General features: G+C 43.7%; 2 protein-coding genes and 1 long non-coding RNA gene across 3 annotated transcripts; 1 reads left to right on the forward strand and 2 right to left on the reverse strand.

Annotated features, from left to right (window-relative positions):
* Nucleotides 1-249: 249 nt before the first annotated feature.
* Nucleotides 250-5,691, reverse strand: cd74a (CD74 molecule, major histocompatibility complex, class II invariant chain a). Its single transcript, XM_037779639.1, has 9 exons — nucleotides 5,457-5,691; nucleotides 4,147-4,316; nucleotides 3,161-3,261; nucleotides 2,768-2,821; nucleotides 2,584-2,667; nucleotides 2,419-2,497; nucleotides 1,757-1,957; nucleotides 1,590-1,649; nucleotides 250-1,483 (listed from the first exon to the last, which is right to left on the reverse strand). The coding sequence occupies exons 1-9, from the start codon at nucleotides 5,543-5,545 to the stop codon at nucleotides 1,479-1,481; spliced, it is 843 nt and encodes a 280-aa protein (XP_037635567.1). The 5' UTR covers nucleotides 5,546-5,691; the 3' UTR covers nucleotides 250-1,478.
* Nucleotides 5,498-23,348, forward strand: LOC119494083. Its single transcript, XR_005208112.1, has 3 exons — nucleotides 5,498-5,692; nucleotides 7,898-7,902; nucleotides 23,183-23,348. It is a non-coding gene; the product is annotated as an uncharacterized LOC119494083 (long non-coding RNA).
* Nucleotides 8,069-58,983, reverse strand: ndst1a (N-deacetylase/N-sulfotransferase (heparan glucosaminyl) 1a). The gene is made up of 15 exons (XM_037779579.1): nucleotides 58,694-58,983; nucleotides 25,178-26,197; nucleotides 21,890-22,372; nucleotides 21,040-21,127; nucleotides 20,519-20,673; nucleotides 19,156-19,341; nucleotides 17,241-17,369; nucleotides 15,084-15,266; nucleotides 14,620-14,716; nucleotides 14,239-14,362; nucleotides 12,182-12,356; nucleotides 11,729-11,899; nucleotides 11,256-11,365; nucleotides 10,084-10,186; nucleotides 8,069-10,001 (listed from the first exon to the last, which is right to left on the reverse strand). Exons 2-15 carry the CDS (start codon nucleotides 25,721-25,723, stop codon nucleotides 9,882-9,884), a joined length of 2,670 nt encoding a protein of 889 aa, XP_037635507.1. The 5' UTR covers nucleotides 25,724-26,197; nucleotides 58,694-58,983; the 3' UTR covers nucleotides 8,069-9,881.
* Nucleotides 58,984-63,783: the final 4,800 nt, after the last annotated feature.

Consider the following 63,783-nt stretch of genomic DNA (forward strand, 5'->3'; position numbering starts at 1 on the left):
CGTCTGAAAAAAAAGATTTGAAAAATGTCTGAAAAAATGTCTGAAAAAAAAAATCTGAAAAAAGTCTGAAAAAAAAAATCTGAAAAATGTCGGACAAAAAATGTCTGAAAAAAAAAGATCTGAAATATATATATATATAGAAAGATAGGTGAATTTAGTGTGTGCTTCAATGAAAAGTGAAACGTGAAACCAGAAAGAGATGGCAGATATTCCAGGACTAAGTGAGCAGCGTCGGTGCATCTAATCAGGTCAAAGTTTATTTAGGCTTTATTGTCTATAGCTTTAACAATAATTTGATATATGTAAGATGACAAAGGGTTGAAGATACGTATAACAATACACACAGTATTAAGAAAACTTTATTTAGCTTTCTTAACACATACACCTTCATGGAAAAGTCACATCCTCATATGTTCACGACCTTTAAGGGTCGCTTCACCCAAATTACAAAAAACATTTTCTCTATAAACTCTCATATCTAGCCATGCAGACAGCTTATTTAACTGGGGTTTGTTTGTGGTGCTCACAGCATTGAAAAACATAACAAATATTAAAGAGCAACATCTCTTTCGAGAAACTGTGTCCCCTTTACTCTGAATAATAATCCACAGACTAAACTGATCAGTGTTTATTGGAACTACTGTCTATCAAAATAAATGGTTCAAATTAACCGTTACCAGTGTAGTCTGTGGATTATCACAGCGATAGAGGACATTGTTTCTGGAAAGAGTCTTGCTGTTTACATTTTTTAAATGTTTCAATGCTGTATGCACCATAAACAAACACTGTTGTAGGGTGGAGGGAGACCTGAACTACCTCCATGTCTAGATACTAGTAGAGATCAGGGAGGAAATGTGTCATTTGGGTGAACCGACCTTTAATGCATTCTTTAAAGACAAACACGTTAAAAGCCTCTGAACACCCCACACAGGTGTTTTCAGTTCTTCTGGCTGATTAAAGGAAGATAGGTGGAGCTATGATGAGAACTTATTAGGTCACAAATCTACCAATCAGAATGATAAAGGTGTAATTTTCCCCGCCCTTAACAGGTGCAGCAACGCTTTCAGGAGACTCAGGAAGATGTCAATCAATGTACAGTCTACACGTGCCCACAGAGTCCTGAGCAGAGGTCTAATCAGACAGAATAACTGACAACACCTGTGTGGGTGTTCAGAGCCTTTAACACACACATACTTTAATATACTGACGATGATATGAATATCTAAGTTAAAATGTCAATGAGAACACCCCAAAATTAGTCTGTTATAAAAGACAAGAAATAAAAGCAACACAGTGTAACAGGCCTCTACTGATTTCATTTCAAGCAGCCAGCAAAATGGTTAAAATTTAGAGATTACATGGAAGTGATCAGGAATTAAAATTATTACAGCACGCGGGTCTGCATCCAGCCTAAAATGATTTCTCGTGTCATGCGAAGCTTGAAGAGAAAAGTCCAACACCTTGCCTCATTTGTTTCACTAATCTGGAAAACAGAAACACAACATGTGAAGATGTAGTAGCAACAAACAAAAGATTGAAGATCTAAACTGTTAATCCACTAAAAAAAAATCCTAATTTGAGGCACTCACCGTCGACGCTGAGGGTCTTCTGCATCAGCAGAGGTGCGACCATCCTGCGACGAGGGAAAACTGAGGATAAAAGAAGCAGGACAGAAAGTGAGGAAATATGCATGAAATGAGCATGAAAAGCTGCACTGAATCACAATAAAGTCTTTTATTTAATCTGTGTCTCGTACCTCTCTGACAGTCGGGGCGGCCGCGAATGCTGGTGCCCTCGATGGCTGTGCCGGTCTGGTCCACGCACCAGCAGTAGCCGGTCGGGTGCCAGCACTGCATGGGCTTGTAGTTCCCTTGCTCGTCACACTGGGGCTTGTAGGAACCGATCTTGGAGACTCCGAGTTCTGACTCTGTCTGGCATTTGGTCTTGATCACAGGGGCTGAGGGATGGAAAGAGTAGAGGACATTAAAGGCTTGTCTAGTGTTTTAATAATTACTGCACTCTAAGAAACAATACAGGCCGATGTACCATGTTCATATGAAGGAATTTTCTGTATGTATTCAATAGACTGATATGAGAGCGTTTTTAACTATGGCAAGGTTAAATACTTCACCATGAGCAGTGTGGGAAATAACACTTTAATTGGTAGCAAAAAGAATGTCTGGAATGCAAATGCATTTTTGCACCAAAATAATGAAAATGATAGTAAAAGTTATCTCTAAACATGCCACGGATATGCATGTTGTTAACTCCCGAGCTCCTCATTTTGTCCCTCCTCAGCACATCTCTCATATTACCACAGTAATAATATATTATAATCATCATCTCCTGTCACAGCACCGGTCCGGATCAGAACATCAGCTGATCACTATAATGTGAAGGAAAGAAAGCAGCAGTAACCTGACTGAGTTGGTGGAGGTGGAGGAGTCTGCTGAGCCATCTGGAAGATCAGCCAGTAACGCATCCAGGTCTCAAAGCTCTGCAGAGTGCAACAAAATATAAACATGACTGACTGACTTTTAGTCACGTCTATCTCAGTTTGAGTGGTCGTCTGTGAGGCGTTACCTGCCACTCGCTCTCATTCACGTGCTGCTTCATGTTCTGCAGGTTGGCCAGGAAGGTCTCGTTGAAGTGAGGCAGCTGGGGGTCCTGCTCACAACAACATGACAACATGACCGGAGATTAGTGACAACACAACATCAGCAATGTGACGACACACACAAGGATACAGACAGAGAGAGCAGCGTACCTGCATGAGATCCTTCAGCTGGGTCTCCACGCTGACAACCGTGTCCTGCAGTTTCTGATGGAAAGGGAACGGAGGAGTCAGATGTACAATATTTTAAGTGTTAAACAAGTTTGATGGAGTTGAATGAATTTTATTACACGGCTGTGTTGAATACTCGATTCTGATTGGTCAATCACGGCGTTCAGTGGTCTGTAATTTCTGTATTACAGACCGTTGCTGTGGGCGCAGCTCTGATGTCGGACTCTGGAGGACCGTTTTTGTTTCAAAATATTGATTTCTTCAGTAAGTAGCCGTGTAATAAACGGGATAATGTACAGCTAGCGGGTCAAAATGACTGGCTCGCTGTACATTATCCCTTATGTATTTGATAGGAGGAGGCAGGTGTAAACTTACAGTCAGAGGTGTCTTGGCCGACTTGCCGTCCGTATCTGAGGTGAAGTCCATCAGCAGAGGAAGGCTGTTCATGGGCAGCTGCATCCTCATTGGAGCTCCAGCTGTAAACAAACAAACAAATTCATTAATTAGTAAAGAAAAACAAAAACCACATTGCAAAAAGAGTGAACTTTGGGGAGAGAATCTCTGTTTTTTTTCTGAAAGCTAATGAACTGATTTGTTATTTGTGGTATAAAATACACACACAAATACCTGATCTAAAACTGTAAAGCTCCTCAGAATAAATAACTTGAACTAACTCGGACTTCATCAGGACATTCCTGAACACACTGCATTCTGATGAGACACACACTCTGGTGGAGTCCGACTGTCCACGAGTAAATTATGTTTATGCTGAAATGACATGCGATGTGGAATGGATATTTTTGTGTGACTGCTGTCAGTCGGTAATATAAGTTCAGATGTTTGTTGTAACCCGTGATCGCTCTGCACACCCTGCCCCTTTTTGTTATTTCTTTTCTTTTTATTTATTTATTTTCCTTTCCTTCTTGGTATCGTCATGTTATGTGTGTGTACATGTATGTATAATAATAATAATAATAACTTGAACTAAAACATATAAATAGAAAAGTAAAACTGAATGAAATGCTGGCAACACCCAGCTCTAAAGGATGCTCTTGATCACAGCAACACCGGATGTGTTGACTGTTAGATAATATAGAATATTACGGTGACTCTGTGTGACGCTGCTTGAAATGATTAGATCAACAGAAGAACAGCACACAGCTGATGTTCTTTATGAATCACCAGCAAATGTTCATTTCTCTGTCCAGGTTTCATATCAAGTTCCTTAAAGAGAAACTCTCACTTCCACGTTATTCCTACAGCCTCCTCTTCCTCCTCCTGTCTGAAGAAGACTATTACTCATTAGTGATACATGTCTGCTCGGACCACCCTGTCTCATCATTAATGCCCTCTTTTTTTACCGTGGGACGAGCGGGTCAGCTGTTTGCCCAGCCTGTCAGAGTTCTTCTGCAGCGAGTGGATCTGCTGCTTCTGGTCAAACACCATGTAGGCGGTGAAGACCTGGCTGGCCAGCAGCAGACATGCCAGAGTGACCAGGCCGGCCACCTTCAAGGCACGACTGTTGGAGCCACTGAGAGAGGGAGAGACAAGAAGAATATGTGAGGATAAAGCAGCAAGGGGAGAACATGACTCCTAATTCAGACTAAAAGGGAGAGTCCAAGGTATTAATGTTACTTGGGGGGATTTCCAAAAGTGCTTTCATTTCTGGACTGTCCAGCACACAAAAAAGTCCCAACACCAACAACCAATAGTCTTGTTATCTATATTTAAAAAAAAACAATCATCTTTTGATATTGTTACTTAAAGTAATATATTATATATAAGTCCTGGGACTAAAAAACAGTCAACCAATAGGATGTCAGCATCACTTGTTACCAGGCAGACTCCTTTCCCAGATGTTATAAGGAAGTACGCATACAACTACTATTTAGAGCTTAACATGTATAAACTGGTGTAAAAAAGGTCACAATATTCATTTATTTCATAAATACTTCTATGAATAGATATGAAAAGTGAAACTACAACCTAGAAACTTAATGTACTGAATGTAAACAAGGCCATCACATCTAATTGGGCTTTTTTATTATTATTAGGATGTTATGTCTGTTAGATGTAATTTATCTTATTATTAAAATGAAATACATAACAACAAAATATGATGTGAGGGAAATAATACATCCCTCACAAATAAAAAGAAAATATATTTTTTTAAATATAAGAGACACTTTTAAATTGTAACACTCATAAATCATGTGTATTTCTAAGTTGAAATGTTTTAGTTAATGTTTTTTCGCTGTGGTTAATTATGAACCAATAAAAATAGACGTCATCACCTGTTACTAGGCAGACGACTTGTGTGAAGTGTTGGTTGTGAAGGTTGCTGAAGATGCTTTAAAATATATTTAATGTAAAAACGTATATAAAATGTTGAAAAGCAATAACTAAATGCACTCATTATTTCATGAAGATGATGCAAAGACAAAATGAGACTTCAATATTATCCCATTTTGGAATAAAAAGCACAATTAAACACATATTAAGTGATATTCCTGCTACTGAGTTGTAATACTTTTGCATTTTTCTTTTTAATTCAGCTATACACAGAGGAACAAGTACTTTGTTAGCAGACATTATAATGTGGAGCTCCTAGTGAGCCAACAGCTGTTCTGAGTTTCTGAGAGTATAGATATATAAGACAGGTTCCTCTCACCTGGTGGGTCCAGCAGGGACCAGCAGGACCTCATGACTTCCAGCCACAGAGCCTCTGGCCAGGGGAGATTCTTCATTAGGTTGCTCCATCTGTCTGTCTGGGACTGTTTCTCTCTCAACTTCTACAGCTGCAACTAACAAACTGGACTAAACCCGGCAGGTCGAGCAGATAAATGGTGTTTAGATGAGGAATGAGGAAGCAGCACCAGGCCTGGTTCTGCAGAAAGGTGAAGAGATGTGGAAAGTCCCTGAAGCCTTTAAAGCGACCAGAGGAGCTCTGTGATTGGTCAGATTATACATCATCACTTGTTGATAGAGGCAGACAATAGAGAAGGAGAGGGGATTTATTTATGACCTCAATAACTTATTCTAATGTATGATATTATCTATTGGTTGTGCTCATTCTAAGCTGTCTAGGTTTAATACTACCAATACCTGTTTTTTTTTAAATAGTGCTATAGTTATATTATTACTTAGTGGATACTTACAGTATAATAATAAACTATATTTGTATTGGACTTTTCCTTTTAGCAAAGTGCTTTACAGGGAAAAGAAATAAAATAAAAAATAAAATAAAAGTATTACTATAACCTCCAATACCAACAATAATAGAGCAACAATCTATTTATTAATACTAGGACATGTTTTTTTTTAATAGTGCTATAGTTATATTATTACTTAGTGGATACTTATAATGATAAACTATATTTGTTTAGGACTTTTCTTTTTAGAAAAATGCTTTACAGGGAAAATAAATAAAATAAAATAAATAAAATAAAAGTATTACTACAACCTCCAATACCAACAATAATAGAGCAACAATCTATTTATTAATACTAGGACATGTTTTTTTTTAATAGTGCTATAGTTATATTATTACTTAGATATATTGTACTAGTGGATACTTATAATGATAAACTATATTTGTTTAGGACTTTTCTTTTTAGAAAAATGCTTTACAGGGAAAATAAATAAAATAAAAGAAATAAAATAAAAGTATTACTACAACCTCCAATACCAACAATAATAGAGCAACAATATATTTAATAATACTAAGACATGTTTTTTTTTAATAGTACTATAGTTATATTATTACTTAGTGGATACTTATAATAATAATAAACAATATTTGTTTGGGACTTTTCCTTTTAGCAAAGTGCTTTACATGGAAAATAAATCAAATAAAAAATAAAATAAAAGTATTATTACGACCTCCAATACCAACAATAATAGAGCAACAATATATTTAATAATACTAAAATGCACTTTTATCAGTAGAACATGAATTGTGGTAAGTATTTTAACTTCTATCCATATATCTGCTTATATTGTGTTTATAGCTTATATTGTATATTGGTAAAGTTTTATCATTCTTGTTTTATTTCTAACAGTTATAACTATTCTATTGTTATTTTTACTGCTTATTTGCACCAACAAACCAAAGCAAATTCCTAGTGCATACCTGATACACCTGGGAACAAACACAATTCTGATTCTGATATTATTCTAAATGCAACAGTTCACCTTTATTTATTTTGGCCACTTCCTGGAACAACTTCTTTGGAGCATTCTTAGTGTTTTCCCCAAACAAGGAACTAAAATTAAAAGTAACATGTTAATCTGTCCTGAGATAGGTTAAACATTAGAAGGACTAAAACTGAAAGTGTATGTTGTTGTTGAACAGGCCTCTCTATTTTGAGAGAGATTCAGGTTGAAAGCACCTCACACCTTGAAGTGAAAGCAAAAGACAAACCAATCTTGTTGTCAGCCGTATTCAAGCCAGACAGTGATGTGAGTTTCTAGAAATCTCTGCACTAAAATCAGCTCATCATCCTGCTGCTCATCATCCTGCTGCTCGCATTGAATTTATAGTGACGCTTTAAATTAAAGCATCAGTAGGCGAGATTGGAGCTAATATGATTTAAAAAAAGTTATTTTTATAAAACGGTCGTTATATCGTGACAGTAGTACAAGAAACAGGTAACCTGAAAAAAAAACGTGTTCTCTGTGTTCTCCGGTGCTCCTAACGGCATCTGTAAGATTTCACAGACTGGAGGAAAACAAGCAGTAAGAGCTGATCTGAGGTCTGCTGTCCAGCTGCCGTCTATGAGAGCCAGCTGTCAATCACTCGCCAACTCCGACCAAACGGTCAAACTAGGCAGCGCTGATCAAATATGAATCAATATTCTGTTACGTTAATGTCTATTTCTCTCCTCAGATGTTCTCAGAATCATCTTGTAGTGCACAGTTTAGCTGTAAAATGAGAACGTTTGTGACGCCGCCGCCATTGTGAAAATCTGGTGAAGGAACGCCAAGTTCTGGTCACATGACCGGAGCACAGCCAATAGGAACGCTGTCTCAATGAAATGACTTGTGATTGGTCAAAGTCTCCTGTCACGGGCTAGATGTTCTAAAGCCTGAAAACAGAGCCATGAGGAGGAGCAGAAGTCTAGTTATCTCTCAGAACACTTGAATTACAATATGCTGAAAGGTTATTATGGGATTTTTGCCCAATGATGCCAAAAATATTCTGCCTACTGCAGCTTTAAGTAAATGTTTTTTTTTAAATAACAATAGAAATTCAACTGAAAAAGGAGGGAAAAAAGATCCAACTATTGAAAAATACAGTGGTGTTTTATTTGCAAATTAAAAAGCACCGACAATATTAGTTACACTGTAAAAATTATTGACAACAATTACAAATCTTTATCATACAGTCCAGGAGATTAGTACCATCATTGCTGTTATGTGTTATCACTTAATACTTTATATGGAGAGAACCTGTGTACAATAGTTGGCAGTGAGAGGAATGAGAGGAAACAATCTTAGCGACACGCCCTCCGCACGGTGCGAGTAACCCAAAACTCCCCTCAGCACAGCACTGACGTTTCACACTACGGGAATGGGCCGATGGAGAGAGCGTAAAACCCAAACACATTCAATAATTTAGGTCTTACCGAGGGGGCTGCATTATTATGTACATTACAAAGTCAGGAAATAAAAAGGACCAACATGTGCATTGTTATTACATCAGAACATTGTACAAAACTATTGCAATAAGAGCAGCTTTTTGTTATCTATGCTTGACATCTAGTTGCAGTGGTAACACCTCGACGTCCGTGTGGTCTCACTGGGCATACTGTTGTTGGTTCGCCTGGCAACTTTTAAACGGGTTTTTCCCAGAGACAGCTTTTTTTTTTTTATATCCTCCCCAAACTTAAAAAAATCATCTAATATAATGAAATGAAAACAAAAGACAAAATATACAGTTTTGACAACAAAAAATAAAGTCCGATGCTGAAAAACAGATTTGAAATCTTGTTCTGTACACTATTTCTGACCAGAGTGTTTAATTAAAACATACAGTAGCTAGCTTATGATCTTTTTTTTCTTCACAGATTGTAGTAGGATCCATTGTGTGTTAGTGTGCTTTCCAGTAACCTGTATGTTCAGACTCGATGTTCACTTAAATATTGTGCTTTCAACATCTATCCTACTGTTCCCGCTCGAGCCGACGGAACGTGGTCGCGGAACTGTTTAAACAAAAACCTTTAAATCTTTCTGTACATCCGGCCGCCTACGTGAGAAAAACGGGAGCTAAGATGTTTAGTTTTGGTACATTCTACAATAATGCATTGCCGTCAGCGTTATAGAAACGTTAAAAACGGAGAAAAAGAAAACTTAAAAACAAAAAGAACCCCTCAGAAGTCCACGTGGTAATATTTTGACGTCCTGGCACTTGTAAATGTGATAACTAGATTCTACCAAGGCCTATCGAGGAAGGCTACAACATGCAGCCTGAGTCAAGACTCCAGATGTCCCGTTCTCCATCTCTCACAAACACTTATTTTATGTCAAAGGCATGGTGCCACCAATGTCTCTCTCTTGTCAATCATCCATTTGAGTCACTCATAGCTGGAGACACAGGTGATGCTCATCTCTTCCACCTGTTTCCACCAGAGCTGTGAAAACTGCTCGTTTTTTTTTCCTTCCTTTGATTTTCAAGATGAAGTTCATGCGAAGACAACAAAGGTCTGATTAAGGAGAGCGGGGATGTGATTATCAAGGTCCCTCCTGTGCACCTCCTGTGAGCCTTTCCTTCTTCTGCAGGACACAGCAAATGCCGGCGTTTAGGGGGGGCGTCTGTCTGTGGTCCTGGTTTGTCCTGCAGGGGAGTAACAGCAGGGAGCGCTATCAGCTGCTGAAAGCAACTCTTCTTTGCTCATCATCCACCGTTCACTTGAGAAGATCACAGTTAAGTTTTGAGTTCTGGTTGGGCATCCCCGTCCTCACACTTGGATATATTTCAGTTGCTTTCAAAACTATGTGGGATCTTCCAACATTTCCAGGCCGCTCGGGCCAGAGTCCCCCGGCTGCGGGGTGGAGTTCAGTGTGTGGAGCTGTGGACTCCCCAGCTGTGGTGCTGCTACCTGGTGTGGACCAGCTCTTCTCGGAGCCAGCTGGGCAGCGGCTGACCCATCCTGTAGAGCAGCTTGGACAGCTCGATGTTGTGATCCCGATAGTACTCCCTGAGGAAGCCCTGGGACTGAAGGAGACAATGACGTGATCAACAAATAGGTCAAATATTAACAGATGGTAAAATGTAAAGGTCTGATGGATGCTCATACCTCGGGGTCCATGTCAGGGTACCTGCGTCCTTTACTCTTTCCCAAACACTTGGTCTTCCCTCCCTCCAGCAGCTGACACCAGAAGCCTTTCTTAGGGTCGAACCTGTTCATAGTAGAGACATAAAAGAAGGTATTACGAACAACAGAATACTTCATTTAGAGTTCAAATCTGTTACGAATCACAACCTTCATATAGTCACAGCTAAAAAAAAAACAACTACACAATTATCGAGAGTTATTTTCTGTTCATTTTATGCCTTTATAAGACAGCGCCAGTAGAGAGATGACAGGAAACGGGGATGTTGAGATTTGTGGTTGGCATCTTTATCCCTAAAGCCACGTTTATACTCCCAAACGGACGCGTACATGGACTGTCCACTCGGAGAACACGCTCCACACATGCGCAGTAAATCACTACAATACCACTTGTGGCATAGTGGCTGTGCGGACAGGTCTGCGTGGTCAAGACATATTGATGGTATGTGGACATCTGCACAGAGCCTATGCGTGCACCCTCTGATGACGAAATTTACATCACACGGACCCCAGAATGAATAAAATGAGATCTCACATATCTGCCTCGTGTCATTTGCTGAACACCTGGAACCAGACGCATGTGGTGAAAAGTGACCAACAACAGCGCCGCTTCCCAGCGTTGGACGCTTGGTGGGCTGTCACTAGACACAAGGCACTCGGCACCTGACGAAGGCTTTCCTTCCGTGGGTCTGCTGCTCTCAGCTTTCAAACCGGAAACAACATGGCGGCTCGTTTGGAAACTGTCTTCTCTTATATCATGAAAACAGTTCATGTGTTTCTGAAAACATTTGAGGCGAGAAATAAGCCATTACTGAATCTCTCTTTATTTTGGATCCACAACGTTTATTTTAAAAGATTCTCTGGAGTTTTGAGAAGCGTCGAGTCGCGTCAGACGCCCGTGATTTGCATAAAGTAGACTTGCCCTCAACTTTATGCAAATGAGGAGTCGCGCTGCCACACTACCACAATGCATTGCACGGCTGCTTACATAGACAATGAATGGGAAGCGTGGAAAGGACGGAGCCTGTGGGCACGGACCATAAAGCTATAAATGTATCTGTGAAGTAATTTGTGAACACGACAATTGAAGAAATGATACAGCGAGTGATTTAAAGTGCAGGAAGGTCGATACTCACGCTAGGATCTTGTGGTAGTTGATGACGTTGACCAGGGCCAGATACTTCTGGATTTTATCCATGATTGCAGCAGGCTCAGTCTTCAGCATCTGTCCATCCAACACCAACAACTAGGCGAGACACACAAACAGTACCAAACGTCACATCATTATTACAATCATTTTACACATTTAAATGTAGTTTTTATTCCCACAACGGCGACCTGGAAACCTCAAGTCTGAATTAAATGATGATAAATAGACTTTTACAACTCTTTTAGTAGAGTTTGTTTCTCTGACTGTCCCTAAAGGCCAGCTGGATTTAACACACTGCCCGGGAGAACTGTGCAAAAGAGAAAAAGAAAAAAAATACCTGCCAGCCACCCATAAAGTTTGATTTACACAGAAGGGAAAGTTCTCACATCCCGACTTGAGCTAACTTGTCTGGTTAGCGCATGCTGCCCACCACTATGTGCACGAACACACCCACGGTACCTGGCTGGAGTGGTAGAAGTTGAGCCAGCGCTCCAGGTGGATGGCGTACCAGCCCGGCACCAGACAGCGATTCTGGAGGACCCGTAGTTTGACCGGAGCGTCGTGGCCCGCGGTGATGACGTTGTGGAAGGAGTATTTCAACGCCACCGGGTCATCGTGGGCTCTTTGGTGCTGTATAGGCAGACAGAGAAGGGAGAAGGACAATAAATCTAAAATGTTTCAGACAGAGGGTGAATACAGGTTTATTCAGGCAGACAGAATGAGGAAAATAAAGCATTTTTTTAACATTACAGTATGTAAACATGTTCTAGTAGAAACACAAAATACAAGTATGAACCTGAAAATGAGCACAATATGGGACCTTTAACAGTATTTATAAAGCACTTAAACCTGCTTTAACCTTTAACACACGGCACATTATGAGTCTGGTTTAGGGGGTTGCCTGTGACCGACCTGGTACCAAGAGTAAGCTCTGTCTGCCGGGTTGATGAGGATGGTGACGATCTTGGCTTTGGGAAGGAGAGCTGCAGCCCTCTGAGCCGCCACCTCAGAGTCAAAGTAGTTGGCACTCTTCTCAAAGTAGTAGTCTGAACTGGTGTTGGAGGGCAGCGGGAAGTACTCCATATACCTAAACACACACGAGAAACACAAAACGTGTTACGGGCAGCAGCCACACAGTTGATCTGGTCCTATTTGCTCTCCGTAGATAAGGATAATTTCTCTGCACGCTGTGTGGGTGATCGGCCATGTGCAACAGCTTGTCACCTCGCATACAGAAAAACCCATCTAGCGGCACGTACAATGTTAATATTTGGGCAGCCCACTCACATAAATATCAAGCCTGCCAACTAAATAGTGTGTGTTGGACTCTTTGTGCTGTGATGCATGAAGCGTCTCATTGATGCAGCTTTTTAAATCAATTAAACCTACAGCAGAAAACTCAAAACTGTGACTTTCTAACCAAACAGGTGTTAATTGTGTTGCTGAACTTGCTCTCAGGAATTTCACTAATGAGTGTATTTCTTGTTGTTGTTGCTGTTGTTGTTGTTGTTGTGGTTGTGGGGTCTTGGCATCATTTGCATTTTGATTCTTGATTTCATTTGCATTAAACAGAAACAGCTCAACCATCTTGGGGTTTGAAATTTAATGAGAAAGTCTGAACTCTAATGTTTTTAACCGTTCTTTCATGTTTTTGTAACTTTAAATGTTTTGCACAATAATTCAGCCGCATTCCTACTGAGATTCAGAAGTCTGCTGTATATTTACTGCTGCATAAGAGCTTCACTCCCTCAAGTCAGAATAATGAGTCTGAGCTCACAACACATGACCAACTGAACTCAACAAAAATGGCAAAAATGGCAAGTAAAACAACAAGTAAAACAACAAGTAAAACTACAAGTAAAACAACAAGTAAAACAAGAAGTAAAACAAGAAGTAAAACAACAAGTAAAACTACAAGTTAAACTACAAGTAAAACTACAAGTAAAACAACAAGTAAAACTACACGTAAAACAAGAAGTAAAACAACAAGTAAACACCCAAACCAAAGGAAATAATACACATAAAATCCTGAAGTGTGTGGGGGGGGGGGACAGCTGTCGATTCTTTGTTTTTCCACATTAAACTCGGCGAAATTCCAGTCGAGTTCGACCAAAGCACACTTGGTGATTGTTGGAAAGAGTAACGACGACGGTTTAGGTGAGTTTTATTTTGTTTCTGTCCAGTTTGAATGAAGTGTTTTACGATGCTCCGCTACGTACAGCTGATCTCAACATCAACAACAATACACGTGGATGATGGCGCAAGCTGAACGGAGAGGTCTGCGCTCTCCGGGTGCCATTCTAGTTTGAAAGTAGCATGGCCTCAGAAGCTTCGTCTAAGCCAACCCCTTCCCCTCGGGGCTCCTTCCAAGGCAACGCCAACGCACACACATGCACGAGTACCGCCGCATCGTAACTACTTCACAGACACAGAGCGGAGAGGACCTCAACTCAACAACGCTACCTCATGACATTAACCGCGGCAGTGCTACTGCAGGGCTGAGTGAACTCTTCCATTCTCCAGGAAGGAAACGTGCGGCGACGGCTTTAAGTTCAGGCTGGTGCACGCCAAGGATAGAGTACGAGCAGGGAGGCAGGGAGGCATCTGATTGGTTCTTTCCAAGCGGACCGCGAGGCAGTGATTGGTAGAAGTTTTTACAGGATTACAGCAGCTACAGATGACGCCTCTTTTCAGGTCCTTTTTTCAGAGCTCATCAGTAATGGATCGCTGTCGGGGTGCAAAGACCATTTCAACCAATATAACAGATAGTGTATACTGGAGAACATCGTCAACCCTGCCTTTCATTATACAATATCCTGTGTGTTTTATTAACACAATATACATTTTTCATTTTTAAATATCATGTTTATCGTCAATACCGGTATATCCTGACACCGCTATTTCTGAACATGTATCTGGTTGAATGTGGTTCAAACCACAGACGGAGGAGCGTCTGAGAGGTTGCTCACCAGTCGATGCCTCTGTGGTAGTTGTGCCCATTGAAGAACTGGATCTCCTCAAAGGTCTCCTTGCTGGGGTAGTTACTGGTCAGGTCAGGGTGCATGCCAAGAAACAAGTAGAGCGCCGTCGTCCCTGAGAGGCCAAAGAGAGAAAGAACAGATGAAAAGGGGAAGAAAAGAGTTTTAAGTAGAGTTCTTACTAGAGTTTATATCCTGTTACAGTAACAACTTAAAAACAAATCACAATCTACTATCTCTGATTTTCAAAGTAAAAATCTAAACCTCATTCAGAACACGACCTGACTGATCTGCTTTGAACTGAATGATGAACTTGTGTTTTAACCGTTTCCTGATTCCTCCTGTAGGGGGAGTCGAAGCACCGCGTCTCACCTGTCTTCTGAGGCCCGATGACGAGCAGTTTGGGGAAGCGGTCACATGTTTTCTCTTTGGACCAGATGTCCTTGTGCCTTTTGTCCTCACAAGGATCCTGTAGCCACAAAAAAAGATAAACAATCCTTTGTGTTTTAAAGTGTGATTCCTACAGAACAGATATGTCAATTTAACGATACCAAGAGGAAAGCAGGTTAACCTTCAGGCACTACAGTTAATAAAAGGAGAAGCATTTAATAAAACATGTTGGGATGGGTGACTACATTGCTCTCCATTGATCGATAAAACAACGTGTGACTCATGGAAAGGACTCCAGCTATTCCTGTTTAATGTCATGTGTGAAGTGTGTTTCGTACGGCATCGTCTGTGTGTCGTTGTTTCAGCATTTCATTACTGAAAGCTGTCAAAAAGATGACTTGATTTTAATATGTAATAAATGTATAAATAAATGATATTGTCATCACCTGCCAGAGTGGATCTCTCTCGGAGGGGAACAGGCTGAAGTACTTCTGAGCGAGCTGGATGGGAGGCAGCGTCTGCATCTTCAGGTTGGTCCATGTCTGGAGGAACATCACCAGGCTCTTAAAGGTGTACAGGCCCAGCCGGTCGTTCCCGTAGTTGGACAGATGAGTCATGAAGATACTGATCTGTGAATGGGAAGAGAATGATTTATTATTAAGGGGGAAGAAGGTAAACTCAATATGATGATATTATTATTATTGATATGTGCTGTATTAATTTAGCTTGAGCTGAAACAATTAGTGGATTCATTTGATTTGTCAACTGACAGAAAAAGACAAATATTTAATTGTTCTGGTTTCTAAAATGTGAGAATTTTATTTATCATTTATGACACATACAGATGATATATGATGTGCTTTATATTATCTTTGTTTTTTTCCCGTTGGTCCGATTAAACAAGTAATTGGAAGACTTCACATTGAGCTCTAGGACGGGGGTTACCAACCTGACGACCCCCGACTAAGTGACATATATTATGGGTATTTCATATTATATTAAATGCATAATAATATCAGCACTGATCAACTGATAATCTGTACAATTAACTAAAATAATGAACGCATTAACTGCAGGACGTTTGTGTAAAACAAACGATTTAGGTGAATTTTAAAGCAGATTATTTCCTGTGAATATTACATCAGAGATGAGTTTTTCATGAACTTTTAACCCGTGCCCTTATCCTGTGTATATCTTACATAATAATCAAAACTTAAAAAATTAATGAAATGCTGACATACAGGCCAACTATATATAATAAACATATATATTATATATATATATATATATAAATATTTATTATATATATTATATATAATATATATTTATTATATATATTATATATTATATATTATACATAAATATATATATATATATATTTATTATATATATTTATTTATTTTTTTAAATGCTGTTTTACACCCTTTAAAATCAAGAAGGCCTTGCGACCCCGATTGAAGCTTTGGCCGATCCCTAGTGGGGGTCGGGACCCCCAGGTTGGGGACAAGCGCTCTAAGCAATTATAATTAATATTTTCTGCTATATTCTGACATAAACACTGAATTGATTTAGAGATTAACTGTCTCCTCAGCATTAGGGAGCGCAACTGTTAAAGGTTGATTTGTTTTAAGTCTGTCTTAAAAGAATAGTCTGGTGCTCATACCTGTTCCTGTGGATTTTGTCGCCTATCGCTGACATTAAATTGCTTTTGAAAACTGATCTACAGGAGCCAGTATGAACAGGAGGAAAGGATTACAGCAAGCAATGAAAATGCTTAAACTAAGGCCCTGTTCAGACCTGGTACTAACATGCGTCCTCAGTGATTGGATCACAAGTGGACAGCTTTAAGTACAGGTGTGAACGCACTCAAGACGCATTGAGATCGGATCTTTCAGATCACATTCAGAGGTGGTCTGGGCCATATATGACCACATTCTTTTAGCAGTGTGTAGTGAATGCGTCCTGGACCACATTAAGGACCGCCTACTCATCCGATGTCCAGCTTGGATCTGCGGGATCACAGCAATTATACCAGTTCACGAATATGTAGGATATTACTACTGACATTCATGTAATATTACGCCACAACAGCTGCTATATTAGCCGTTAGTTTACTACGTGTTTATTTGCATATAGAAGTGAGATCGGATCACAAGTGGTCACTGAAGATACATGTGGAGGCGCGTTCTAATGCCAGGTGTGAACAGACGTACTTAAAGCTGTCCACCTGTGATCGGATCACTGAGGACGCATGTTAATACCAGGTCTGAACAGGGCCAAAGGCTGCTTATATGCCATAGTTTGGTTTTAAACGGATGAATAAAATCATCTGCAGACTGTGCGGGGTGACATTTCCTGCAGATATATATTGTAATAAAAATAACCTTTTTTTTATCATCTCAAAACCAAACATGCTGACGAACGCGGCTCTAATAAAAGAAGCTTTCACAGTGGTGTAAAAAGAGAAAGCACGATGCAGACATCACTGCGTGACTCTGACGAGTCATTGTCGTTTATATTTCAATTTACACCACCAGCGGCTCGATGGGTTTCCGAGCGAGAGAGACAAAAGCTGTGCCGTGTGAATGTGTTATTAGACTCACAGGGTTCAGCAAAACGGTGAGGAAGAGTTCTCCTCCGTTGATGAGCTTGTCCAGTTCGTTGGGACTGCCTGGGTAGTCTTTATAGAAGATGGTGTGTGTGAAAAGACCGCACGTCTGCCTGGGCAGCACCTGTGAGATAAACAAGCACAAAGTTACCAAAAGAACGACACACACACATTAAAAGGAAATGCATTCACACAAATAAGCGCACACATCATCAGCCCTCCGCTGAGAGCAGAGCTGTCAGTACTCCAGGCGGTTACCCCACACATTGTTTGCTCTCAATAACATTCGTATTATGCAGCTCATCTAGCCAAAGCAAACCCCCTTATTCACTCCCGAGTCTATATGGAAATTCATGGAAATGTGGTTTACAGTTTGGAGTGTCAGGGGAACTGAATATCAATCATCAGTAAGCAGTGGAGACTGTCCATTCAGACTGCGGCGCTATCTGAAGGACGGGAGTGGAGCTCTGAGACCACACGGGCTGACTGAATGCCAACACTACAAAGGAACCGGATGGAGAGGCTGCACGGTTTCCCATCAGCGCTGAAGGTCAAACCCGGGAGAAGAAACAGATAAGATTTTTCTCTTCTTCTTTTGAAACCTCTTCAATGTAATCTATTCAACTTTAATTCTGCTCTCATAACTCTATTATTCAGCACTACGGCCGGCGCTGTGAAGTTGAACAGAGTGCAGTTCTTTTTGAAGTGTTGACATTTCAGCGATCGCTTGTGTGCGGAGCGCTCGCTACGCCGTTGCCAAAGATGTCGGTCTTCGTTACGGTGCCGAGGCCGGCTGGGCGGCACGACTCAGACAGGTGTCTCACGCAAGACTGGTTCACTTGACTACACCATCGTCTCACGCTCCGTAGAACATAGGGATGTCACGATACCAGAAAGCTAGTAGTCGATACCAATACCAGTGAATTTCCACAATTCTCGATACCAAATTCGAAAAAAACAATAAATCCCATGTAATGTGTACATGTGTCTGTATGTATCCTCAGATTGCAGTAGTTTAAATTCACTGACATGGTGACATTTACTGTGTAAAGACTACCAGAGGTGGGATCAAGTCATTGTTTTGCAAGTCACAAGTAAGTCTCAAGGCTGTGACTCAGGTCTCCAAGTCCTAAACAAGCCATATGCGCTCTTCATCACATGTAGCGTCATTTTAACAGCAGAGTAACGGGATCCAACTGGTGCTCAGTAACGTAATGTCAGTTCTTCATGGTTTTCTCCTGAAACTTGATTGGATGCTGCTGGATTGGTTCAAACTAAGTGGATCTGGGGAGTTAAGTGTAACATAATCAAATGCAAGTCCCAAAAACATTCACCAGAAATACAGAGTCCAGAGTTTGCTGCATGGCGATGTGTGTGAGAGCAGAGGACAGAAGCAGCTGCATTTGGCGCTTGGCGGGTGTTAATTTCAGACCCTGCAGGCATCGTACGGTGCCGTCGGTACTGTAGAAAACGAGTACCGTTTTTCACCTTTTTAGAATTTTGGCATCGACTTGGTACCGAAGTATCGGTTCTCGTGACATCCCTAGAAGAAGAATACAACAACATACAAGAATACGGCCCAGCTAAGACTAATGAGATGATCGCCTCGGTGATGTACGGTAAATGAAAATAAGATTTCTGTTCTGAGTATCTTTGGGGACGAGACTTAAGAAATGCAGAGGCGGAGATGCAGGATGGAGAAAGTAGCTGCTGGCCATGAGAGAAAAGAAGGAGGTGGAGATGGAGAGATAATTAATAAATGAAGGATAGCATATGTAAATAGAGAAAGATAATTATTAGCTGAAAAGTTAATGGATGTAGAAAAAGATAAGTGGAGAAAAAAGCACCAGGCCGGAGGTAACAAGATAACAACGGCCTTCTGGATGTGCGTGACGGTGAAGTGGTCTTACGCTAATGCCGCTGTGGATGAAACCTCGCCGGAAGCGGGCAGGCTTCAGGTGCGGGTACTCCTCCGTGCTGGTCACCTTGATGCCCCACACCTTCTTCCAGGCGTCGTACAGCTGCATGTGCACGGGGTAGACGCCGGAGTGGTGGGGCGCCACTGCGTAGCCCATGTTAGTGGGGATCCCGTGCTCCTAGGAGGGAGAAAATACACCAGTGAGAGAATGAGAAAGGCTCGTCAACCCGTCATGTTCCCAAGATACTAAAGCTATAGTATAATCCTTAAGGTTTTCATAACCCTATTTTTGATAGTATTTATGGTCAGCATATTTTCTGCCATTTAATGCATTCGGTAATTATCTCTCTACGTAGTAGTAGTTTCTGGTAGAGGCAGCGGAGTCCACCACTCCTGATCTGGATTCAATTTCCCACGAGGAATTCACAGGAAAACGATGCATGCGTGTGATCCAGCACAATTTACTCACCGATTACTGTTCGCTCTCTTTCAGTCATATCAGAGCTGTATTATGGTAAATGGACTCCCATTTATAAAGCGCCTTTCTAGTCTTCCGACCGCTCAAAGCGCTTTACACTACATGTTCAACATTCATACACTGATTGCAGAGGCTGCCATGCAAGATACCTGGCCTCCTCCTCTAATCCAAACACTCATTCACACGCCGACAGTACGACCTTTGGGAGCAACTTGGGGTTCAGTATCTTGCTCAAGGACACTTCGACATGTCGACCGGAGGAGCTGGAGATCGATCCACCGACCTTCCGATCAGTGGGCGACCGCCTCACGCAGGCGAAATACAAGGTGAACAAAATACCAATAGGCTCGTTGGAGATGAGTCAGGCTGCGCAGAATCGATCACCGGCGATCGCCGTGCAATGCACGCTGGTTGGATTTGTGTCCGACAGTGGATCATTTTTGCGAGGGAGTAATGGAAGAAGAAGAAGAAGGAGCCGCCACAGGGAGCGGTTAGACTGCACATCACCAACCTGAGCAAAGCTAACAGACTCCACCGTGTCCTCCTGTTGTTTGGAGCACTTCAGCATGAAATCTGATCGCAGTTAGAATTATTTTTGACTGGGAATTAAAACAATTTGTTTGGCTGCACTGCGAAGAGATAAAAACCAGTTGCTCTTCCTGTATTTCCTGACAAAGTAGTAGTGTTAAACCACGCTTGCTGTTGCCTTGGTAACCACAGGTTTTTGCCAAAAAACAACCAGCACTGAAATCTTACTGATCACAACTTTAAAAAGGCATCAACACCTTTCCTAATATTCAAACAAAGAAGATGGGATAAAGGCGTTCACCCGACGCTGTGATCTGACCTTCGCCCCCCCCGCCACCACGTGACTCACCATGGCAAATTTCTTATTGAGCAACATCTGCTCGGCCAGCACGGACTGGTTGTGGAATAGATGGGGCTGCATGTGGCTCCACATGTGAGGGAACCACCAGAACTCCTTCACGTAGGAAAGCAGCAGGTCGTCTCCCAGGTCCTCCTCATCGGATCCTGGACGTGGCGGTGATGGTGATGGAGAGGGTGGAAAGGAGGGAGGGAGGGAGAGAGACGAGGGATGTTAACAGAAAAAACAAAGGGGGTGATGGGTGAAAAGGAAATGGAGGAGATAAAAAATGGACAATGACAAAGAAGAGGCAGAGGTGGAATGGGGTCGGGGAGGAAATGAAAGTCAGAGAGACAAAAAGGAGAAGTTCAAATATTAGAGCGAAGCATGTGGGAGATTAACGGGGGCAGAAGAGATAAAGTCAGGCCATGAAGGAGAAGAAGAGGAGGAGAGAAATCAAAATGAAACATAGAAGTGTCTCTTTTAGGGTTAGCACAAGTTCTCATCTCTGCAAAAGGTTCTCTACAACTTACCGGCGTGAAAGAATTTCCCTGAGAAGCCCAGATTGAAGGTGAAGTTGGGCACATGGGTGCGCAGCTCCCTTTGTGTCTCCAGCAGGGCCTGGACCGGTGGGAGGAAAGGAGAGTGAGTCAATATACTGGTGCACGAGTGCATTAATGAGGAAACCGTGAACAAGCCAGGCGCACACGCGTGCCCACACATACATATTTCATTCTGCGAGTTTCTTTCGGTAAACATCCAACAACCACTCCCGGTTGCCTCACTCCTCTCTCCTTCATTCTGTTTGATATTTCTCTCTCCTCTGATTCGGGTGTTTGTTTCATTTGATCTCCACGCTGGATGAGACTCCCAGCACGCGCACACACACACACACACACACACACACACACACACACACACACCCTCTTTGGCGTTCACAGATTTCTCCGTCTTGTCAGGGTGTGATTCGTTCCTAAAAGCTCGCTGTTGCGCTTGCCAGTGAAGCGGCTTGATGCTTCCTCCATGTTTTTTTTTTCTCATACCCTCTGCCTCCAACATGTGAGGGGGGTCTGTTCTGCTCTGAGGGGACGCGAGCAAGGAGCTTTTTCAACATTCTTTGTATGTCTCTGGGCCCCTGAAATATTCATTGCTGTGGAGCTTCTGTGACAGTGTGAGCAGTGGGGCCTGTCAGCTTTGAGCGGCCTACTGGGACGAACGCATTCAAAAGGAGAAGAGGAGCGAGAAGACGAGGTTCTCTGCGTGACTGGCAGAGGGTTGCCCGTGCTATGTGTGAGGCAAGTTTTTAAGATTTTAGCAAAAAAGGGGGTGTTGAAAACACTGATGAATACAGAAGTGGGTTTGTGATAAAGTTTTTCCACTCACCTTTACGTCAGGCACCTTCATGCGTGTGCCCTCTTTGCCCACAAAGATGTCATCTATATCCACCAGGACGTAGCGCTCCAGGGACAGCGAGAGCCTCTTCCCGGTCAGAAAGGCCACGGCGTCCACGAACACCAGCTTGTGCAACCAGAACACCAAGTTGTTGCCGAACAGGACCCTCTGGATGCCGTCGTGGAGCCCCAGGTCCTGCACCACCGATGGGAGCAGAGCGGCGTTCTGCCCCATCGACGCAACGCTCTCGGCCGATTGGGTCTTGGCCAGCAACACGGGCTCGTACGTCGAGTGGTTGGACTGGAAGACGGTCCAGTCGTCCCCGGGGAGGGGACCTGGCAGGGGCTGACCAGATCGAGTGATGAAGAGCAGGGGAGACTTGGGGTTGACGGTGCAGTCCTTCAGACCCAAGTTAGAGTGCAGGAAGAGGGGGAAGCCTTTCAGCTGTGCACTGAGCAGACTGTTTTCATTGGCCTGATGGACAGAGAGACAGACAAGAGAGAAATCACACAGATTCATCATACAGCAGAGTGATGAAGACGGAAACGCATTGGATATAATTCCCCAATTTCCCCAATCATGTGTGAAATAAGGATTGTCAGGCCTACTCAGACGTGAAGGCATGAGGCAGCTTCTACCTGCTATGCTCAATCTGCTGTGCTCCGAGACTGCAGTCAAAATGAATAACCTCCCGCTGTGTCCTCTAACATTCAAAGAGTTCACTGATTATTCATTGAAATTTCTCCTCCGTAATGTGTCATTCTCCGATTCTCACATCTCTACCGCCCAGATTCACAAGTCCTACTTTCTCCTGCACTTTTTTTACTTAAGACTCACGTAAATTTCACCACTATACGTTAAAAAACATCCAATAACAACATATCAGATATTCTTTAAAGGGACTGTTAGTAAGCATCAGAAATGTCTTGTTAACAGCGACACCTGTGGCCGTTAAGTCAACGAAAGTCAGCGTCCTGTTGCTCGCGCTTGTGCTCGCTCTACATAGACGTGAACGAGCATCGCTCAACACAGTGAGGCGACACACGTCAGCTAAAAGCACAATATCACTCTATATTTCAGCTGCTTGGCAGTAATGTTAGCTGACCAGACGAAGGTCTCTCCATGAATCAATGCTGATCCTAGTGTTGGCTTTCCCTGCTTCAGCCTCCCGACCGCGGCCGGAGGGAACAGGGAGACACCGGAGTTTTGGTCGGAGACGATAACGTTTCTCTCTGCGGAGCCCCGTCACTTCACAAGACACGGGAAACCTCTGTTGGTCTGGAGGAGCACACCTGTCTGTACTCGGCCATCAGGCAGGAGGAGGATGATGAGTTTGGTTGTAATGAGATGATCCTGTGTACTAGAGGCTGCCATTTTGACAGCATGAGAGAATTCACAACAGCATGTTTTTCTTTAGTGTATAATCACCTGAATAATACCACTCGTTGTGTTTTCGTTAGCTTAGAATGAGTCCTTTATATCTACATAGGGGCTGTGTGCAAAAAGTAAAAAAATGACGTCTTTTCTAACCACTTCTCCTCGACCTCGATGGAAAACGTCACGAGGTCAAGACAAGATGAGAAGGAGAATTCAGAAGGATTTAGGAGAAGTCAACCGTGGTGTTCAGAGAATCCGGCTGCTCTTTCACTAGAAGCTCCGTCATTATGATGCAACGGCGGCGGATGTTAGTGACGCGGGTCTGCCGTGGAAAAACCACAATGTTCTGAAGATGGACTACAAAAGGCGTCGCTTTAAATGCTGCCGGCCGCAAAGAATTGTGGGATGTCATTCTCTCTTTCCCTTTAGTAAAGGATGCTCCAGTGTATCCTTCACTAAATGAGATAATAAAGGAAGCATTGAAGCTCCTTTCCTTAGCATTTGGAGAATCTGATCAGCTCTCATCACGGCTGCAACTGAGACACTACCGGGTCATTTCACTCCGTTAGGAAGCTTCCTAAGGGACAATCGACCGCAACCAGGGAGAGGGTCCTCTTCACGGAGCCGGCAGCCATGTTTCTACAGTAGCCCAGAACGGACAAACCAAACACTGGCTCTAGAGAGGGACACTTGCGTTCTCACGTTTTCTCGCTGGCCACCGTAGTTCTCCTACACGCTTGGCACACAGGAGAAGTTTCAGTTGGTTGTAATCTGGAACCTCACTGCTCGATGCCGCCAGATCCTCCACACTGCACCTTTAATCTTTCTGGTTTGTTGACACATTATAATTGAAAAATCAGCCAATTTAATTTAAGTTATTTTGCCCCCGGAGAGTTCTAACTCTAACTCTAACAAACTGTTGTGAAACTCCAATAACAGAAACCCAAAATAGAAAGAGTCAAGCACAGATAGAGAGCTTATTGAAAATCTGTTAACTGACCCTGCCTTTAATCATAAACACTGTACATAACATAAACAATATCTTTTTAATATGTATACTTTAAATTTAGTATTAAAGAATTGTGACTAAAGGCAACATTTAACAGTTGGAAAACGTGCTTATATTAAAATATATTATCGGGCAACACTGTTTTAAATGAACTCAAAAATATCTTCTGCAGTTTTGTTTTGAAATATCTTGTTACTTATAAACAAACATGTCGATACAGATATTTGTATTAAGCCTAAATGAGGCACATGGATATCAGCTGTGTTCTACTGCAAACAGTTTGGTTGGGAGCAGCAGCGACGATGTGTGTCCAGGTCATTGGGATGCACGCCCTCGCTCCACCTCCTCCACCTCCTCCTCTCCCAATAGCTGGAAAATCCCACCAGGCTTTGGTCTCTAACCTTCACCGTCTAACATCACTGCACCACCATCCGTGCCTCCACATCTCTTTCTATATTCTTTCCATGGCTCAGAGATGGTGATTAAAACTATAAGACCTGAAAACAGGCCTCAGGCAAACAGGCTCAGCTAGGGATTACTGAGAGAGAGCGAGAAGGAGAGAGAGAGAGTAAGAGAGACATATAAAGAGGTACAGAAGCTGCCGACTTTAGAGAAACTATAAAACAAAAGGGGAGAAAACAAGAAAAGAGAAAACAAGAGACTGGGCAAGAGGAGCAGATAGCAGAATAAAGGAAAACAAGAAATAGATAGAACATGAGAGAAACGGGACTGAGTGATACTGAACCAGGCAGGTCTTTCCAACCCTGTGAATCCCATCTCCTAAGAGACGGTGGAGCCAGATGGACAGGGCAGAAGGTGTGAGAGAGAAGAGGGAGGGAGGGAGGGAGGGATGGAGGGAGGGAGGAAGAGAGGGAGTGTGGTGCTGTCCTAACCTTGAAGAAGCCAATGATGCCCACTCCATATTCCACACAGTATTTGTCCAGCAGCTCTCGGTTCCAGGCGTCCAAGTTAACATACTTGAGAATGTTCTCGTAAATCACCAGTGTGAAACGGCCTCTCTCTTTGTCTGTCAGCGTGGGCATGTCCCCTTTACCGGGAGAGATCTCCGTCCGGTACCTGAAGCGGCCAGACTCCAGGATGGCCACGATCTCCTGACCCAGTTGAGAATACTGGCTCTCCACAAACACCAGAACCACAGGATCTGTCCTGGCCCCTCCGGGATCCACCCCGGGGCCCCCCGAGACGCCCCGCAGAGGCAGCAGCCGAGACGGAGTGACCCTCGGGTCGTCGGAGTCGGCGGACGCCCCCTCGGCCCCGGACACGCCCCCTCCCGACGGCTCCAGCTCCCGCTTGACGCCATAGAGGAAGTACGCGGAGATGAAGACGCTGACGGTGCAGAAGATGAAGAGGAGGAGGAGGGAGGTCTGCAGGGGGAGGAGACGGACCAGCCGACGGAGGCGCGTCACGCATCCCAGCATCGTCTCGCAGCCACACCGCTCCGCCCCAGCAGCCCAGGGACAGTCTCTCTCTCGGGTTGCGGGTAGAAAAAACAGCGAGCGTGGGAATCGCTCAAGACGAAGTCAGTCTCGTTATCGAGCTAAACACGAACGGCGTCAAGGTAGCGGCTGCGGCAGCTACTGGAGAAAGAAATGAGACGGTCTCACGTAGGCTCTCCCTCATATTGCAGCGCTGCTTATGTCACCATGGCAGAGAAATAGGGGGCCTTGGACCGCTGGTATACACTTGTGCCTCAGAGGGAGGGCTGGCAGGCCGAGTCACTGGTGGAGAAAGATGATGGAAGACTCCATCACCTGTCCATCATGCGAACCCGCCAACCATGTCCCGGTTAGATTCCGCTCCGCTCTTTTGATTGGAGAATGATCTCTTGAGAAAAGCAATGTCACGCAGGTCATCTCAGCAGCACCATTCCCTCGGGAACACAATCTCCTCACCTAGAGAGAAAACACAGAAGAAAGACAGAAGGAAAACGTCAGAATGTGAAAGCAAAGCTCCTATAGAACAAAACCACATATTGCTTTCTTTTGTTGTGTGGGTTTAGCCGTGTGTGGGAGATGTGTGTGTATAACTGCCAGCGCCAACACTCCAAAAGTTCACTCCAAAAGTAGTCCTTGCATTCACCTACACAAAGTAAGAGCTGCCAATTTCCCCCCTACACACACACACACACACACACACACACACACACACACACACACACACGCTCCTAACCCCGGTGTGCGCACAAAAATCGCTCGCTCACGCAGCCTCCACACAATCAATAGGCAGAATGTGAGTGACAACAAAGCCTCGAGGCGAGCCAATTCTCAATTCAGTCCAGTAGCACGGTGTGACTGCATACAAGTGAAGCCATCACCCGCGGGGACACTCGCCTTCTTTTTTCTCCTCAACTCCTCTAGACGGTTTATCGAGACCAAAATGGAGTGCAAGGAGAAAAGAAGGGAGGAAAAGCAAGCTGATGGAAGGGAAACGATCCAAGAGCAGAGGAGTGGATGACAGTGACAGACAGACCTGGCAACACTAGGATCCATTACTCCGGGAGAAACCCCCCCCCACCCTTATATCACACTCGATATACATCCCCACACCCTCTGCAGACCTATCATAATATACCAGCTCCAAAGTCAATCTCAAAGCCGGGTGAGAAGAGTACAAGATGCAGCATGAGAAGGGTGTGAGCCAGTCACTTACAGATACATCGTTTCTCCATTTAGAGGCCTGGTGGAGAAAAGGAGACGGAGCGTCGTTACCTTTGCATAGAAAATGCTCCGTCCATTAAGCTGGAGAGCGATCGAGGTGCACACACACACACACACACACACACACACACACACACACTAACACAAGCCTTTATAAAACCCTAGATACCACATTAGAGTCGAGTCCTCTCAACCCAAAGACATTAAACAGTGACCACCAAACCCATCAAGACTCATCAGACACAAATCAGACATAAAATGGATTTGATAATGCCATCAAAGGGTTTATTAGTAACACTATAAACCCGAGGTTTAATTAAAGGTGAGTAACATTAAAAATACAAGAATGGCCATACGATGCCGAGCGGTAGTGAGTCCTATTGGCTGCAATCATCCGTCTGACAGCAGAACAATCATCCGTCTGATAACGTTACAATCAAAGATATTATTGAGTTTTCTTAAAGGAGATAAACTTCAGATCATTCCTGAATACCATATTTTGTGTAGCGATGCACCGATACCAATACCAGTAACGGGTATCGGGTCCGATACTGTGCTTATGTACTCGTACTCGCAAAATGTCTCCGATACAACGGCACCGATACCACTTTACGGTGGTGCGCCCGACCCCGCTGAGCCGGGATCCCACCTCAGCCGGCGCGCGCCGGCCCTCACTTTCATTGCGCCACGGGGTTTTGCTTGCACCCTCTGACTCGCGCGTCAGTAGACTCCTTGGTCCGTGTTTCAATACGGGTCGGGTGGGTTGCTGACATCGCCACAGAACCCTGGCGCCTTATACGTGGGACGAGCCCCGCCCTGGGGCACGACGCGGTTGTGGCACACTGAGGACAGTCCGCCCCGGTTGACATTCGCACCGGGAGCAGGCGGCCTCGTCCCTCCTTGGCGGGGAGAGAGGGCGCAGCGAGCACTTTGTCCAAGGCCTCGGGAAGCACCTTCGCAGAATTCTCTAAAGATAATCCTGTGATTATTGAAGTTATGGTTCATGTAAACACAGTGTTACTTTGGGAAGCATTATTATTATCATTATTATTATGTCTGTTATTGGTGATGTACCACTTGGTGCTACGAGTAGCACCATTTTGTCAAATTGTCTCTAAGAGGGAAAAAGGTTGTTGACCGGTGCTTTAATGTAATCAAGGTCAACGTTCTGGCGAGCAGCTCCGCCCCCTCCGGCCTTCCAGCTAAGCTTAACAGGACCGCCTCAAATCTCCCTATGAGTGCAGTGAAAGAAATCACACTTTTCTCTGTGAGACGCGTCCAAGTTTGGTCTTTACGGTGGAGGCAGAGTCTAATGTAAAGAGAGGCCGTGAAGGAACGGTGGGCGTTCAGAGAATGTATCTCAGCGGAGCAGACAAAAACCAACAGCCCCGGTCGCTGGAAGATCCTCCCCGGTACTTTTGTTTGTTCATTTCTGAGGGAGCCAGGGTTCGTGTCATGGCATATCAAAGTATGATTAACCACAGGAAGTGACTGCTGCTGGGGACAGTGAGGCAGAAGACAAAGACAGCGGAGACGACTTTTAACATGACACAGAGGCCAAGCTCTCTTTTGGGCAAAGTTTGGCAACAAATAAAAACTAAAAATGTAATTAAATTAAAACTTTCTCATCACGAAATCCTCGTTATGAGGTCTCGGCAATAATTCATTATTATCTCTTTGTCACTTTTTTTTAAATAAATTGATTTGTTTAGTCTTTAAAATGTCTGGAAATATTGAAAAAACACTCATCACAAGTTTCCAAACTATTTGTTTTGTTCAACCAATAGTCAAAAAATTAAATTTATTAAATTGGAACAATTGATCACATGTCGATCAATGGTGCGCTGCGGATTTTTCTAATAAACAAAGTTTGTGTTTACAGTTGGCGTTTCTCACCAAAGTCTTTGACATGTAACAGAATGCATTTCCTTCCTCAAAAAACATTTTCAAAACCGCAAATGTTATTTTTTTAACATTGCACAACCTGCATTGTTTATTGTTTACTCGCTGGCAGTCTTCTCCTTCTTCTTCTTCTTCACTGCCTTCCCTCGTGCATTGCTGCATTTCTTTGCACACCTCCACCGCCACCTGTACATCAGTGGAACGCTGTGAAACCATCCCAACACAATAACGTCGCCTTTGTGCACATGCATGAGACGTGTTGTATATTGATAAAGGAAAAGATTTCAGACACGTATCCCCCCCCCAGCTCCACCCTTTAAGAAAAAGGCAATCTTTAAGTCATTTCCTGTTAATCATTAATCAGAATGAAGACACGTTATCTCCGTCTGCAGGGAGAGACGATGAGCTCCGCCGTGACTTTAATGACACTGTTGACGAGGCTTTGGGAGAAGATTAAATGGTGACACAACACAAACAGAGCAGAGGCACAGACAAACCGCACTTCTTGGCCTATATCGCAGCAGCGATGACCGCCTCCCAATGTTGACCTTCAGACTGAGATACAGAGAGCTACAAGCAAAGGAAGGAAAGAAGAGAGAGAGACGGTGACAGCCTGAGAGGGGGAGGAAGAGAGAGAGCAGCTGACACAAATAGAGGGGAAGCTCAAGGGCTGGTTGAGTGTGAAACTCCAGCTTTGAGATCGGGCCGGCTAAACAAGAGAGTACAATACATTAGACTATAATGGAGATGAGGATATAGCACCGACTAAAGAGAATAATGGCTAATGGATCTCAAATGTCTCACCTAATGTGTCTTCTACTCTCTGTGCCATGTATACCTTAGAAGGAATGCCAAGATGCAACCGCAAACATCTACCGTCCTCCAAAATAATTGATGCAAAAATGTGGAGGAAGAAAAAGAGAGCATGAATATTTCATGTTGAGCTGATGAGCGGTATCGCCAGCAGACGTATACGGAAGGTAAAGAGCAGCTAAAAAAGGTGCGTAGAGTGTTTCAGTCTGCCAAACTGTGTCTTAACTCATGCATAAAAAAAGGGAGGAGAGGCAGACGGAGACTAATGCGTATCTGATAGCCAACCTTTTCATTCTCAAAGATGGAAAGAGCTCAGACTGAATATGAGCTCAGTATTTGCACACGTGGACTAAAAAGTCTGGAGGTGGCAGACGGACCAATAAGAGGGAAAAAAGAGCAGCAAAAGGGAGACAACAGCAGACACGATGATCGACTACCAAACCTTGAGAGAAAAAAAAAACAGATTGGTGGGAGAAAAGAGGTTCCGCCCTAAGGCCACCATCAATCGCAAAGGCTTCCAAAACAATTAAAATAGTCCCCTCGTTATTTTATAGCAGCTGAAAGATGGCGACAGAATGAAGTGGAAGGCATAAACAATAGCAGGTGACGGCCGAGAGGACGGGCTAATGCTTTTTTCCTCGGGGTGGGTGGTCACTAAAACCTGCTCCCTCTACATCATGGGAAGCAGGCCAGGAGCATACTGCTAGATTAATGAGACACGATGAGGAACAGGGGGACGGAGGCCTGGTCCTCAGCTGTAACAACTCTCTGGATAAACAGCGCTAAGGTCGGCCATATGTAGCCTCACACGTCTTGTTCACGCATCCCCACCCTCCATCCCTCCCCCCCTCCATCCCTCCCCCCCTGACACTGCTGTTGCACTTCTTTTAAAGTGTGAATAAGAGCGAGCGTCCCAGGGCTCGTGAGGAGACTCAGTACATTAACACGGTCAGCCAGAGTCGGACTAGCCGTGGGTCATCCCTTCCACAAATAAACTTTTTAAAGGAGAGCTGGACCCTCGGAGCCCCTCAGGACCCAACAGTACCCCCTTCTCACTCCCCCGATCCGTCCCCTCGCCGCTGACTGACAGAAATAAACGATGACCCTCTGTTGTTCAATCACCACAGGCCTTAGCAACCGCACGCTCTCCATGGAAACGCCGGAGTTACGTTGTGTTCACAGGCATGGAAACTGCAAAAAGGAAATAGAGGGAGGGCGGCAATCCATAGGACGCTCTTCAAAAGATGACTGTTGTTGTCACTTTTTCTGCCTTTGACCGCGTATCGATGTGCCGCGGTGGCTCGGTCACCGCGGAGAGCGACCCCCAGAGACTCATTAGAAGAATCCAAATTATCTCACGACAGAAAGCACGTGTGTTTTTGTTTGCATTTATTCCTGAACAAATATTTGCTGAGCTTTTGTGCAAACACTCAGGGGCCCTCACAAAAAAAGACAAAAACAAACTGACCGGTCTGAATTGTACAGCGGGGCACGGGCCAAGGTTAAGAGTGGGTAAGAATGACGCCAGTGTAATCCCTAATCTGTAATCCTGTTAATCTCGACACTGCAAACAGTACCAAATGTGCTTATGCCAGCTCTGTTACTGTGCGAGATGCCTTGAAGGGATTAAGAAACGAGACACAATGAAGGCGAGGGTTGAACATTGTATTGAGAGAGAGAGAGAGATGGGTCGAACTGCGACGCATCTTCACTCCTCGCTTTGTTAGAAAACGGTGCAAGAAGACCACTGTGTTGGAATTCTCCACCACAAGCAGAAAGAAGCAAAGCTAAAGCAAATTTCTGTATTTGCATTCAGCCTCCTACCCTTTCTTGCCAGAGATTAAACTTCAAAAAGGCACAAATTTTCATATTTCTTTTGAAGCACATCTAAAAGCAACAAACATGAGAGCAGCGAGGACTCGCCTCCTCAAAGAGGTTACATTTAAAAAAGCTGCACAGTCGCAGGTTGGGTTTCCCCCCCCCCCTCCTTTCCTTAAGCCGGCCTTGGCATTCATCAATATAGAATCAATCAATCTGAAATTTGAATTCCATTTTATGCATCCATTGTGGCTGCTGCTGCGATTAAAGGCTTAAGGCCGTGAAACAGCGTGGAACAGCGGCGCCGTATTTCCACTCCGGCTCCGGCTCCAGCCTCCCACCCTTCAGCCAATCTGAATGCACAAGCAGGCGGCTTCATTTTAGCTGCAAACATTTACACCGACACTTCCCTCTTCCCTCCGTCTCATCAATTCATTTCATGCCGCTGCGTGAAGGACAGAGGACTCGGAGAGGGAAATGTAGTTTTGCCTTCTAATTCCCTCCAGAAAGTGACTTTCAGAGCGTTTCCCTCCTACCCAACCAAAACCATGCGGCTGAATTATCACATCATTTTTCAGCACCTCAATTTACTGTCCCCAAGACTGAGGCAATTTCACAGAAGAAAAATGCCTTCCTCCCTCGATTCGCCCGTGCCCCTCCAATTACATCTCAAAGCCCTACTTGAAGACCTCGGCCCCCGCGCTGTCGTAATTGAAATGATTGCAACGTTATTCGTTGACACAGTAATGGGACAAAAGAGGCAGAGACTCATCTTCAAATCCAGACAAGGGAGTGCAATCTTTTTCCTAAGAGCAATTATGAAGAGAATGGGACGACAGCTAAAGTGTGTTCAATGACAATTAGAGAGAATCGGGGCGTTTCTGTACCACCACTGCTCTACTGTATATAAATATATATATGTATTCTGCATCAGACAGAGCGAGATCCCACCCTCACACTTCCATTAGAGGAGATCATGTCAGATCCCATCAACGCTGATATCATCCTCCGTGAAGATAACCTGAGCAGGCACGGGCATAATGGCGTGATTACACATTCATGTAATGTGGGGACGATTAGGAGCGAGATGAATAAAAACAGAGGATCAAATATACATGGCGGCTCTCAGAGTCTTTTTCATCTTAGAAACAGGCTCCCAAACCTCTTTGGATCTGGGATCTCGAGCAGGAGGGATCTGAGAGAGAGCGGCAGGAACTGTAAAATGGATTACCTCACAGTGTGTGAAAAGCAGCGTGGAAGAGCTGTGGGAGCCACAGGGGGAAAACGGGTGGAGGCGAAAGCGAGGAAGGGTCATTAGGGAACGGTGCGAGCGATGTGAAATGGAGACTTTCCTCAGTGGTATTACTCCTCCAGGGAGGAGGTGGGACACAGTGGCGAGAGCGGAACCGACACCTTCATCAATAGCCTCGATCACCTCGACGCAGCACATAAAAAAAGCACCGCGCACACATATAACCCCCTCCACCCCCTGCTGATAACCACCGGCAGCTCGCTACCACAGTAGATCTATTTATAGACACTCTGTGCCCCATTTACAGGCATGGGGACGCTGGATCTGTACAATAAAAAAAAAAAAGAGCAGGGAAGACATCATTTGTGTTCTGCAGACCTTTATTAGCAGCTGGAAGTCAAGGACGGAGCAGAGGAAAAGAAAATACTGCAGGAAGCTGAAACTCCATTAGGACAGACAGCGGAAACCGTTATCACTCACAAACGACGACAGATCCAAACAAGCGAGGTGTCATGTCTAAATTAACTGCAATCTAAACTCGTGCGACGACTACCACGGTGGACAGATTAATCAGAGAGAGAGGGAAATAATTGACCCCACTTTTGGCGGCTCTTGCATTACGATTTCATCTTTGAGTGGCGTTCCAGGCTATTAGCCGGCAGCCACATGGAGAGGAGGTCCTGCGGTGTGTGCAATTGAAAATACATAATAATTCACTTCCTTCATTGGTCTTTTTTTTGATGGTTTGACATCATGCATATGGATGTCCTGCAGACTTCAAATTACAGCGGTGGCATGTTTATGCGTGGAAATTATAGGAAGGACCCGAGGCGATGAATAACCCCACGCAGAAAAAAATAAAAAAGGTACACTTCCGAGGGAAAGGGAGGGAGGGAGAGAGGAAGGGAGAGAGGAAGGGAGAGAGGGAGGGAGGGGGGGGGCGCTAAGTCTATTGGATTTCTGAGAGGAGAAATAGGCTTGTAGTGCGTCGGACAGCCAACGCGAGGCACAGGGAGGTGGTGGCAGAGGGAGAAAGGGTTTGCTCGTTTATCATTTTTGTCAGTCCTGGTAGAAAAGGGAGGCGGGGCAATGGGGGTGGGGGGGGGCTTTCATATAAATTGAGTGTAGGTGGAATCAATGTGGCGTTGTTGGTGAGAGGAAGGATGGGGTTGGAGGGGGGGGGAGCCAGATCAATGCTGGTGGGAGTGACTGTTTGTTCTCATTGTTTATCTACTGTCATCTCAGGACGCTGCTGAAGGACAAGGGGAGCATGGCGAGCAGCACAATGTCTCCATCGGGACTCAGGGTTGGTAATGGGGCCTCTCCTTACACAGACAATGGACATCACTCAGAGGTGAAAGTGCTCGTGGATAAGGCACGTCTATGTGAATGTGTGGGAGTTCTGAGTAGAAGTAGAGATAACAGTACTCGTCGGTGTGATTTCATGCTGCAGGGTCTGCCGATCACATCGACCGCCCCGTTCAGCTGAGGGAAACCTATTCAGAGCTGCACAAGAAATCTCTGACTAAAGCACAACAGTTTTATTAAGACTTTTACACCTGCAGCGGAACGGCAATAACAGATCTGCTGACCCGACTTGAACCAGAGATGCTATCAAACAACAACAACAACAACAGCTCTCGTGATGAATAAAAGAAAACTATCAAACCAATAATAAAATCCCCAGGCATGCTGGAGCACGCAGCGTGTGTGGCACACACACATAAACAATATAACTGTCTAATCTACTCAATCAATCCAGGGGAGGGAGACTGGAGGGGGGGGAACTGCCGAGCAGGGGTTATGTATCTGGGAGTGTAATAGGGATGAAGTACAATACCTGCTCATGAAATGATGATGAGCTAGATTCAGAGGCCGCCCAGTGAATTTCAGGTATCATCGTCCCCAGGGGAGCCTCTTCCTCTCCCTCCCTTTTTACACCTCCCTCTTCCATCTTCCCTTCTTTCATGTCCAGATAAGAAAAAACGGCCCGCACTGATCTGACTGTGATTCGCGCAGCAGAAATGCGTTCCCATGGGAATATCACGGCGCAGGAAGAATAGCTGACACAAGAGATGAGATTCTGTTGTGCTGCCCGCATTTCTTTTTTTTTGCCTCCCGAGATCAAACAGATAGGATTTTTCCTCCTGCATGAAAACGGGCTCCTAATCAGCAGCTCGCTTTTCAAAAAGCCCAATCAGGAAGAGCAGATAAACGGATGGCAAGTGGGGGGGATTTGTCTAGAGGGCTGTATACTGTATGTTTTACATAAACAAGCAGTGCACACTTGACACGTGCCCCCATCGCGGTAACTACAGGCACCGGATGTGTGAAAACAATACCTCATGATTGGTTTATCGCAATAACAATAATTACTCTCCCAATTGTAGCCCCGGTCATGAATCCTATTACAAATCCTGAGTGTTTTTGTTTTAAACTGAGGCTCAGCTCCAGCCTCTCTCTCTCTCTCTCTCTCTCTCTCTCTCTCTCTCTCTCATACTTTCTGCCTCAGTCACGGTTTTTTAAAACACAACCGCAGTCAAGCTCCGCTGCTCTTCCCAGTAATCCAACGTGGCAGTATTCACCCCCCAAGAAAAGTCTACATAAATATAACACAGATGTAATTCTGTGACAAGTTCAATGATGGGTTTTTGGTTTGCTCTATATGTCTGTATTAATGTCGGTAAATCGTATTAAAGGGACTCTTTGTAAGAATCAGAAATTGCTTGTGTAACCTAGATTAATATAACTTTAAAGGGACTATTTGTAACTTTCAGAAATGCTTGTTAACAGCAACACCTGTGGCCGTGAAATCAACGAAAGTCAGCGTCGAGCTCGCGCTTGCTCGCTCTAAATATACCTGAACGAGCATCGTTCAAAACAGTGAGGCGACACACGTCAGCTAAAAGCACAATATCACTCTATATTTCAGCTGCTTGGCAGTAATGTTAGCTGACCAGACGAAGGTCTCTCCATGAATCAATGCTGAACCTAGTGTTGGCTTTTCCTGCTTTAGCCTCCCGACCGCGGCCGGAGGGAACAGGGGAGACACCGGAGTTTTGGTCGGAGACGATAACGTTTCTCTCTGCGGAGCCCCGTCACTTCACAAGACACGGGAAACCTCTGTTGGTCTGGAGGAGCTGCAGCAGTTATTTCTGCACAAACGTCCACTGTACATTCACTAGATATTCTCAGAGCTAAACTAACTCTTCTGCAGTGTGGAGTGAGCAGCATGCACGTGAGAGGTGGAGCGAGAGAGCGAGAACGAGCGCGGTGTGTGAGTGAAGGCAGACAGAGGAGCAGAGGAGCAGAGTACACCAGAGACTCCGATCCTGGAGACCAAAGCTACGGTCTCCCCCGCGTCCTCCAACCGCGGCCAACACTGTTTAACAGACGGGCTTCAATAGATACAACCAAGAGGTTTTGGTGCTTCCGTGTAGTTTGTGTTGGAGTCTGAGTCTGAACAGCGTAGCCACACGTGATCGCGCATGGGACACCGACCTGCAATGATTTATATGTGTTGGGACTTACAAACAGTCCCTTTAAATCCTAATGAGTGATTTAATAACACACAACCAGTGCGTTTCGTTCTCAGAAGTGGCAGAATGAGTTGAACCGAGAGCATAGCTGTGTGTAATTAAGGCGTGGAAATGTTAAATCCACCTGCACAGATGATAACAGCTGAAAATGTCCATGTCAAAAACTACATTACGAGTTCAAAGGCATATTCTAAACTATTGCTAGATGCTGAATTATCCCTCGTAGTACAGTAAGGTCAGTCATTAAAAGAAGGACTAAATCTGACACAGCTGCGTATACGCCGAGAGAAGGCCGCCATCCTCAGAAAACACAGCGTCTCTCTGCTGCATTAAAGGACACTATGTGTCGGCCACGGAGAGGCCTGTTAGCAGCTCCACGGGGTTTCATGGCTGAGAGATGGGAGACTCTGTTGCCTAGGGGATTCACCACTCAGTTTTATAGCAAACTGGTAAAAGAGAAAGCCACTGTTAAAAAAAACAACTCACATGACACCTCGGCTAGTGTTTGCCAGAAGGCACGTGGGAGAATTTGAAACAAAACTGAAGAAGGTTTAATAGTGTGATGAGACAAAAATGCAGATTTTTGGCCATCATGCTAAAAGTTTGGTGAAAAGCCAAAATACGGCGCATCACCAGAAACTCATCTTTTAACCGTTTTAACCGATAGTGTTAATCGGCTCAAATGCGGTTAAACGGTTAATTATGAACATCCCTAGCTGATACAGGCCTATCCCCACAGTCACACGCCTGTTTGTATCAGTTGATCAGTGTTAACTATATCCGATATATCCATTAAGGGTGAATACTTTCTTAGGTATTGTACCGGCCAGGTCGGCTTTCCCCTCTCCCCTCAAAATAAACACGGCTCTTCCGTTATCCCTCTCACAGCTGGCCAGGACTCTCCGTCTATTCCGGCGCTCTACCTGTCGCCATCGGAGCTGCTTTCTCCTTCCTCTGTTCTCGTCCTGGACCGGAGGGTGACGCATGTGTGGGTGTCACGGAGCTGACAGGTCTATCTGGGCTCTGTCTACTGTGCTGGCTCTTCCCATTTCCCCTCTTCACTGCCGCCTCTACAGCTGCTGTGTATCCTACCGTGACACCGCACGCACACACACACACACACACACACACACACACGAATATCAGTTTACAGAAGGGGGGTAGCTGGGGTCTGTGTGCTGCAGGGTCAAGCCTCCACAGGGCTGCATGCATGGTGTATATCCTGGAACACGACACGTCGAGATCCAAACAAAATGTCATTATTTCTTAAGAGAGGGAAACAGGCCAGGGGAGAGAGAGAGAGTGAGAGAGAGAGGTGTATTTATGTGGGACGAGAGCCTGTCAGAGTTATGGATTAAATATCATACGGTGTGTGTGTGTGTGTATACGTGCGCTCAAGGCGTGTACATTAACGTGTTGCAGGGTGCACACGGCTCGGCGGCGGGTTACGGGTCCAAACACCCAAACTGAAAAGCAGACTGTCATGTAGAGTGTTAGCCATGTAAAAAAAAAAACTGAAATCTGTCTCCCGCCACCCATCCATCCATAACCGGCCAGCAGCTGCCAAAGTCAATGCGGTTCAGCCACACGCCGTCACCATAAACCCTATGTAACACATTTCTCATTTGCTACGCCTCTCAGCCATTTGCTCTCCTGAGCACACAAACAGCCGTTTCCAGTCTCTCTCTCACACAGATAGACACTTCCACACACAGATCGGTGGCGGTGGGGTGTTTTTCCTCCCGCTGGCTGTAACAGGTGTGGCGGGGGGGTAGGAAGTCGTAAGCTGATCCAGCCATGAAGACTTCACTCCTTCTCCTTCTCCTGCCAAAACATCCCCGGTCCCACTGCTATCCTTCACCTCCTGAAGGGAAACTTCCAATCAGTCCAGCGGATCAATACACCCTAGCCTCGGGATATGAGGCTCTAAAGTTAACTAGAAGCACTTAAGGAGAGGGGAATCTGTATCGATTACGAAGGGTTAATGAGATCTTGTGTGTGCTGGCTACGCTTTTTTTTTTTTGAGATTGGAAATGCGAGACTCGGTCAGTTAATTGATACAGATTGGTGCACAAACTTGACTCGCTGTTGAGGATTTAATACGACCGTTCTAGTAGTCGTGTTTTCACACATATATACACAAAGGTGAAATAAGGCAGCATGAAATAATGATAGCAGCTCCTAGAGAGGGCACGGTGCCACGATGAATCAGTGCAGACTGAACAAGATGACCAGAAAGAAAAGCTGGTAAATCTTTCATCTGCACTGCAGGTAAAAATACTGAGTACGATGAGGTTCAGGATGCCACGGCATCTTTGCTCCGATATCAATTATTCAGCATCGCCTTTTCTAACCCTTTAATTATACATCAGTGTTAGAATAACAAAGGGCGAGGGACGCTCGCTGTGTTCCTGCTTTACAAAGGCCAACAACAATGAAACCGGATGGGGGAACTTTAGCCTTTAGGTAGAGGTTGGAGGAAGACGGAAGCGAAAAAAAAAAGGCCTTCGGGCTGCTTGGCCCTGCTGTCGAGCTGTCATTTATGACGTGTTCGCCTCGCCCGCTGTGTGATCAGAGATCAAAGGGTTAACAGAAACTCTGGCCTATAGCCCTGTGCTGCTGCTGCTGCTGCTTACATTATTCAACAGCTTGTTACAACAGCCTGCTCCCTGATCTCACACACAGGGAGACGGAGCTGGAAGCTCCAGGGAGGGGGAACACTACGGGGACGAATAGCCGGATTAAGAAAAAAAAGGGGATGACAGAGAGAGAGAGAGAGAGAGAGAGAGAGAGAGAGAGAGAGAGAGAGAGAGAGGCTAGAGAGAAGAAAGATAGCAGAGAATGAGGGATGTGAAAAAGGTGGGATTGAATAGGATGAAAAGAGGTATTGAGAAAAGGGAAGGATGAGAAAGTGGTGAAAGATAGTGAGAGAGCACAGGTGGACAAGAAGAGGAGGGCTGTCCGTCCAAATCTGCCTGTTGCCACGGGAGACCGATCAGAATCACTGAATATGGACGTTTGACCTTTGACCACACGGCACATACCTACTTTGATGGCTCAGCAAACGTTTTCACAACGCCGTGGCAGGAAATGCCCCCAGTCCATATCCTCACATCTGAATTATGATGACACATAATGATCAAAAACTGTTCTCAATAAGAGACAGGAGAGGTCGGCAGTGTGTTTGGAACAGGTAGCGTAGCAGTGTCTCCTCTGGCTTTAGGCTCTTCTGAGATAGTACTCGTATAGCCACACGCACAAACAACAAAGCAAAACAACATCCATCAAATGAGCACCGAACTGACAGCGACCATGTTTTTGGGAGCGCCCTGTTTATAGTCGCAGACTCGCGCCGCTGCTCAGTGAGCGGGCTCCTTTGTTCATTAATTGATTGGCCTCCCCTGCTGGGCCTCAGTAACTAGGTTACACAGATCCATGAAAAGAAGAGGATTGGCCCTCCCGGTGGAAAGGATAGGAGGGAGGATAGATAGATAGATAGACGACTCCGGGGCAGGAATCCGAGTGTTAATATAACTAATGGAGTGAGGACGACAGTAACTTTATTGAAATCACCCTCATCTAATTAGAGCGAAGCAGCTGATGAGAGCAAAGGAGGGACGGCGAGGAAGGTCGGATCCCATTATGCAAAAAGGGTGAAGTCACATCAACTGGATGGGCGAGGCTGCGGAAAGGTGAAGTGATGGAGAGAAGGAGAAAGAGAGAGAGACGTGATGTTCATTATCCAGCTGTCACACACGGATCTCACGCCGACGGGAACTTGTAACGTCCCGTCACTTTGTTCACGGCCACCGTCTCCGGCTACTAGAATGGAAGCAGGCTAAAGGGAAGGGCAGAGGCTGTTGTGAGCGTCACGCTGAGGTCACGGAGACGCTCGCTCTGGTACCGCCACACCGTCTGATGAGACCAAGTGACCTCTGAGACGACGAGGGGGGAAAAGCTCAACAGCTAGAAACACAATGTACCGGCGTCGCTGTGATGAAAGGCGGTAAAGGCAACCGTTTTACTCATTAGTAGAGGTTTAACCTTTCCTCTCTCTGTAATGAGGGATCAGGGAACTGCACTTAAAAGATCCTGAAATACCAGTAAAATTAAAACATGTAAGAAATGAAAATAATTGGCAGATTCTGTTTAGTAGGGGTGTAACAATACATTGATATGTATTGATATGTAAGGGATGATGTACAGCGAACCGGTCATTGTTGACGGTCTCTCATCGCTCCGAAGGGGTTTATTTCACAACAATGACCCGCTAGCTGCACATTATCCCGATTATTACACGGCTACTTACTGAAGAAATCAATAATTTGACAGAAAAACGGTCCTCCAGAGTCCGAAATGAGAACTGCGCCCATAGCAACGGTCTGCTATACATAGCAACGGTCTGCTATACATAGCAACAGTCTGTTATACATAGCAACGGTCTGTTATACATAGCAACGGTCTGCTATACATAGCACCGGTCTGTTATACATAGCAACGGTATGCTATACATAGCAACGGTCTGTTATACATAGCAACGGTCTGCTATACATAGCAACGGTCTGCTATACATAGCACCGGTCTGCTATACAAAGCAACGGTCTGTTATACATAGCAACGGTCTGTTATACATAGCAACGGTCTGCTATACATAGCAACGGTCTGCTATACATAGCACCGGTCTGTTATACATAGCAACGGTCTGCTATAAAGAAATAACAGACCGCAGAACGCCGTGATTGATGAATCAGAATCGAGTATTCAATAAAGCTGTGTAATAAATTGATTTAACGATCAACGATGCAAAGTGAAAACATCGATACATACATTTAAGATTATTAAATTATTAAGATACTTAAATTATTTTGAAATTCTTAATTGAAAAAAAAACAAAAAAAACATTTGCACTTAAACGTGAGAAATGGGGCTCTTTAACGGGAGATGTACTTTTTATACTTTTTATTAAAAAGAATAAATTGTTTTTCATTTAAATGTCTGGAAGAGCCCAGTAATAAAACTGCAAATCATAATTTAGTTAATAATATAATAACATAATGATATCGTCTCATATCGATCACAGGCAGACTTTGTGATGTGTGTCCAAAGTATCAATATATAATATTGCATCGTGATGAAACTTGTGATTTACACCTCTCCCTTTTACACAGTTTGTTTATGTACAGTATGATTTGATTACTGAGACTCCGGGGCTGATTTTGTCCAAAAAAACAATTTAGATAATTATTTTTTTGGTCAGAAAACGAGTGTCAGTCGTTTGGAGAGTTTTGAGCAGTGGGGGAAAAAACATTGGCATCCTGCCGTCACAGCAGAACAAGTGGGCTGACCTCAAGCCACCATGTCCAACAAAACAACCACAACCACCAACCAGAGTGTTTGAAAAAATGTCTCACAAGAGGTTAAAAACGGACTGTTTTTTGCTGTGGAGTAGACGATACGAGTCCTGGAGGTTGAGATTGGATGTTTACATACCATACTAATAAGCAACGGAAATTAATTAATAGACCGTTAAATAAAGGACCACCGTGACTCTAAAATCTGATTTAAAGACGCAAGAAAAACCTCACAGCAAACCATAAATATCTCGCCCAACTCCTCCAATAACAGAGACGGAGACATGCCGTGGCCTCCCCGTCGGCACAGGCCACACAACAGCTGAACCAACGCCGGGTCTGCATCTGCCCTGCATACCTCAGAGGACACCAGTTTCCACCCATACATACACTTTATCCCTCAGGTGACAGGACTGAGCTCCCTCCACTAACAGGGACGGGCCGGGTCGTTGTGGGCAATGTGGCAAAACAGTGTCACGATCAGCCAGACGAATATGGGTATGTGTGTGTGTGTGTGTGTGTGTGTGTGTGTATGTGTGTGTGTGTGTGTGTGTGTGTGTGTGTGTGTGTGTGTGTGTGTGTATGTGTGTGTGTGTGTGTGTGTGTGTGTGTGTGTGATAACGGTCAATACGAGGGGGAGGGGGGTGAGCGGTGTGGATGTCATTGGTAATAGGTCGCAATCCAAAACAAAAATCAAACAAGGCCTCAGGCGGATGAAAGAAAAACTCCATCACAGTATGACTCTGCAAATTTTTTTTTGCTGGCGTAGCACTTCTCGACCCAAGTGGGGCGTGACAGCACGCAACCTAATCTTAATATATTATTTGATCCTCCCGCCCCCGAGCGATCGGGAGTCATGATGCGTTACGAGGCTCCATCCGAGGCTCGAGAACAGTTGACCACTCCTCACAAGAGACGACTTCGAGGTCACACGAGGACAGAGGCGCAGCGGAGATGAGGTTAATATTACTGTCAGCGGTAGCCGGAGGGAGAGACAAGAAGAAGAAGAAGAAGAAGAAGAAGAAGCAGAGGAGTAAAGGAGAGAAATCTAAAGCATTTCACTTTCATTCCTTCAGACTGCAAATCACCTACTCTGCAAAATTGCAGAGAGAAAAAGCCCGTCCACCTCCTCTCCTCCCGACAGCCCCCCTAATGGTGTTGTCTTTAAAACCTTTATCACTAATTCATTACTTCTGATTTTCCAGCAGCGAGGGTTGAAGCTTTGTCTTCTTCTGTCTAATTGAGAGCCGGTGGCTTCAGGCCTTAATCAGTCAGACCTGCTAACAGCTTTCCTCGGGGGCGGGGAGGTGGGGGGGGAGATGAAGTCAAAAACAGCATTATTGTACCAGTAGGTTATTCGCTCGCTATGCAACTTCAAATGACTTTTACTTTCTCCAGGACTGTGTTATATGGAGTGGGTAAAACGTCAGGCTGTAATGAATGTCAAGGTCCCGTCCCCCCCTCAGTTGTCTCCTCGTCAGAGAGTGGATGCCGTCATTAAGCGCCACGACATTCAAACATTGTGCCAGGTTTTTTATAAGTAACTTTCATTGCCCGTTCAATCAATAAAAGAAAACTTCCAAAGGGGAAAAAAGCCATTTTCTTTTCTCGCTCCATCTCCCTTCACCCCCCCCGACCACCACCACCACCTCTCCCCCCTCACACATGGAAGCGTACACAAGTCTAATTAGCTGCGTCGACTCGTATCCCCTTGATGACTCCGCCATTTCCTCTCACTGGGAAGATTAACCACCACCACGGTGCTAAATATCGGCCTCCACATCAACACAATTAGGGCGAGGAGTGAAATGTGAGGCATGTCGTCACATCTCCACCCGGCTTCATTAGGGGCACCACAAAAGAGACAAGTTGACGACAGACGGCCTGTCTGTCTGTCTGTCTGTCTGTCTGTCTGTCTGTCTGTCTGTCTGTCTGTCTGTCTGTCTGCGTCTGCAGGTCGGGGAGGCACTGAGGCAGGTGTACACACTTGGCAACCCAGACTGTCGCCGTGGGATGTGGTTAGAACTTGCCCTAGATAACAATACGGCCGGGTTTAGAGGTTGTACAAAGAGTTCAAAGCCCACTTCGGATTAAAGACACTTGACTTCTCTGTTGATTAGAGCCGAGCTGTGACCAATTATAAAAAAAAAAATCTACGTTTGACCTTAAAAAGGGCATAACTTAGGGTCCCCTTGTTGTCCATGTTGCATTTAATTTTATTAATACATATTTTTCATTTAATTTTGCTAATGAATGATAACCTTTACAGGGGTATATGAATCTTTCAGATCAGGGTTAGACCTTTTGTCCTGTATGTAACTGATTAAAAAGTTGAGCGATTGACCGCCTGATAGTCCGTAGTTAATCATGACGAACATCTTTTTATCTGTTCAAAATGTACCTTAAAAGGGAGATTTGTCAAGTATTTAATCCTCTTATCAACATGGGAGTGGGAAAATATGCTGCTTTATGCAAATGTATGTATATATTTATTATTTGAGATCAATTAACAACACAAAACAATGACAGATATTGTCCAGAAACCCTCACAGGTACTGCATTCAGCATAAAACAATATGCTCAAATCATAACATGCAGCCCAACAGGGCATATCTTGCCGTATTAGCGTATGTTTGGGGTGTTATTTAGCCTCCTTCAATCTAGTATGACATGGTCGGTACCGATGGATTTCTTAGGTTTTCATATGATAGCAGTATCTTCACTCTAGCTTTAAAACTGAGCCCGCTACAACCTCCGAAAAATCTAATTAATTGAATGCGTTAAAAGAAATTAGCGGCGTTAAAACTAACCTGCGTTGACACTTTGTAATCGCGCCCTAATTAATACATATTATTCATTTAATTTTGCTAAAGAATGATAACCTTTATAGGGGAATATGAATCTTTCAGATCAGGGTTAGACCTTTATACCGTGTGTAAGTGATTAGATTATTTGATTCAGTAGAAATCTAATATTATTAGACGCCACAGCTGACACATGACTGCTGTGATTTCACCCCGTCAGGTTCAGGGATGGGAGTCTATAAAATCCTCAAAAAGAAAGCTGCCTCATTCTGCCAATCCACCAAAAGTTTTTGAGTATTTACGAGGATCAGTGCTGAGTTTTTTAAGATGAATATCAAATCAAAGAACGGCAAGTCAATCTGTCGATGTCATCCGACTCCTCCCCCCCCCACCCCCGAGTTCGTCTCAGGAGGCCGAAACTCGAGGAAGATGGGAAGGAGAAGCATCCGTATACAGATTGACACGGAGCCTGCTGCTGAAGACAATCCATTGTTTCAAATCGTCTCCAGATGCTCCGTACTTTAAACTGTTGCATACTCTGGCCACGGTTTGTCATTCTTTCAGTCAGTCTCGGGGCTTCCTATTAGTTCTCGTCAGCCAAACCCTTCCACCCCAACGCATCCTTCCTCAGTGAGCAAGTCAACTTCTCGGATCTTTGGGTGCGTTCGTCTTCTGTTCGGGTTACGAGAAATCTTTCAACAACTACTGGAAATCATTTGCTCCGATACACAACCGTTTTAAAGAAAAACCCACAATTCCCCACGGTCCACATGCCGCTTAATAAACAGCTTGTTTATGCCAAGAATGAATTTCTAAGAAGAACACTGAGTATTTGTCATTTCAAGGATTTGTTTCTGGCAGGTTGAGCATCAAAATTACATCTAAAAAAACAAACAGCAACTTCAGCTGCATAATATTCCACCATAATCAACTTGATATATTACATAATATGACCGGTTGTACTAATGATGTCATTAATTAAAAGGCAGAATTTGTCAACCGAATGTAAACCGAAGAGTAGCAGCCCCCCCCCCCATCATTAAACATCAAAACACAGAGCTGGAAGCTACAACTCATTAACGAACACGGCAAACTACAATCTGATCTGATTAATATCTGCTTATGCCATTGTGTTTACATCATTAGTATATAAATATCACATATAGTGTATTTTAATAAAGCTGAAACAATTAGTTGCTAATGAACGAAAGTAATTTTTCAATAAAAATGGCCAAACATTTGATAGTTCCAGCTTCTTAAATGTGAAAAATGTGTCACATATAGATAGTAAATTAAACATTTGGACATAATTGAATATATTAACTTTGGGTTAGGGAACATGTGATAAGCATTTTTGACTATTTCCCAACATTTCAAGAAAAATGAATATTTGATTAATTGACAAAATGAACAGATTAATTTAACAATAAAAATAATTGTTAGTTTCAGCCATAATAGTTTTTAACCACAATCACCAGAGATTTTTTTTAATTGTGCACATTGTGATTATACTTGTCATTAGGGATGCACTGATACCGATACCGGTATCGGGTCCGATACTGTGCTCATGTACTCGCACTCGCATAACGGCTCCGATACCACTTTATGGCAGCGTGACGTTAACCTCTCGTCAGCATCTTTCTGGTCATATCGCACGCGCTCACGCACCACTTCCCCGACAGTGCGGGCGAGATGGGCCGGTGGTGCGCCCGACCCCGCCTCAGCCGGCACGCGCCGGCCCTCACTTTCATTGCGCCACAGAGTTTTGCTAGCACCCTCTGACTTGCGCGTGTGTTAGACTCCTTGGTCCGTGTTTCAAGATGGGTCGGGTGGGTTGCTGACCTCGTCGCAGACCCCTGGCGCCTTTTACGTGGGCCAACTCCCGATCTGGCGGCACGACGCGGTCGACATTCGCACCAGGAGCAGGGGGCCGACCCCGGCGGGGACAGAGGGCACAGTGAGCCCATAGTCCATAGTGCGGCGAGGTCCGGGCGGGTAGCACTGTAAAGCTGCAGCCGCGAGCCACCTTCGCCCCGAGTCTTTCCAAGTTGACCTAGAGCTGGCTGCGGCGCACCGCACCGTATGCGGGACTCCCCAGCCTGCCGTGTGTCGCTCACACCCTCCAGCTGGCTGTTAACGAGGGTCTTTCGGCACAGAGAAGTACTCGTATCGGTACTCGGTATCGGCGAGTACCCAAATGTAAGTACTTGTACTCCGTCTGAAAAAAAGTGGTATCGGTGCATCCCTACTTGTCATGATATTTTTTCCAAAATAAAATACTCACTGGGTCTTTAAGAAAACGGCAAACTAACTTAAAGTTTGTTCCTTGAAGCGCCAAATAGTTAAATCTAAATATGCAGCGAGAAGCTCCAGGGTGAAATCAGATCATCTACATATCTATCTATATCTATCTACATATCTATCTATATCTATCTAAATATCTATCTACATATCTATCTATATCTATCTATAGGGGGAATCTACGCCGTCTCTCATGTGTTGTTTTTCAGCAAAGTGACAGAAACAGACGCCACTGTGACAACATAAAGTCTCGCCGTGAACTATGATGTTAACACACATATCTGGATCAGCCTTCAAAAGTTGATGCTGCCGGATCCCCGTGAGATGTTTTCATTTAGGCCTTCAGACCACCTAAAAAGGTTTCCTGGCAGGGTTCTTTCACTGCATGAAGAACCGCCGCGGACAGGAAGACAGTAGATATCCTTATGATCGGATATGCTGTCAACATGACATGAGAGCACGCGGCAGATATTTACAGCTTTCTGGAAAAACATCTGTAGGCTCATGGAGGACTGTCAGGCAGGCAGGGTAAACAACATGCTTACTAAAATCTCACACACACACACACACACCCATGCTAACCAGGCCTGTCAATCACACGAATCAAGCTAGTGGCTGAGATTCAGATATGGATGAAAGAAGGAAGGATGCGCGACGGCTGGTGCAGCAGCAGCTCGGCGAGCGGCTACGCCACACGAGCAGGAAATTAATTGCAAAAGACAAAAAGAGAGACTCCAAGAAACAAGCAGAAACACAACAAAATGCTCGGCTAATTGAGATGTTTTGCTCAAAGAGCTGCAACAGATCATTTAGTGATAGCTTGAGCAGCGAGTTCAAAAATAATATGTAACGGAAGAAAAAAAAAAAAGAAGAGAGGAGAAATGTGCCACTGAACAGGGAGCAGAGAGAGGAAAACAAGAGAGCTAGAACAGAGGGAATCTAACAAAAGACAACAGAACATAGTCGGAACACAGCGGAGCTGAGCACAACACACCAGAACAGGCTGTAATTGTGTTGTGCGGGACTGACCCCGGCGCATCCCAGCAGGCATTGCATGATGAATGGGCTTGGCGATGACTACATCCCCACATCCCTCCTCCTCCTCCTCACATGCTCTTTTCTCTCCCTCTCCTCTCTGTCGCCACTATTAGCCCTCCTTCTGTCCCTCCCTTTGCTCCCCTCCTTTCCCCCAAACCACACTCTATTCAGCTGCTGCCATCCCACAAGATTAATTTGCATTCAGTGCACTTAGTCCTCGTATTGTGCTCTGACACAATGACATATTACAGTGCACGGCACACCTATTAAACATATAGTCTAGCTTTGAGGGTCGATGCTTCTTTTTTCTTTTTGGCAAGATAGTTATGATAGAGTACAAATGCGCGGAGCGAGAAGCTTGATCGCTTACAAACGCAGAGAGACTCTGACACAACGAGTCACAGCGGAATCATTACAGGAACAGTTAGATAACCTCGATTAATGATTCACCAGACCCAAACTAATAAACTGGGTCAGATTGTGTTAGCAGTGGTAGCAAGAGCAGAGAGACCTTCAGGTTAGGCTGCGTGAGAAGGAACAGCAGCAGCAGCAGCAGCAGCGAGAGCGAGGCGGCGAGGGAGGGAGGAAGCAAGAAAAAGAAAATTAAAGAGGGAAAAAAAAGCGATAGAGGTGTTGGTGTTACTCCACTATAGACCCCGAGGACAGAGACAGTAATGCATGGGAAATGGGCTTTGGCCTTCTTTCCTCCTGTTCTCCTTCGACTGCTCTGTCGTGCCCACGTCCAAGGGGAGCAAAAAGAGGGGAGACCGAAATTTAATTTGCTACACCGTCTCTAGCCATCGCCCCGTTGTGCCTGGGGACAAAAGAAATGGATTCTGGAATTTAAAAAGATGAGTGAAATAAAGAAATAAAACGGGGCACTCAGGAGAAGGCATGAGAGACAATAGCACAGAGGGTGGCAGCGAGAAATGAGAGCAGCAGAGGGGAGGGCGGGGGGGAGCGTTATGTGGGCCAGATATTAACTGTATGGTTATCATAAACCAGCTCAGAGAGGCCTGGCCATCTGGAGAGGCCACAGGTTCACTCAAACAATCAGATCAGGGCGGTGATAGCGGGGCCACCGCTGACGCTACGACGGCCAAACACGGGAGGTGGCTGAGGGGTTAACAACCCATTACCTCACCGTGCTGCGCTCCCCGGGGAGGCACAGCATGGGGTTGTGGTGGCGGTGACGGTGGCGGTGGCGACGGCGGCGGTGTCTCATAACCCGTGGCGCACCTTTAGGCTGTTACTCAACAAAAGGGGGAAGCTCGGCGCAGTGACATCACCACAGAGACTTCTATGTGCGGTAGGCAAGTTGGGAGACAAGGGCGTGGAGGATGGAGACTGTGTGGGAGTCACATTACTCCCCTCCAGCTCCCCCTCTACCTGTCACATAAGCACTTTGAGGACTCAACAGTAAAGCCAGAGTCTCGACAACTTCAAACGCCTGCTTTGCCGGGTAGATCAGAGGCAACGGAGGGATAAAGGGGAGAATAAAAGAATCTAAAAAGCAACCAGGCTTGTTCGATGTGTAGCCTCAACATGGTGTTTGTGGGATGTCTTGAATTTCATTAGCAGATTCTTGAGTCAAGTTCATCCACCGCTCAGTCGAAGAAGAAGAAGAAAAAAAGAGAAGAGGGGGCCTCCCTTCACCCCGGCCCATTGAGAGCCAATGAGCTCTGGTGGAGCTGCAGCGGAGAGTCGGGGGCCATTACGGAGAGAAAACAAACACAGACCTCTGGCCAGGCACACACAGCGCGGCCCGGACACCTGTGTCCCATTCACCAAACATATCCGGCCACTTAACACTTCACAGAGGGGGTAGGGTGGTGTTTGTGTTTGCAGGCTTGCACGCCCCCCACTATGGCTCCCTTTAGTTTAACTTCTTTACCCTCTCTGTAAGGACCAAATGTTGCACGTCCCCGCTGAGAGCAGCCGGCCGTTACACCACCTGACCATCACAACTGACCCCGTTCGAAGCTGCACCCTCGGAATAAAAACCGGCCCAAAACAAAGCTCATTCATCCTGCTGTCATTATGCAGTCCCCGGCCGTCCTCCTGTCTAGGTGCCCCAGCTGCATCTGGACTGACCTCGGGGTTGCCAACACCTGTCCTGCACAGACAGGGAAAGGCGCCTACACACACACACACACACACCCACACACACCTCCCTCCCACCCAGGACGGATGAGAGACAGCAGGCTGGGCAGACACGGCACCGCCTCGGATCAGTGGAGGGGTACACTCGGAGCTGCCAGCAGCTAAACCTCGGGTCGGCACCATTACAATTCTTTCCACCTCAGCAATTCAAAATGGAAAAGAGGTATGCCGTCAGCTGCGGTCAGTTTGCTACGGTGGATTCTCGATGCCTCGATGCAATTTAATGAATTGAAATGGAGATGACCCATAACCCTGGCAATGCACTCATAGTTTTTCCACCCAGAGATTAAGCTAGATAGCAGCGCTGAGCTGTTTAGATGCAGCGCAGGAAACGATCGGTTGTTTGCAGCGAAGCCAAACGCAGTCACAGATGGGAGCCGACTGGACACCAGATGACTTGCTGTGGTGTGGTGTGGTGGCGTGGTCTGCTTTGAGGCTGAGAGACAGGGGGGAGAGAGGGAGCAGAGAGGAGAACACGGGAACTGGGCACCAGATGCCCTGTGAAAGTTTACCCAGTCCTGCTGTCCTGGTGGGATGCCATGGTGCTCGGGGCCCGCTCTGATCTCAAGGCCGTGTCACAGACGTGCCTGTTTTAATGCTCTACTGTTATCCCTGGCTAACAAAACACTCTCCATCATCACGGCAGGCTAACAAAAGAAATCTGAAACCTCTCCGTGACCTTGCGTAGGTGTTCACTCCTCACTTTCCTACAGTATCGCTGCTTATCACGATGATGATAGCACCGAAAACACAAAACTCTAGTTGGTAAACAGCGAACAAGGTCTTCCTGACAGCACCGGGCCACAGCTGCGCTCTTATTTAAGCTTCAAGAAAAAACTGTCAAACAGTTCAAGCAAAGACAGCTACACTTGTTAAGAAGACAAGGACACTAACTAAACACTGTTAAAAGGTAACTAACACTAATACATCAGCTCTGCAATGACTCAGTTTTAGTCTGATGGTGTTATTGTGGGGCTAAGATCGACCTAATAAACTGTTGACTGAGTGTATGTATTGAAGGGCTGACCTCAACCAAAGACATTTTTATAACACTCATACGATTAGTTGATTTAATCCAGGGGTCAGCAACCTTTACTATAAAAAAAAAATCTGTCTGGAGCCACAGAACATTGGATCATTGTGATGAAGGTAAAACAATTTATAGTCTAAGTATATAGTATATAAGTCTAATGCAGTGAGGGCCAAAGTGCAAATGTACTACGGAGTATTAGGGCCACATTGAGGGAAAAAACATCTGAGATTTACAGAATAAAGTCATAATATTACGGGAAAAAAGTCGTAATATTACAAGAATAAAATCATAACTTTACGAGAAAAAAAGTCGTAAACACGTAAAATTACTACTTTATAATATTATGACTTTATTCTCGAAATCTCAGATTTATTTTGTTTCCTCAGTGTGGCCCTAATACTCTGTCATACCGTCGTACCATAGACCTACAACAATAATAAATACAAATTAAAATGTAAACAAAAAACAGTTATTAATTTCCATTTTTAAAAGTCCACAGGGAGCCACTGGAGAGGAGCTAAAGAGCCGCAGGTTGCTGACACCTGATTTAATCAAAGTTCCTCCAGTTAAACTAAGTTTCTCCACATAGTCACACAAACGCACCACTTTGACTCGTGTGTTTACCAGAGATGTGCTCAGAAGTTTCTTGGAAATAAGTTATTCAACAGAAAAAAAAAGCATAAATAAACAAATGACTAATCAACTAAAGAAATCTTAGTCGACCGAGAGCAGAATGAATGATTAGATAAAACACACTATTTGTCATTTTTCATTGCAACATTGCAACTTCCAATATAAATGCGTCCCAGTGCATCTGCTCCAGAAAACAGCAGCAAACTGATGTTTGAATGCAAGTGTCTGAGCTTCACAAGCATCTACAGAGGACCTACATCAATTACCACATATAAAGTACCTTAACCATCATGAAATGAACAACTAGACAATCATGTGGGGAAATATTTCTGAAAATCTAATTTAAGTCATTTTAAGGATCCGCGGGAACCCTGTTCTACGTTGTTACAGCAAGTTTCACAACACAAACACAACAGAAAGTCAAAGATAATGAAAAGGTAGTTCACTGTGTGTGCCGCCATGCTGCTGTGACATCAGGTGTGTTTATGTCGGTGAACTTGGGCCAGATAAATCATTCCTGAGTTTCCCACACCGCATGTTAGTAATGTGTTTTTAAGCAAGGCACCATTCATAATATACAATCAAATGAGTTTAGTATTGTTTTTGTATGTCTCCAAATATCAGTTGAAATGTTACACTAAGAAACCTAGTTAGTTTCTCAATGGAAAACATGTAAACAGTTTATACTTTCCACGTTTATATACTATACTATATGCATCGTAAACAACTTGAGGTGTGCATGAGTGTGGGCGTACACACACACACACACACGTCAGCTCTAAAGTAGGTGAGAGTATGTGTGTGGGATCTGTGGTGCAATCAGACCCGGCGAGGCCACCAGACAACTGGGTAAACATACAGACCCCCCCCCCTCCCTCCACCCCTCCACCTGTCTGCCCTCCGAGCTCACATCACTGAGCTTTTAGCACCGAGCCTTCGGTCCATGATTTAAGGCTAATGTCGAACATTTAAACACACTGACAGAACAGTGTTTATCACGGCTTTCCTGTTCTCCTAGTCGGAGTATAAGAACCTTGACCCCGATACAACACACTCAAAGTTCCTCAATATAAATGACGTCTCGATGCAACACGAAGGCAACACAATCATCTGAAACAGAGCCCTCCAAATGGCTAAATGGACAAAGGAGGGGGAAAAAAACAAAACAAATCTAATCGTATCCGATGACTGATAGCACTTATGATGAGGACGGGGGGGGTTAGAATATCCCGCAGTGAAGTGGTGCGTTCCCATTACTGCATCTCTCCATCTCGGAAAATGGCTTCATTAACGGGCCAGTGCCGAGAGCTCCCTCGCCGAGCGTATGAACGGCGTGCTGTACCCCGAGGGGTCCGCCGGAATGGCTGAGGTGAAGTCCATTAACACCAGACAGCTTGTTTTTTGACCACTAAATAAAACAGGGTATTTTTCTGTGTCTGCAGTATAAATAGCCTTTGGCTTAAGAGCTGGAGAGCACACGTTTCTGGGGTTGAAATTAAGACTCTGCTCCGAGAAGAACACTAGATTGGGTTCCTGATACCAAGTCATCACCAGCAGTACAACGGTTCGTTTGTTTTGCACGTTAGGAAGAAGGAAAATATAACCATTTCGAATGTGTTGGAACTCAAATTATATAAATTGATTGATTGAAATCATTCAAATCCATCGCAGACTTTTGGAGTAATCCTGCTAACAGACAGACAAACAAACAAACAAACAAACCAAAGCCGGTGAAAACATAACCTCCTTCCTATTCCTAATGTTGTGGTATTATTCCTTATTTCATGGCTTATTTTGGGATTTATACATTGTTATTATTACAAACATATATATATAACATTCTTTTAAAAACAAAGCATTCAAATAGTGATTTTGAGGTTGAATACCATGGCAATGGTCGGAGCTCCGAAGCGTTCGGGTCAGCCCTAGTTAAAGGTCTCATATTACGCTCATTTTCAGGTTCATACTTGTATTTTGGGTTTCTACTAGAACATGTTTACATACTTTAATGTTTAAAAAAAACTTTATTTTCCTCATGCTGTCTGCTTGAATACACCTGTATTTACCCTCTGTCTGAAATGCTCCGTTTTAGTACATATCAATGGAATTGCGTTGCTAGGCAACAGCTTGGTCCATGTTTACTTCCTGTCAGCTGATGTTATTTACATCCACTGCAAGAGGAAATAAACTGGAACACATTTAGAATGTTTACGTTTAAAACCGTGTAATGGTCTAAATATTGTATATTTGTGACATCACAAATGGACAGAAATCCTAACGGCTTGTTTCAAACGCACAATTTTTGAATACGGGCCGTGTGTATTTCTCCATGGATTGAACATTTTGATAGTTTACAGTATTTATAAAGCACTTAAACCTGCTTTATAATATAAAAGACATATGACAATATGGGACCTTTAAGTCTTACATGAAGAGCAAAACAGTTCTCAGACTGTCACAGACCTAGAAAACAGCTTCGTGCCATAACTTGTCTAGAGAGTAGCCGAGCAGGATCTAATGGTTTCTTTTGGTTATTCATCAGAAGCCATTTAAGTATTAGTTGAACTGCCACTATGGGGCCTAATCAGAGTATAATGTACCTAAGACAATGAGAGTTTCCTATGGTAAGCTGTTCTGGGTCAGAGTGTCACCTAAATGCCTACAATGATGTAAATGTGTACATCTAAAACGGTAGCGAGTGGGCGGGGGTGTGATAACTACAAGAGCTATAAAAAAAAAAAAACATGTCGTCCTCAGCCGGGGATAAATCCATATCTCACATAACCTGTCCCGTTCTTCTGGCATCCCCTCCCGACCCCTCAGGCAAAACCAGAGCTGGCTCCCTCTGAGCCTATGACATAGCTCTTACTTTTCCCAGCACTTACGCTCCAATCATGTGTCATCTGATGAAACGCTACACCCTAGTCACCCATTATTCGTCTGGATACCGGAGCCTCTGGAATGTATCGGATTCCTGCCTCAGGGGGTAGGCACCTTGGAAACATGGTCCTACCTCCACCGGCTGGCCTCTCCCACTTTTCCTCTCTCTCTTCGTCTCTCTTTCCATTCAGCAAAATTCCACTAGAGGCCTGCTTAATTTACATCGCCTCATCGCCCATCTGACATGTGCTCACATTTTTGACGTACGTCTCACAATAGAAGGACATGTGAGAGACAGTTTTGGGACTGTTTTCCAGCAGTTTTTCCAGCTGTCTCCTCAACAAACATCACAATGAACCCCTTTGGAACATTTAAAGGCTGGGTTACACGACCTTCCACGCTTCAACTAGAAATTCAAATTACAAATCTATGTTGTCCTCCAGTGCAAACAATGGTAGCTATCTCCCCCCTCCAGAGAGCAACAGTTATGCGGAGCAGTACTCGGCCTGTAGTATTGAGTATCTCTCTGAGTCACTGGCCTGCGTAATTCAGTCTAGGGAATTATGACAGTGGAAAATCATTTCCCGAGGCCGGGGATAGGAGGCCATGGCTAATCGTTCAGTAATCTGATCTGCCCGCATACTGTAGCATTCAGCCGCGCCGCTAGCCTAGCCAGCAAGTCACACATGTGGACTACCACCGGTGCTTGCCAACTATCTGATGGGAGGCTAACACACTATTCAAAAAACAACTCTCCAGGTTTTCCCGAGGATTACAGATGCTATCGGATCATTTGCTAATACTCGGGTTTGTGCTGTGCTGTTTGAAATGTATTTACTCCGCTCCTGCTCTCCAATACCCCCCCCCCCCCCCCCCCCCCCCGCGATACAGCACAGCACTATAAGCCAGCAAATGCCGCAGCAGCCACATTCCAGGCTTCAATACAGAAACTATCTTACAGGCTACACAATCTGTCTCTCGCTTGCATTCTGGTGTATTAATCCAAAAAAGCTTGACTTAATGAGGAAACATCAGAGTTTGTCTGTCAAACAGCGGGCTATTTTGGGTACACTTCCAATTGTAGATTCCAGTATCTAGTGAAGGAGCCAGTGGTGTTGTAGTAGTATGTGAATAAGAACCATAGGGAGCAGTACTGTGGCACAAAGCAGTGCTTATACCCAGCAGAGAGGGTTGGGGGGGTGGGGAGGGGTTGAGTTTTGGAAAGATGCCTGGCTTCAGCCCCACTCTAAAGAGAGGTCTGCCCCCCACACACTGAGTGTGGATACAAGGGGCACTGACATGGAAAAATACAAGAGATGGCATGTTGTTGGGCAATGAAGTTCCCAACAGTTAGCTTGTGTAGAGCATTAAATGTGATGGTCCAGTTACATCTAGGGATGCACCAATACCGATACTGTGCTCACGTACTCGCAAAACAGCTCCGATGCCACTTTAGAGCAGTGCAACGTTAACCTCTCGTCACCATCTTTCGGGTCTTCACGCTCCACCTCTCTGACGGTGCGGGCGAGACGGGCCGGTGGTGCGCCCGACCCCGCTGGGCCGGGATCCCACCTCAGCCAGCGCGTGCCGGCCCTCACTTTCATTGCGCCACGGGGTTTTGCTTGCACCCTCTGATTCGCGCGTTCGTCAGACTCCTTGGACCGTGTTTCAAGACGGGTCGGGTGGGTTGCCGACAACGCCACAGACCCCTTGCAGACCCCTTACGTGGTCCGCGGCACGACGCGGTTGGAGCGCACTGAGGACAGTTTGTCCCGGTCGACAGTCGCACCGGGAGCAGGAAGCCCAGTCACGGTGCGGCGAAGTCCGGGCGGGGAGCGCTCTAAAGCTGCGGCCGTGAACCACCTTCGCCCCGAGCCTTTCCAAGCCGACCTAGAGCCAGTCGCGGAGCCTGCCGTGTGTCGCTCACACCCTCCAGCTGGCTGTTAACAAGGGTCTTTTGGCACAGAGAAGTACTCGTATCGGTACTCGGTATCGGTGAGTACCCAAATGTAAGTACTTGTACTCGTACTCGGTCTGAAAAAAAGAGTTATCGGTGCATCCCTAGTAGAGTTACATCCTCCAATAAGTAGCAGTATAGCAGTCACAGCTATGATTGACAACGTTCCCCATTCACGCCTAAAATCTAAAAATGACAAATTGTCTGTGATCATGTCTCATTCTGATAAACTGCCAAACACGGCTCGGTGACGCGATCCGTCACTATACTGTCACCGCGCCTGCAGTATTTTATCAACCCCTTCACCACGTGTTGGAGGCATTGTAAACCCAGGCGTCGCAGCGTTTCACAGGCATATCTAAAAAGTGAAGAGATGTTGATATATGATCAAATGGCTGCGGCAGCAGTGGCAGCCTTCATCAAGTGAAAGCTGCTAGATCACAGCATGTTTGGCAGCCAGTAGAGCAGTCAGATGGAGGGTTAGAACAACCAGACAAACAGTTGGCACGGATAAATAGAACGCAACTTAAGATTCAGCTCTCCGCAAATTTGACAAACAAAATGACAGCAACCATTTTTTTTTATCTAATCTGCAAATGGAATAAGCCCTACATTTTTTTTTTTCAGATGATGGGTGGAACGTGATAAACAACACATGGCTTGGGAATAGCAAAAAAAAAATGTGAAGCATCGGTCAAATAAATCTCATGATACCAGAACCAGAAGGACAGTTACAAGAATGTCTTCTGCAGCTGAGGCTCAAAACGCAGGGAAAGTCCTTATGACTTTGCCAAATACATTCTGGAGCGTGAGTCATTCTCCTTTTAGTAATCTCTTAGGTGCACGTTTGCATGCGCACACACCCCAAGGCAACAGATTTCAGGCAGGTCTGGACTGACACTTTTTTGTTTTTTTTTGCTCTAGAGCTACAGAGTCAAGTGTTTATAGTGTTTATAGTGTTTATAGTGTTTTAATGGATGCAGCTCGGTGGAGGTGGAGGGGGAGGTGGAGGGGCACAACAAAAGACTAACAAAGTAAAAAAACTCATTTAGGAGAGGATCATTGGTTGCACTGTGCAACAACAATATAAACAACAGATTACAACATTTAAACTGGGTGTGTATCTTTGATGACAAACTGGAGAATGATATGACTCATCAGCATTATCTGTTTTTTGTTATTCCCCCATAAATAGAGTTTTGAGGAGCAATATTAGTCACCTGCAGGTGATCCCTACAGGTACACAATATAGCATCATCATCATAACACACAGAGCCTGGTGTCATCATCATCATCATCATCATCATATTCATCATCATCACTGTTACTGATAAATAACCTGATAAGTTCCCTGAAACCATTTTGGGACAAATTGACTAATGTTAACGCAGGAGGTCACTGCATCCCCCCTGGACATTTGATTTACTTTATAACTGTGTGTGTTTTACCTGTTATATGTTTTATCTGCCTTGTTTAGTCTTGTCAAGTATTTGTTTTAAAGCACTGACCAGAAGTGTCAACTGTGAATCTCCTTCTATTTAATACAATGACGATAAAGCTTTCTATTCTATTCTTATTATCCACCCCTGTCTGTCTCATGTGCTCTGCTATTAGATTTAGAGGTGGCAGACAGACAGTCAAGCATCGACCTTTAATTATAATTTGCACACAACAAAAAAATCGTTTGGCCTTTTTTCCATTTGCAGAAGACACATTAGAGACACATTGATGTTAGACTGCTACATTGTTGCTAACTTAAAGAGACACATTAGAGACACACTGATGTTAGACTGCTACATTGTTGCTAACTTGAGGCGATAGAATGCATCACAAGCTGCTACAAAGTTACAAAAACAAGTTGGCTGCACATCCGGCTGGATGAAGGAATTCAGATATTAAATCACAGCAGCAGCCCGGACACACAGCTCTCTCTCTCTATATCTCTCTCTCTCTCTCTATCCGGAGCACTAACTTGTCCCTGACCCGCTTCAACAGAAAACCATAACGTTAGCCTGCTTTCTGTGCATGCTGAGCTTGTATAAAAGCTGAACGGAGCCTCCACTAAAACACCGGGGCTTTATGTTTCCAGTCAGGCCGAGAAACTGGCCTGATTCTCCGCCGTCTGCGCCAGACAGTGTTCAGTGTGGCCTGGAGAGAAGCGAGGCGGCGGCGGCGCTTCTTCTCCACCAAAACATGTGCGAAAAAACACCAAGACGAGACTCCTCCGCGTCGTGTCCATGTACTCACCTTGGTGGAGGGTTAGGTGGATGTTTTTTGGGGAGACAGAGCAGCACAGCACGGTCCGGTCCGGTTCGGTTCGGTTTGCAGGGTTGAAGGAGAAGAAGCTGCTGGTGTCGTCGTCGTCGTCTCGGTTTGCTGTCGGCCGTGATGTGGACTCGGCTGGGAGAAATCGGGAAATCTGAGAATGCCCCCTCTCTGCTCTCTTCTCTTCTCTTCTTCTCTCTGCTCCCTCTCTGCAGCTCAGTGCAGCCGGTAGTGGCTCATAACTGTCGACAGGAGGCGCCAGCACGGCGCAGTCTTCTCTCTTCTCTCTCTATGCGCATATATAACATGCATGCATGCAAATACTACACACACACAACTCCTTCATATTCATGCAGGTTGATCTGCATCTTCAGTAATGTATGGACGTTTTTATTGGACGTTATTAGTTGTAACCCACAGAAGACATTCCACAAATGTGTACCATGATCTGCAAATATTTCACTATCCACAAACATGTATTATGCATTTGTGTCTTCTGTGGGTTACAACTAATAAAGTCCAATAAAAACTTCCATAATAAATGCACAAGAAGCGATCTGAAAATGTGCAAAGATTCCACATGTAGAAATGGATGCATAAATGCGTCTATATCACTTTACATGTAAACCTATAACAATTTTATGTGGAGTTAAAATATGTATTCACAGAGTAAATTATGTGTATTTGCAAATCGCCCTGTATTTTTGTGGATGTGACTTTACACAACACAAATACAAAAATACATGTTTGTGGGTAGTGAAATATTTGCAGATCATGGTACATATTTGTGGATTGTCTTCTGTGGATTACAACTAATAAAGTCCAATAAAAACTTCCATAATAGTCAAATTATGATGGACTGTGTCTGTGTGGCTCTGCTCTTACACACAATTCAATTGTGCAGGAGTCCTGCTGGGATTATCCTGAAAGTTTAGTGATTCCTATAGGAGCTCAGGGATAGATTACACAACATGCACCTATATGCAAAAATGTGTTTTTTAAAATTTGTATAAACTATGTTGAATCAAAGGGGAAATGGACTAAGCTATATAGGCTGTTGTATTCATGCAATATTACTCCAAGTACAATGTCACTGATACTCAGTCATGACCTTATATGATATGATGTTATAGAGAACTAATTTATTGTAAATTGATTATTTATTATCTGGTATGATTATACCTGGTCTTAGTATTTTAAACTATTGCCTTTTATTACCTTTTATTATTTTAAGGAACTACTGTTTTTTGTATCAGAAACTATTGTCCTTCAATACTTTTTATTATCTTAAAGGTCCCATATCGTGCTCATTTTCAGGTTCATACTTGTATTTTCGGGGTGTCAACTAGAACATGTTTACATGCTGTAATGTTAAAAAAAAACTTTATTTTCCTCATAGTCTGCTTGAATATACCTGTATTCACCCTCTGTCTGAAACGCTCCGTTTTAATGCATTTCAACGGAATTGCAACGGAATTGCATTGCTATGCAACAGTTTGGGTCCATGTTTACATCCTGTCAGCTGATGTTATTCACATACACTGCAACCAGGAAATAAACTGGGACACATTTATAATGTTTACGTTTAAAACCGTGTGATAATCTAAATATTGTATATTTGTGACATCACAAATGGACAGAAATCCTAACGGCTTGTTTCAAACCCACAGTTTCTGAATACGGGCTGTGTGTGTTTCTCCGTATATTGAGCGTTTTGATAGTTTAACAGTATTTATAAAGCACTTAAACCTGCTTTATAATATAAAAGCCATGAAAATCTCACGTTTTACAATATGGGACCTTTAAAGAACTACTGTCTCACACTCAACATGTGAATTTAAGCACGTTCAAGCATGAGTGTATGTATGATCCATGTTTTATGCGTGTGTGTATGTACATTGTGAGTTTGGTATGTTGTGTGATGCATTGGCCTATAGAACCCAAAGACAAATTATCTTAATACTCAACATTGTTATTAATCATTTGTATTTGTTTTGACCTGCCAAGAGACTACAGATGTGAATTATCTTAAAGCTATAATCTGGTATACGGTGCATCAAATGTTGACATTTATGTTTTTAAACTGTACCTGGTGCCTTTTAAATAAAATTAAATAAATATAATAATAATAATAACTTTATTTATATAGCACCTTTCAAAACAAGGTGCTTTACAATAAAAGCATGATAAAAGTAATTAACACTCAAAAATTAAGATCTAAACTAAATAAAATCATATAAATACAAATTAAATTCATATCAAAAGTTACAACAATGCACCATCAGTTTAGAGAAAGCCATGATATAAAAGTCAGTACTCAATGTATTGCTATGATATTCTAAGGAAAGTTACTTTTATTTCATATTTTCTTTATCTTTTGAGGGGATTATCTCCAATTATTGTTCCAAAGAATGGACAACACACATCATCAATCTTGAATTACATAGAAAACTAATAGCTTTATCAAACATATAGTTTCAGGACAAGAAATAAATGAATATGAAATATATAAAAATATATTATAAATGAACACATAACATTGTCCATAAATCATAACTGATGTCATAGTGTAGCCTATACCACATAACATCAACACAACTCTAAGAATTATTATTAAATATTATTAAATAATTTTTCCACTTGCGTTAATAGTCTGGTAATAGTCAATGCTGTATATATTGTTCCTACTTTTAATATTTCTCTTGTTTATATTGTTCCTTTTTTTATATTTCCTTCATATTTTGTTTCACTTTTGTTTTGCTTTTTGCACTGTGTTGTATCTGGCTTTCTGTTTTTTAGCGATGCTTCTTGTTTTTTTGCACTATACTCCCTTTGCTGCAAATTCCCCCACTGTGGGACTAATAAAGGAATCTCTTATCTTATCTTATCTTATTATAATATCTTGAATGGATGCAGCTGTGAGGTAATAGTACACCTACACGTCCTCTGACCTTGTGACTCGTGAGGTTGGTGATTTTGATTACGGAGTGGCTAAATCCAAGACAAAGTCGTCCTTCAAAAACAGCTCCGGCTGTCTCATCCACATCACATGATAGAGGAGATAAGGTCACACGACTCATTAAAGACAAAGAAGGCGATGCCTTTACGTCGGTGTCCCACTAAACAGAGAGCGAGACACAGACTGGAGGAGGCTAGAGATCTCAGTTTAACCCTTTCTCTTGGAAATATGATCACACGAGCAATTGTTGAGCATCTGATTATACCTCCAAGTCACTGACTGAATCAACAAACAGAAGATAATAGGTTTTTCATTTGAAAGTAAAAGTATAGCAGACTTCCCCCTTCTGACCTCCTGAATTGCAGCTGCACTATGTGAAAGATTTGCCAGCTCTCCAGGCCTGGATCTAATCCCGGCCCTTTGACTCCCTCCACAACATCACCCCGACCTTAAATAAACATTAGGGGCTTAATGCCCATCCGTAATCTCAAACATCCTATGCCCCCGCTAATTGGAGTTTCACACAGCAAAGACACCCTGACCTGAATGGGAACAGGTGGATAGATAAACTGTAAGTGGACTACACAATTGGCTTATACAAGCTCACACACACACCGGCCAGCCAGCCAGCCAGCCTGTCTGTCTCCTCACTAACTCACTAACTCACTCACTCACACACTCACTCACACACAGTGGTGAAAAAAGTACTCACATCCTTTACTTAATTAAAAGCAGTACTACCAGAATGTAAAAATAGCACTACAGATCTACAAGTAGAAGTCCTCAAAAACTAATTTAAGTAAAAGTATAGAAGCATTATCAGAGAAATCAAGTCAAAAGTAAAAGTACTCATTTTGCAGACACTGATATTGTGATATCAGGGTGTTATGTTAGGCTATTTATCTTAATTATTGTTTTTTTTTATTACTGATGCATCCTTCATCAATATTTTGACATCGTTCCTGGTCAATGTAAGCTCAGTATTTTATTACTGTTGGGTTGTTTATTAAAGAACATTGCATCATATTTTATAGATTAGACATCTTTATTGTACACTTGCGTGGGAATTTGTCTTTGGCTTCACAGACATACATACACTTAAAAGCTTCCTTTGCCATGGGTTAAGTTACATGAGATTAGAGGGGGAAAAAATAAAATAAAATAAGATAAAATAAAATAAAATAAAATAAAATAAAATAAAATAAAATAAAATAAAAATAAAATAAAACAACAACAATAATAATAATAATAATAATAATAACGGTTGGGATGAGAGTGCTAACATATTAATATTAATATTAATAATTATAAACTGATAATCATATGCTTTGTATGTAAAATCTTTAAATTCAAAATAACTAGAAACTAAGACTGTTAGATACATGTGATGGAGTACAAAATTATTATCAAATTAAATTATTAAACTATTACCTTTGACATGTAAAAATGTAAAGTAGCATCAAGTAAAAATGCAGACAAATAGGCGGAAATAGGCAATTCATTGTTAAATTATGAATATGAATATTAGTTTTACAGAAACAATATAGTGCCTACAACATTAATAACACATAGACTACAGATTTATACCCAAACTGTAAATACCAGAGTTTCTACTTTCCCAGTATTTGTATATGCTTCTTATATTTACATATTTGTCTTAATGAGATTATACTGGATAGTTTATTGAAATAGGAAATAAAATAATAAATAAATAAATAGATTTGTCTTAATGAGATTATACTGGAGAGTGTATTGAAATAGGAAATAAAATAATAAATAAATAAATATATTTGTCTTAATGAGATAATGCCTGGTAGTGTATTGAAATAGGAAATAAAATAATAAATAAATATATTAGTCTTAATGAGGTTATGCCTGATAGTGTATAGAATAATAAATAGATATATTAGTCTTAATGACATTATACCTGATGGTGTATATAATAATAAAATAATAACTATATTAGTCTTAATGAGATAATGCCTGATAGTGTATAGAATAATAGATAGATAACTGTATTAGTCTTAATGAGATAATGCCTGGTAGTGCCTGATGGTGTATATAATAATAGATAAATAACTATAATAGTCTTAATGACATTATGCCTGGTAGT

This window comes from Sebastes umbrosus, chromosome 9 (assembly GCF_015220745.1).
Source record: "Sebastes umbrosus isolate fSebUmb1 chromosome 9, fSebUmb1.pri, whole genome shotgun sequence".
Classification (NCBI taxonomy): domain Eukaryota; kingdom Metazoa; phylum Chordata; class Actinopteri; order Perciformes; family Sebastidae; genus Sebastes; species Sebastes umbrosus.

What these genes read in the sequence shown, in the direction of transcription:
- ndst1a (XM_037779579.1), bottom strand. Translation starts at nt 25,723, where the DNA reads ATGCTGGGATGCGTGACGCGCCTCCGTCGGCTGGTCCGTCTCCTCCCC. An exon ending in TGAAGGTGCCTGACGTAAAG is followed by an intron (nt 21,128 to 21,889) that starts GTGAGTGGAAAA and finishes CCACCGGTCCAG; the next exon opens with GCCCTGCTGGAGACACAAAG. An exon ending in AGGGAAATTCTTTCACGCCG is followed by an intron (nt 20,674 to 21,039) that starts GTAAGTTGTAGA and finishes CGCCACGTCCAG; the next exon opens with GATCCGATGAGGAGGACCTG.
- cd74a (XM_037779639.1), bottom strand. Translation starts at nt 5,545, where the DNA reads ATGGAGCAACCTAATGAAGAATCTCCCCTGGCCAGAGGCTCTGTGGCT. An exon ending in GCTGACCCGCTCGTCCCACG is followed by an intron (nt 3,262 to 4,146) that starts GTAAAAAAAGAG and finishes GTTTGTTTACAG; the next exon opens with CTGGAGCTCCAATGAGGATG. An exon ending in CGGCCAAGACACCTCTGACT is followed by an intron (nt 2,822 to 3,160) that starts GTAAGTTTACAC and finishes CCTTTCCATCAG; the next exon opens with AAACTGCAGGACACGGTTGT.